The sequence below is a fragment of the Brassica napus genome, chromosome C2, assembly GCF_020379485.1.
Source record: "Brassica napus cultivar Da-Ae chromosome C2, Da-Ae, whole genome shotgun sequence".
In the NCBI taxonomy this organism is placed as follows: domain Eukaryota; kingdom Viridiplantae; phylum Streptophyta; class Magnoliopsida; order Brassicales; family Brassicaceae; genus Brassica; species Brassica napus.
In genome coordinates this window covers 37421399-37492887 of record NC_063445.1, presented here as the reverse complement: position 1 = coordinate 37492887, position 71489 = coordinate 37421399, and the positions used below count along the sequence as shown (strand labels likewise).

General features: G+C 42.5%; 3 protein-coding genes and 1 non-coding gene across 10 annotated transcripts; 2 read left to right on the top strand and 2 right to left on the bottom strand.

Moving 5' to 3' along the window:
• Nucleotides 1-19547: 19547 nt before the first annotated feature.
• Nucleotides 19548-21490, bottom strand: LOC111209636. Of its 6 annotated transcripts, XR_007319468.1 has the most exons (8): nucleotides 21221-21483; nucleotides 21067-21131; nucleotides 20715-20865; nucleotides 20497-20643; nucleotides 20284-20388; nucleotides 20116-20125; nucleotides 19910-20017; nucleotides 19548-19830 (listed from the first exon to the last, which is right to left on the bottom strand). XR_007319468.1 is itself a non-coding variant. In XM_022709663.2 (7 exons), the coding sequence occupies exons 1-7, from the start codon at nucleotides 21335-21337 to the stop codon at nucleotides 19708-19710; spliced, it is 921 nt and encodes a 306-aa protein (XP_022565384.1). In that variant the 5' UTR covers nucleotides 21338-21480; the 3' UTR covers nucleotides 19548-19707. The 6 variants fall into 6 exon arrangements, 3 of the variants coding, with proteins under 3 accessions (XP_022565384.1, XP_048603713.1, XP_022565383.1); XR_007319467.1 differs by lacking the exon at nucleotides 20116-20125 and having other exon boundaries at nucleotides 19910-20115; nucleotides 21221-21484; XM_022709663.2 differs by having other exon boundaries at nucleotides 19910-20125; nucleotides 20718-20865; nucleotides 21221-21480.
• Nucleotides 21491-45418: 23928 nt separating this feature from the next.
• LOC106363547 lies at nucleotides 45419-47690 on the top strand. Its single transcript, XM_013803270.1, has 4 exons — nucleotides 45419-45525; nucleotides 45608-45680; nucleotides 45852-46779; nucleotides 46831-47690. The coding sequence occupies exons 1-4, from the start codon at nucleotides 45419-45421 to the stop codon at nucleotides 47688-47690; spliced, it is 1968 nt and encodes a 655-aa protein (XP_013658724.1).
• LOC125582706 lies at nucleotides 45864-45970 on the bottom strand. Its single transcript, XR_007320162.1, has one exon. It is a non-coding gene; the product is annotated as a small nucleolar RNA R71 (small nucleolar RNA).
• A 7306-nt stretch (nucleotides 47691-54996) lies between the features above and the next one.
• LOC106364959 (non-specific lipid transfer protein GPI-anchored 4) lies at nucleotides 54997-57073 on the top strand. Of its 2 annotated transcripts, none has more exons than XM_022709064.2 (3): nucleotides 54997-55793; nucleotides 55897-55935; nucleotides 56729-57073. In XM_022709064.2, exons 1-3 carry the CDS (start codon nucleotides 55421-55423, stop codon nucleotides 56926-56928), a joined length of 612 nt encoding a protein of 203 aa, XP_022564785.1. In that variant the 5' UTR covers nucleotides 54997-55420; the 3' UTR covers nucleotides 56929-57073. The 2 variants fall into 2 exon arrangements, with proteins under 2 accessions (XP_022564785.1, XP_013659885.1); XM_013804431.3 differs by having other exon boundaries at nucleotides 55203-55793; nucleotides 55897-55947; nucleotides 56729-57053.
• Nucleotides 57074-71489: the final 14416 nt, after the last annotated feature.

The window sequence follows — 71489 nt, the reverse complement described above, 5'->3', positions numbered from 1 at the left end:
GTGTTGTGAAGTTTGATTTGGGAGTATGAGAAAGTTAAAGGAAAAGAGTGAACTCTTGTGCTTAATTGACTAGTCTTTATGGGATAAGTAAAGAAACTTCTAGCTCAATTTGTGAAAAGTCTTGGCCCCCAAACATAAAAAAAAAAAAAAAAAAAAGAGAAAGAATATAGAAAGGGGGCTAGCAAAATTAGTATGAGCTAAGAGGTGTTCAAAAAGTGTAAGAAATCCCTTGTTAAAAAAAAAAGAGTTTTAGGTTGGGAAATGCTTTTGAAATCCTTGGGCTAGAGATGTGAGTGGGTTTGGAATGGGGAAATGAATGTGTATCATATATGTTTGGGAAAAGGGTAGAACAATGGAGATTGAGCATTGTATGCATGAGTTGATCCATTTCTTAGATATATTATGTGAAATGTCAAGGCTAATTGTCTTGAGAGTATACCACCTTAAATATCATATATATTGAACCCCTTGACTCACTTGATTAAAAAGCCTCCCCTTACCCAAATGATTTTGACCATTTGCAAGAATTCACTTGATGCTATACTTAATGAACTTGAGAGTTGGATGATTTGCATGTGCGAATGCATGATGATGAGTGTAGCGATAAAAAGAGTTGAGATAGGCCTAGAGAAGCTAGAGTATAATAAGAGAGGGTGTACTAATGCCGAATTTAGATGTTGATTTGAGTGCTTTGTGTGTTTCTTTTGGCTATGAGCTCCCACCTTCAAACCTCTCTCCCTATGAGTTCTAGAAAGTTCACTTGAGGACAAGTACAAGAATAAGTTTGGGGGAGTTGATATCTTGCATATTCACATTGTTTTATCCATTAATCATGTGGATTTTTATCATATAGATTAGGAATTAGTCATGTCTAGGTTGCATTTTGCATACGTATGTCTCTATTAGGTATTGGAGTACCACATGGAGTTCCTGGAGACATTTGGGTGCATTTGGAGGTCAAGAGAGGTGATTAGAGTGATCTTTGGACGAGCACTGCCTGGAGCGACTTCCCGGAGCGACTACATGAAGTCGCTGTGACACACATCCCGGAGCGACCTGGCCAGAGCGACATAGAGAGGTCGCTCGCGTTTCTATCGCGAGACACCCTTCCCAGAGCGACCTGGCCAGAGCGACATGGAGAGGTCGCTCGCGTTTCTATCGCGAGACACCCCTCACAGAGCGACTTGCCAGAGCGACGCTCCGAGGTCGCTCGCGTTTCCATGGCGAGACGACACAAAACGAAGCCCGAAGCGACCTCTCAGAGCGAGCTACTGAGGTCACTCCCGAAGGCCGGAGCGACTTTTAAGGGTGATTAGGTTAGTTCTAGGATGTTTTAGTGTAGATCATTCTTGTTCTGTACTAGTAGAGTATTTATAATGCATCTTCTGAGTTGGCCACTCAAAAGTTGATCAATAGGCATTTCCCACCCAAAAGGTGTTTGATGAAATACCTGAGACAACTCTCCTAGGCTTTTAGTATACTTTTCCAAAGACATTTGTTGTTAAATGTGCTAAGATAGCTAATAGACTTGTTAGTAATGATTGCTTTCACATTATTCAACCAAAGACATTTGATGTTTGAGATATGTTAGCAAATGAGCATTCATCTAGACATAGAGCTTGCTTAAAATTGTGTCTAGGCTTAAGGTCGATAGTTTGATTGATCATTTGCCATCCTTAGTTCGATACTTAATCACCCAAGGTCTAATCCCTATGCCCATGAGTTATCTTTTCCCTTAGTCAAGAAAGTATCATTTTGTAATTGCTTTCTAGTATTAGTAGTAGTTTAAACTCCATCTAAATCATTGATTGCACTTAGATTAAGTGAGTACTTGCATTCTCGGTGCTTTGATATCCTTCAGAACTGGTTCGACAATCACTCATACTACAACATTTGTCTTAGGAGTCTGAAAACTCCTAACATCAAGAGTGTTTATGAGAGAATAAGAGACTTAGGAACAGAGATTAAGAGACTGGGAGATTAGGAGTATAAGAGATTAGAGATTAGGGTTTCAGATTCAAGAACAAGTTGTTTATTCATGAAGTGGAGAGGGGAAATCCCCCTTACTCCCTTAGGGCTCCAAATCGCCACTTACATGCTTATTTATAAGCTCAATAGGTTTACACAATCTGAATCCTAAATCTAGTGGATAATATTAACTTGAGAGAATGGATGGTGTAGATGAGATGGTCTTCTTGTAATATCTGAAATGTTGGGAGGATAAGGTTGGCGCCCACTTTAATTCAAACCATAGCAAGCTGGCTCCTTGCTTGTGATTGGCTCTCCTTAGGCTCCTCCTAATCTGCCCACGCATCTGTCCAGGTTCATGGTCGTGGCTCCCTTGTCTTTACAGGAAGAGACAGCCTGTCCAAGACCAGAACTAGCCAATCACACACAAGGAAGCTCCCATTGGTTGTTTGCCTCCACAAAGCATCTTCTTGATGCCATATTGATTCCTTATGCATAACGCCTTCCGGACATGCTCTGATCACACCCTATCTTTGCACAGTTGGTCTGATCACGCCCTAAGGTTGCACCAACTTCAAATGGTCGAGTTATGCACTTTTGGGATCGACCTGGTACGTATAGATCCGTACGGTCCGTACAACGTCCGTACCAAATCCGTACTACCTCGCCCTAACATTGCACACTCACCCATTAGCTCCTCAACACTCTTCTAAGTCTCTCCTAAACTTTGCCCTTGCTTAGACCATCCACCAGATCACTCCTGGACGCCTTTGGACACTTCATAACTCTTGATAGGCAATCTCTAAAGCTCTTGCCCTATGTTTGCACAAGATTCATCTCAACTCAACACCTTTAGCTCCTCCATTCATTTCTTCAAGTTAACACTCCCCCTCAAGCTTGACTTTAGTTGATCCTAAGTCAAGCTTGGAACCTTGAAGAACTTCCTCATTAAAAACCTCACCAAGGAAAACTCTTCGGGACAAAACCTTGATGAGGAAAAAAGAGTAAAGCCTCCAAGGCCAAGGGATTGGCCAGTGAGTTCTTGTGCCTTAGAACCAGTGTGGTTGGACACAAGAAGCTCTGGATCACGGCCTAAACAGGTGCAGCAACACTTCAAGACTTGCGCACACTTCACCACACCTTCTTGGACTCTTTTATAGGGCCAGTTTAGTGTCTCCCCCTTTCACCAGACTTCATGCCATCTTGAAAAGCTAGGAGCGACCTGATCCTCTCCATTGAGTCTCCAAGTAAGGTACCTGATACATTATTCCACAAGTGTATCAGTACTTATCAAGTAACATAACTCAATCAATTCATGCTTATAGACCGTCTTAGTAAGACTAGTATTCCTTATAGATTACTAGGTATGTTGCCGTCTAGTAAAACTAGTATTCCTAACGGATTACTAGATATTGTTGGGGTCAAAATCGGTCATGACGGAATCGATGTCCAAAAGTCCTCAGAAAAACCGAATCTCGGTCAAAACTACAAAAGCTGAGAAAACGAACAGCCGAAACGGATCGCCCGGCGAGCTCGGCCGTGACATGAGCCAGCACGCCCGGCGAGCACGGCCGTGTTGCCGGTCGAGTCACCGGCGAGCTCGGCCGTGACACGGGCCAGCTCGCCCGGCGAACACGGCCGTGTTGCCGGTCGACTCACCGGCGAGCTCGGCCGCGACACGAGCCAGCTCGCCCGGCGAGCACAGCCGTGTTGCCGGTCGACTCGCCGGCTAGTTCGGCCGCGACACGGGCCAGCTCGTCCGGCGAGCACGACCGTGTTGTCGGTCGGCTCGCCAGCGAGCTCGATCGTGGCACGGATCAGCTCGCCCGGCGAGCGCGGCCAATTCCCCGTGGACCATTCCGAACCCGGTCCCATCCCATAACCATGCATCTTCGTCCGAAGTTTCCGTAACTCAGTCTTCGGGTCCGTGGATACGACACCAATGTTCCGTCTAAAAAACATCGTCGAAATTATTCGGGAAGTTGGGAAGGTTATGTCTCTCGAACAGTTTCCTATTCTTCGTAGTAGAGCAGGTTACGGTTAACTTAACACCAACTGTCTCAGTTATGCGAAGAAACAGGGTTCCGTTGGAAGAACCATGCCTATACCAACGGCTACTTCGCGAGTAAAATCGTAAAAATGCTTAAGTCTCGATACGGCCCAAAGAGGGTCCGAACTGCGGACAACGGCCCATCTTTGGTCCCAAAAGACTTGAACCCAAAGACTGGTATGACGGTTTATCTCATCCGTGGGAAGCGATAAATGTCAAATTTCCGAAGATAATCACAAAGAAGAAGGAAATATGGAAAAGCCCGCTTCACGACAAATCTGGCCCGAGAAGAGGTAAACCGACCTAAGGAGGAGTGTATAAGGAGGACCTAGGACGAAGAAAAAGAGGGAGCATGGTCAGAGCAAACTTAATACTTAGAGCAATTTAGGCATTTTTCCGTTTTTACTACCGAGCTGCGACTCGACTAGGTTAGAACTTAGGTGGCTAGACTAGCGAACATACCGACAGCTCTCGTGGCCTAGGATCTTACCTGTTGTTCATGCTCAAACGCAAATTCGGAAATAAGACCTCTTTGTTCTCTTTTCACTCTTTTACGATTTATTACTTTCGAATCTTTCATATTGATTGTGTTGTGCGTGGCCCAGCAGATAACCGGGACCTTCAGGGAAGGCTAGGTTAACTTGGTTTACCTCCGATTAACAAAACTCGACGGTGTGAATTTCGGTTCCCACAGTTTGGCGCTAGAAGGAGGGGGGTACAGATCTATCTCTCTCGCAACCACACACGCTCAGTCCGATATGACGACCAACGCTGACAAAGACCCGCAAACGCATGACGGGACTCCCGTCGATGCCAACGCTGATAAAACTCCAGCTGGAAACGTATCAACAGCCATTGCCGACACCGCGATACTAGACCAGATGAAGGAAATGTTCGCCTCCGCTCAGAAAAAGTCGGAGGCCAGTAGCAAAGCCCCGCGCGGGACCACAAGAGCCCGCAGTGGTAGAAGACTTGATTTCGAGACTCCGGGCAATCGAGCTGCACACGCGGATAAGGCTTCATCGGAAGTTTCCGCCAACTTGCTTTAGAGTTTCTCAAGCAGTATTCCATGTTCATGGACAGAGAAACCTCGGACGTCAATCTCTGGAGCCTGTCTCAAAGAGAAGACGAGCCACTTCACGAATTCATGAACAAATTCAAGCTAGTAATGGCAAGAGTCACCGGGATCAGCGACAAAGTGGCGATCGATGCTCTGAAGAAAACTCTCTGGTACCGGTCGAAATTTTGGCAATGGGTATCCCTCGAAAAACCGAGAACGATTCAGGATGCTCTTCATAAGGCAACGGAGTTCATCGTAATGGAAGAGGAGATGAAAATCCTCTCCCAGAAGTACAACCCGCAGAAGACGCCCACAAAAAAGAAAAGCTCTCGAAACGACAAGTATGTCCACCACGAGGGAGAAGACGTCCAGGGCGAGCACAACTACACTATCAATTCCGAACAAGGGAAGACCTCCGGAAACACCTGGTCCAGGAACCAGTATAAGGATAACTCCTACTGCGAGTTCCACCAGACCAAAGGTCATTCCACTACGAACTGCAAAGTTCTCGGCGCAAGGCTAGCCGCAAAACTACTCGCTGGCGACCTCTCGAAGGTCACTAGCATAAAAGACCTCATCCTGGATTCCGACCGCCCTCCCAGGACTGATAAAGAGTCTCCCGAGAGGGACGCACGCGCAAACCAGTCTGGCGAGAAACGCAGAAGAAGGCAGGATGACCTTGGAGACAATAGTACCCGCCGGAGGATAAACATGATCATCGGAGAATCGTAATTCTACTGTGACTCTGTTTCATCCATCAAGGCCTACGGAAGAAAGGCAGAAACAAGTTCTAACTGGACGACTCGGTCCCTGACCGACAACGCTCCAAACGATACGATTGTTGTCGAGGAGGAGGAAACCGTCGGACTCGATAAACCTCACTGCGACCCGCTGGTCATCGACTTGGTGATTCGAGACCTCGAAGTGGGAAGAATCCTCATCGACACAGGCAGCACGGTCAACGTCATTTTCCGCGACACTCTCCCGAGAATGAACATCAAACTCGGGGAAGTCATCCCGGAACCAAAACCACTGACCAGTTTTTCGGGCACAACATCAATGACCCTCGGATCGATCAAACTTCCGGTCATGGCAAAGGAAGTCACGAAAATCGTTGACTTCGCCGTAGTCGATAACCCGGCCATCTATAATGTTATCATGGGAACCCCATGGATCAACTCAATGAAGGCGGTACCGTCGACTTACCACCTTAGCATCAAGTTCCCAACACCAAACGGAACAGCAGTAATCTGGGGATGCTAGAAACAATCTAGGCTCTGCTTTTTGGCCGAGCATAAGCTACGACAAACTCGGAACACCCCTGCGGTTAGCCCGAAGCGAGTCAAGAAAACTCAGAGTACTCCCGAAGGTTCCACAAAGAGCGATTCGGAATCACTCGCCCAGGCAACGGCTCTGTACAGCGACGCGATCCCGGAGTCCATCGCCCTACCAGCGGAAACCCGACTCACGAAATGGCCGCCGATTTAACTAAAGCCTCAACGGCCGAAGTAACAGAAACGGCCCTATCCAACGAGTAGGAACACCCGCAACAAGAAAGCAGAACTAAGAGATGGCTTGATCCTCAAAAGAGGTACGTAGGCAGCTTGTCCTATTGACAAGTTCAGTTATCCCCCTCTCCAAAAAGGGGGGGGGAGTGGGTACATATACTCGTATACTCCCACAAAGTTCGGAATATCCACACATGAACTCGATATTTTCGAAAATTTACCAATAAAACTCATTTTATTTCGGTCTTCCGATTCACTTGCAACAAGCCACAGCAATTGGAGATTAACTTGACAAACACCCAAGACAAGGGTCTCCAAACACGCATACCTTTCAAGCAGTCCTTGGATGGGAACTAACTTAAACAACAATCACTGCGTATCAATGGTCAAGCAAGACCAAATACATCTTCTCTAAAAACGAAGATCGTAACTTTCTCTCTACAAAGGATATACCTTTTGAAAAAAGCGAGACGTCGTAACTATTTTTGAGAGATATTATCCAAACACACGGTCCGTCCGCGACTCTAAAAATTGCCTGTCGATTGGCCCCGACGGACAAACCCAAAACGTTCTAAAAAAAGAACTCGCAGTCTAACCTTTCGTAAAAGTAAAGGTTCTCTTACATCCGACGAGGATACCATAGCGTGCTATACAAGAAATCCGAAATTTTGGTCAGCACTCCAGACGGTCTCTGGAGAGTGCTCGGTTCGTTCCATACAAGTCATATAACCCGGGGCCAAGTCGCGGACTTTAAATCAGAAAGAACCAGGTGGAAATCGCCCACAGGCAAAATGAGAGTCGATCAGCCGTCGCACAGCCTTAGAGCCGAAAGTAAACCTAGGTCTTGCCCTAAACCCAGTCCTACGCACAGAATGTCAATCATTCATCATATATATAGAAGCCGCAAAAAATGGCTACGACCCAAAGCCACCAAACGGCCGGTCTCAAACACATAGTTCACATAGCCTCGCAAGACCATAACACACATAAATCAAATACTGCCACACTCGGCCTAGATACATCAAACCCCGAAATAAAACTAAGGGGAATAATCCCAACAATCCTCAAAGCTCGAAGTCGAGGAACCCAGACATGGAGATCCCAAACGAGCTCGCGGGCTGATCCACCTCTCCGTCCGCGACTCCGGCACCTTCATCACCGGCACTGGTTCCCGCTTCCGCCGTGTTCTCCGAGACCTAGATGGAATCTCAAAGCTGTCGGACCCTTCCTTCGATCGGAGGAACCAAGGACTCGGCATGGGCACACCCGTTCATAAGACCCGACATCTCAGCGACCTCAGCAGGAAAAGAGAAGTCCTCGTTCTGCGACTTGTAGAGGGTATCAACCGAGCCATGGCACTCGCGAAAATCGCCCACGAATTCTTGAGCATCCTTAAAACTCTCGAATTTGGTGGCAAACAAAGCAGCCCTCCGCTTCATTTCGGCAACAATCGCTCTCTTTCCTCTCCTCTCCGCACCGACAAGGGCCTGAGAATGGAGCTCAGCCTGTCTCCGGCTCTGTTCTTCGACCTCCTTCCAAAACTGAAAGTGTTCTCTTTCAGCCTCCTCGGCTTTGAAGTGAGAGATACGGACTCCCGGAAACTTCCGTCGAGCGCCGCATTGAACACCCTCATCCCCTGCACGAACTTAAGATCGAAAAAGGAACTTCAAACTCTTCTTTCGGGGCGATCACCTCATTGGCAGAAGAGTCACCTGAAGATGAGTGTGAGGAAGAATTCCTCTTTGAAGATCCTTTTCTTGAAGACATTTTCTTTGAGCAAAGAGAGATCTTGGAGAAAAAATTTCTATCTTGAAGGAATCTTTTCTTAAAGGAAGAAGTGAGTAAAGAATTTGAAAAACTCACTTCCCTTACTTATACAATTTTTTTTTACTATTCACCTTCAATCTTTTGACAAACGATTACGTCTAAATTCCACCTGGAACAGACCATACCGCAAGCTAGGACCTAACACCCAGGTCCACGGATCCTAGCTAGCTGGGGGGGATAACTGTTGGGGTCAAAATCGGTCACGACGGAATCAATGTCTGAAAGTCCTCAGAAAAACCGAATCTCAATCAAAACTTCAAAAGCTGAGAAAACGAAAAGCCGAAACGGATCACCCGGCGAGCTCGGCCACGACACGAGCCAGATCGCCCGGCGAGCACGGCGGAGTTGCCGGTCGAGTTGCCGGCGAGCTCGGCCGTGATACGAGCCAGCTTGCCCGGCGAGCACGACCGTCTTGCCGGTCGACTCGCCGGCGAGCTCGGCCGCGACACGAGCCAGCTCGCCCGGCGAGCACGGCCGTGTTGCCGGTCGACTCGCCGACGAGTTCGGCCGTGACACGGGCCAGCTCGCCCGGCGAGCACGACCGTGTTGCCGGTCGGGTCGCCGGAGAGCTCGATCGTGGCATGGATCAGCTCGCCTGGCGAGCGCGGCCAATTCTTCGTGGACCATTCCGAACCTGGTCCCATCCCATAACCATGCATCTTCGTCCGAAGTTTCCGTAACTCAGTCTTCGGGTCCGTGGATACGACACTAATGTTCCGTCTAAAAAACATCGTCGAAAGTATTCGAGAAGTTGGGAAGGTTAAGTCTCTCGAACAGTTTCCTATTCTTCGTAGTAGAGCAGGTTACGGTTAACTTAACACCAACTGCCTCGGCTATGCGAAGAAACAGGGTTCCGTTGGAAGAACCATGCTATTCCAACGGCTACTTCGCGAGTAAAATCGTAAAAACGCTTAAGTCTCGATACGGCCCAAAGAGGGTCCGAACTGCGGACAACGGCCCATCTTTGGTCCCAAAAGACTTGAACCCAAAGACTGGTATGACGGTTTATCTCATCCGCGGGAAGAGATAAATGTCAAATTTTTGAAGATAATCACAAAGAAGAAAGAAATATGGAAAAGCCCGCTTCACGACAAATCCGGCCCGAGAAGAGGTAAACCGACCTAAGGAGGAGTATATAAGAAGGACCTTGGACGAAGAGAAAGAGGGAGTATGGTCAGAGCAAACTTAATACTAAGAGCAATTTAGGCATTTTTCCGTTTTTACTACCAAGCTGCGACTCGACTAGGTTAGAACTTAGGTGGCTAGACTAGCGAATATACCGACAGCTCTCGTGGCCTAGGATCTTACTTGTTGTTCACGCTCAAATGCGAATTCGAAAATAAGACCTTTTTGTTCTCTTTTCGCTCTTTTACGATTTATTACTTTCGAATCTTTCATATTGATTGCGTTGTGCGTGGCCCAGCAGATAACCGGGACCTTCAGGGAAGGCTAGGTTAACTTGGCTTTCTTCCGATTAACAAAACTCGACGGTGTGAATTTTGGTTCCCACAGATATGATTGAAAATGATGAATTGAAATTGAGAACGGGGAAACTTCCCTTTTGTTTTGGTGAGGAGTGACTGGACCGGCCTGAGTCTTCCCTTCTCTTGTGGCTTCTTGCCATCTCCATCAGGTAAGACATGCCTAGCTCCTTTTGCTTTGGTGAGGAGTGCCTGCTCTTCACACACCACTTGAGTCCCTCACTTGCTGAGCTTATCAGCTCCTTCTCTTATCATGCAAGCTCACCAACACTCCCCCTCAAGCTTGAGACCGAGTATAGGGAAGGTCCAAGCTTGAAGGTGAGCGCATACTAAGCTCTATGATCATTCTTGTGGGAACATCTCCATCATCTTCAAACTTGATGCTTACAGCCCCACTTCTCCATGATCAGCTTGCAATGGTCTTGGTCTTAATTGCATCACCCTCCTGGTGATGCTCTTCCTTGCATGTCTACTGTCCTCTCTACACTCATCTGATGTATAGGCTATGGTGACTAAACCACCATGGACAGAACCGCAAGTCACCTCTCCATTGTCACAACATCCTCTCTACCCTCTTTGGAGCAGGCTGCGGACTTCTCCACAGAATGTTGGCAATAGCTTCATCTCTCCATTGTCACAACATCCTCTCTACCCTATTTGGAGCAGACTGTGGACTTCTCCACAGAATGTTGGCAATAGGCTTCATCTCTCCATTGTCACAACATCCTCTCTACCCTCTTTGGAGCAGGCTGTGTACTTCTCTACAGAATGTTGGCAATAGGCTTCATCTTATCATTCTCTTGTAATGATAAGGAGGAAACAGGTCTTGAACTTTGGCTCTTCAGGTTGCTCATTTGAATCCCCACTGCAAGCTTGAATTGAGTATATGAGCATAAGGAATCAATATGGCATCAAGAAGATGCTTTGTGGAGGCAAACAATCAATGGGAGCTTCCTTGTGTGTGATTGGCTAGTTCTGGTCTTGGACAAGCTGTCTCTTCCTGTAAAGAGAAGGGAGCCATGACCATGAACCTGGACAGATGCATGGGCAGATTAGGAGGAGCCTAAGGAGAGCCAATCACAAGCAAGGAGCCAGCTTGCTATGGTTTGAATTAAAGTGGACGCCAACCTTATCCTCCCAACACTTCAGATATTACAAGAAGACCATCTCATCTATATGAGATTTGTAGAGTTCTCTTCTCTGGTTGTATGTGTGTGTATAAACCTCCAATGGAGAAAGATGAGAGCTTGCTCTAGGTGATTTAGAAAGAGAGATTGATGAGAGTGTTTATGAGAGAATAAGAGACTTAAGAACAGAGATTAAGAGACTAGAAGATTAAGAGAATAAGAGATTAGAGATTAGGGTTTCAGATTCAAGAACAAGTTTTTCATTCATGAAGTAGAGAGGGAAAATCCCCCTTACTCCCTTAGGGCTCCAAATCGCCATTTACATGCTTATTTATAAGCTCAATAGGTTTACACAATCTGAAACCTAAATCTAGTGGATAATATTAACTTGAGAGAATGGATGGTGTAGATGAGATGGTCTTCTTGTAATATCTGAAGTGTTGGGAGGATAAGGTTGGCGCCCACTTTAATTCAAACCATAGCAAGCTGGCTCCTTGCTTGTGATTGGCTCTCCTTAGGCTCCTCCTATTCTGCCCATGCATCTGTCCAGGTTCATAGTCGTGGCTCCCTTGTCTTTACAGGAAGAGACAGCCTGTCCAAGACCAGAACTAGCCAATCACACACAAGGAAGCTCCCATTGGTTGTTTGCCTCCACAAAGCATCTTCTTGATGCCATATTGATTCCTTATGCATAACGCCTTCCGGACAAGCTCTGATCACACCCTATCTTCGCACAGTTGGTCTGATCACGCCCTAAGTTTGCACCAACTTCAAATGATCGAGTTATGAAAACTTTTGGGATCGGCCTGGTACGTACGGAACTGTACGGTCTGTACAACGTCCGTACCAAATCCTTACTACCTCGCCCTAACATTGCACACTCGCCCATTTGATCCTCAACACTCTTCTAAGTCTCTCCTAGACTTTGCCCTTGCTTAGAACATCCACCAGATCACTTCTGGACGCTTTTGGACACTTCATAACTCTTGATAGGCAATTTCTAAAGCTCTTGCCCTATCTTTGCACAAGATCCATCTCAACTCAACACCTTTAGCTCCTCCATTCATTTCTTCAAGTTAACATTAGAAACTGCACCAGGATAACCTATTCAAGGGGAACATACTCCATACATATTATAGTTAGCTAATTGAATCCAAGAGGTATAAGATAAATGATGACAAAAAGATCCTTTTTCGCAACGTTAATCCCATATATAGATGAGGGACCTTCTTCTCGACCAGATATTTGATATTGAAAGTGATGAAAGATCTTTCACCATCTTCTGCTATGTCCCATATTTATGAGTAACATTTATGTTTTACACATATCTGATGAACTTTGCAAAATGCTATAGAATCATACAAAAGAAGAGATAAGTGTTACGTACCATGGAGGCTATTTAGGGGCTTATCGATGCGAGGTGTAGTCGACTCCACTGAGACTAAATTTTCCATCTCAGATCCAGTTTGCCACACGACCAACTATGCCCTGAAGTAGCGTGGAAGCTCATATGTTCAGAAGTATATATAACGTACAAATTCATTAGACTATTGATTCAACCACAAGCGACCTGGCCATATTTTTGACAATATATTCCAAATTCAAGCAAACAAAGCAAAACAAATCAGAAATGGCAACCAAATTAAAACAATGATCCATATTAAAAATATATATATAAAAATGAAATCTGCTGCTTATAATAAAACTCTATGCCGCAATAATGGATGGTCAGTGAGAACCCAGACTTACACCTTCCTTCTTTGAACCACAGTGAAAAAACAAACGACACACACATGACACAACAATAAAACTGGTGGTTGTGGCTCATTCACCATTCTTTCATCATCTAGCCCAAGCAGTGTTACCAGTATATAAGCCTCAACTCCCATATTTAAAACTGTATTGTGTACATAAATCTACAGTGATTTTTAATGTCTGAGAATATAATTTTAACAGAAAGATTTTACATTTTGAATAGTTTTTCTTACATTGCAATCAAAAGTGCGAGCAAGGACTATGACTGCGTTACGCTCTTGTTCTGACTAAAAAGGTTAATACAAAAGTTAGGCTCTTTCTTGGTTGCCCGAACAAAGCCTTGGCAGGAACTTTAGTAATGCCTCTAACTCCACGGTACCAAAAAAACATATACACTTGTAACAGTTTCATAGAATGTCAAAAGAGTAATTTTTTTTTTTGTGAAATAGCATGAAGAATCACAATCTCAAGATACCTGCATATATGTCCATTACATTTCTCTTGACTTTGTGATCAATCCTAGAGATAATTTTATTCTCGTCTTCCAAGGGTAAAGATATGAGATCAGGATGCAGTCTTGTTCATTCATCTGTAATATAACCACCTGAAAAAGAGTTCAAAATGTTCAGCTTAGTGGAACATAAACTCAATGCAACTCTTTCCCAGAAAAAGAAAACAGATGAACGCTGTAACATACACTGCTGAATTCACTGTTTGAATTTCGAATCAGAGACTCTACTCGGGATTCCAAGCAAGAATCTACAGTTTGATAAGCCAATCATTGACCTTACTGCCACTTAAAATTTGAATCGTGGATAGTTTTTGTAAAACCAGCCAGGATCAACTGGACCATCTATTGTGACTGTGACTTCCCATCCATTTTAGAGAATGTCTGCATATAATATCCTTCAAACATCAAATGGTTCTGGAGAACATCCTGATTGGTGGCATAGGAGTCAAAAACTATTTATTAGAATTTTTAAACATTTATACACACATATATAAAGATATACACATATATAAAACGGAATGAAATATTTTTTTTTAAAGTTTTAATATAAATCATCAAAACAAATTTTATTAAAATTATAACTTTCAACTAATTTAAATTTTGTATAAATAAACATAATATTATATTGATAATTATTATATTTTATTACAATAGCATGTTTTTAAATTTTTATAATGTTATAATATGTTAATATGGGTAATTTATTATTAAACCGCTGCAATATCGTATAACCAACCAGTCATAAATATTCTGCAAACGAAACAATTTTCAAACGTTGTACCAGCCATACAAAACGCATAATCATGCTTGAAACCGCAACCACCCACATCAACATACTCGCGCACCCGTAACCGCAACCGCTGCGTTGAAACCAGTCGGGCCCTTAGTGCCTAGCTACATTGATTCTAACCATTTGAAGAAAACAAAAAAAAATCAAAAGCCAACCTTGACAGCCTTCTTTTCTTCCGCTCAAGTTCTTCCTTTGTGAGGATCTTCTTCTCTGCTTTGGTCTCCTAATTTCGGATAACAAACATAAGATTCTCCTACTTTACCAACGGCACAACATTTCAAAGTTTGGCAATAATCACGTACCATTGTTTCAAGTAGAAGATAAATAAGATTTGGGGAAATACTCAAAATGTGTATCGATTACTCTCAGCTTATTCTTGATGCAAATCTGATTATGAGGACATGAATATGACTACACGACGATCACTCATCAGCAACACAAATTTGGAGAAACGTAAAGCAACGATTACTCTATGAGACTCATCACCATCGATTCTTTCTTTTTGACCGAAGGAGGTGATGTCAAGGTGGTTCGATAAGAATCAATGTTATAATTAGAAATCTGAAACAAAATTTATGGAGAAGAAAGACAAAAAGAAAAAGTTTGGAACGTGACAAAGCAAAATAAGAGTTATAAAGCCTGAAAGTTGTTCATTTTGGAAGAAGAAAAGCAAAGGTCTATCATTAATTGTTTCCGCGAAAAGCATTGATATGGTAATTCAGAAATGATGTCACTTAAATGTATTTTGATTGGTCGATTATTTAATTGACGCACACACGTTAGGTGTTGAGGAATAACAACTTTTAGTATTGTTAGATTTTCTCAAATTAGTATTTTTTAAAAAAAAGAAATTCTACCAAATTCCCCCTCCCCCTCAAAATCTCCATTTGAAATTCAATCAAAATCTCTATCTGAAATTGCATCAAAATCTATGAAACCCACTGGTTTCCCCGATACCACCCGCAAACGCAGCTTTTGCGGTTGGTAGCGGATGTTGGCGTTTTGCAACAATCACTCAAACCGCTATAAGCCTAATAAATTCAAAAGTTGGTTCCAGCTAGCGTTTGCAGTTGTGGACGATTGCGAGAGGATACATTTTTTTATTTTTTTTAACTATATAAATATATAAAAAAAATCAATTAAAAAATTAAATTGGAATTAAAAAAATAGGAAAATATATATATATATTATATTTTAATTAATATTTTAAAATTTTAAAATAAAAATATTTTCTATAATTTTAAAAAATTTAAAACAAAAACTTTCTAAATATAATTTTTCCATTTATTATAATATTGTGGTTTTTGATATTTTAATAATTATATAAACTGTAAATATTGTTAATTTATTATTTAACCGCTGCTGCATTTGGTAGTTACCCAGTCATAAATATCCCGTAAACGCACCAAATTTTAATTGCAGAAATAGTCGTACAAATCTCTTAAAACCGCTAGAAACCGCAACCATCCGCATCTGCAAACTTCCGCAACCGCAACCGCTGCGTTTGAACTAGTCAAGCTTATGATTGGTTTCCCCGCTACCACCAGCAAACGCAGATTATTCGTTTGGTAGTGGCTTTTGCGGTTGGTAGCGGTTGTTGGCGTTTTCCAACAATCACCCAAACCGCTCTAAACCGCTTCAAAAAGCTCTAAACTTCATAAATTAAAAAGCTGGTTTCATCTAGTGTTTGCAGTTGCGAGCGGTTGCGGGAAGATAATATATATATTTTTTAAAATAATATAAATACAGAAATAAAATATTAAATTAAAATTTTAAATTGGAATTATAAAAATACTAAAATATATCTCTTATTTAAATTAATATTATAAGATTTTAAAATAAAAATATTTTATATACTTTTTAAAAATTTAAAACTATAACTTTCTAAATATAATTTTTATATTTATTATAACATTATGATTTTTGATACATTTATAATTATATAAAATGTAAAGATTGTTAATTTATTATTTAACTGCTACTACTTTTGGTAGTTAACCAGTCATAAGTATCCCGCAAATGCACTAATTTCTAACCGCAGAACCAGTCGTACAAATCTCTTAAAATAGGTAGAAATCGCAACCACCTGCATCCGCAAACTCTCGCAACTGCAGCCGCTGCGTTTGAATTAGTCAGACCCTTAGGGTATGACTGGTTTCTCCGCTACCACCCGCAAACGTAGCTTTTGCGGTTGATAGCGGTTGTTGCGGTTTTGCAACAATCACTCAAACAGCTATAAACCGCTTCAAACCGCTTTAAACCTCATAAATTCAAAAGTTGGTTTCAGCTAGTGTTTGCGGTTGCGGACGGTTGCGGGAGGATAAATTTTTTTTCGTTCTTTTTAGACAATATAAATACATAAAAAAAAAGATACAACAAAAAATTAAATTGAAATTATAAAAATACTAAAATATATATATTATATTTTAATTAATATTATAAAATTTTAAAATAAAAATATTTTCTACAATTTTAAAAATTAAAACTATAACTTTCTAAATATTATTTTATATTTATTATAATATTATGGTTTTTGATATTTTTATAACTATATAAAATTTAAATATTGTTAATTTATTATTTAACCGCTGCTGCATTTGGTAGTTAATAAGTCATAAATATCCCATAACCGCACCAATTTCTAACTGTTGAACTAGTTGTACAAATCTCTTAAAACCGCTAGAAACCGCAACCACCCGCATCCGCAAATTTCCGCAACCGCAACCGCTGCGTTTGAACATGTCAGGCCCTACAGATCTAAAATCCTCAAAATTTTCTTAAATCCCAATTCAATAAGCCCTCCTATATGTTTTTTACAACTTGTTCAACCTGTTTTAGCGAAGCAAATCTATTTTCATCAACCTGACACATGGTTGGTTATCTTGTGGTAAGCCCAAAGACAGCCCTCCTGCAAACTGAATATTTCCTTGTTGCATGAATGATAAGCATCGATTTCTGACTTTTTGATCCACCTGTTTTGCAAGAGAAATCACTGTAGTGGGGGTACGAATGTGTCTCCTGTCATTTGGATGGAGGCTTGTAGGGCCTCCATTTGTGTCCATCACAAAGAAAGTTATCAGCAGACCTCCATTTGTGTCCATCACCAACTCCATTAATTGAAGCCACTTGGTGGTGAAATTAGACGGCAGCATCACCCGCATCAGTAGAGTCCAGACTTCAGCAGAGTATGAGCATTCGGAAAAGAGTTTGTAACGGCCCGATCCCCCGGCGTCCGACCGGGGTTATCGAAAGGGCGTTATAGACACGTGTCTACTCATTTAGACAACCATATGTGTCCCGTTACTGGTCCCAAGAGTCGACGGACGCATAACCTTCTTTGAAATACCGTCACACCCACATCCATATACTTCTACTTACAGTCCTGCGCACAGAGAAATGGAAAGGGAGGGATGAACAACAGGTTACTCAGTGAAGTGACTCTAGACCAGCCTGCCCGCATGACACTCTATACTACTCTATGCGGGAACTAAGGCTGACTAGCCACTACAATCAGTTGATGCATCTTAAAACATTTTATATCATCCTTATTTATTTCAACACATTCAATTCTATACATTTCTAACAACCTAGCGATCAATCAGTACAATGATCTCACTCATTGTCACACACGTCAACCATAGACTTAACCGACTCGACATACAAGACCGACTCAATCTTATGACACCTTTAACACCCAGATACCCGACCATGAACTAAGGACTCTACAATGTACGTTTTTATATCCAGTCTCTCGCGGCTGGCTCATCTTTTCTCTTTTCTCCGTGGGTAGCTCTCACTAGACTTCTACCCCATATTCTTGTGGATTCCACCACAGTTCCTATGGGTGCCTCCATATTCTTGTGGATTCCACCACAGCTCCTGTGGATGCCTAGTGTAGAACTACTACACCACGTACTCCCTCTAGACTCTATATAATTTCCCAACCCATGCTTAACCTTAACGTTATTCACTTATACATTCACTTATCCTTTCACATCCTTATTTACTTTCACTTATCCATTCTCATTCTCATTCACTTTCCTTTACACTTAGACTCGTACTTGAACTCATTCACTAGACGCCACCCATTATCGGTGTCACACACAATACACATCACACTCAGGTTTCACTTATAGTATCAATAACAATCAGTAGTCATCTATCATCTTAGCATTCACTTCTTTCTAGCATCCTAGCTTTAATCACAAACCACTCAAGGGACTACACATCCAAACATACAAGTATCAATTACCAATCAATCATCACCACAACAACACAAGACAATTCATTAAGTCCCATTTAACAGTATGAGGGTTCTTATGCATCATGATCCATTCATCTATCAACCTAGTAATAACCATGTTCTATCATCCTAACTCTCAAACATGGTCTAATCAAACCTAACTCCAACATAAAGGAGTATATAGTACATGAGAACAAGATGGGTTCAAGACACTCCACCTTAGCCTAGATCTGGATCTAGATCTGGAACAAGAGTCAAAGGGGATGAGATCTGAACAGATCTGGAACAAGTAAACAAGAGAGAGACGAGATCTGGTCACCGCCACAACACTACACAGCCACCACCATCACCACACTCGAACGATCACCCCACCACCACTTGGACGACGACCACCACCACCACCGGCGGCTCGGCTTGCTCTCGGGGGACTCGCGGCGAGGCGAGAGGAAGAGATCCATGGGGAGAGAAAGTATAGGGAGAGAGAGAGAGAGGCGTGAGAGAAGAAGAGAGAAAAGAAAAAGAGAAGCTTGACGGCTAGTGTTTCCTAGTCTCTCTAAATCTGTGCAGAGCTTCGCTCAAGTTTCAGAATGAGAGAAAAGAAGGGGCTGCATCTCTTTTTATAGGAAATGGTGAAGGGAACCCTAGGTTTTTGTCAAATGGGCCGTAGAGAAGCCCATTCTTTTATGAAAATTTTGGGCCAGGAACCGGGCCATTACAGAGTTGATCTCGAGTTTCGAAAGGGTCATGGCAGAGAACACATGATGAATTAGTGTTGGTATTCCAGCTGAGCATTCTATCTCCAGTCGCCAGCTTGTTTAGTTAAGTAAGCCAGTGAAAGAAAGCTAACTTAGGAATACTGTGCTGAAACCATACTCCTTTTGGCCATTGTAGTGGATGTGCTTGCTTTCTAGTCAATTCCCACGTGAGTTTTGTCGTGAAAGCAGGCTTGAACTTGTCATTACTCTGTTTCCATAGTGATTGATCCTTCAATGTTATATCATCTTTGCTTTTTGAGTTGCCATAGCTGCAGACACTATTTCAGTTTTAGAAACACCCATATCAATGCATCCACGAGATCCAAATATGCCATACAGTCGGCCAATAGTGCACTAAGAATCAAACCAGAACGAGACATTATTACCATCTCCAACTCTCAACATGTGCATATCTTTTGCTTTATCTCGATGTTTTAGTATCTTGCGCCACATCGACGAGCCTATTATAGTGTTGTCGTGAATTGACCATATTTGATATTGCTCAACAATTGTTCCTCCTTTCAAAATGTACACAATAAAAATCACATTGAGTAAACCCTGAAACAAGCTACAAAACCGCCTGGTCGTAACTTAAACCAAACACAGAATTGAGTTTATGTTTTGCTAAAGAACTACTTTTTAGGAACCTCAGATTCGCTCAGTCCACATTCCAAAAGAAATCTCTTGTACTCATGCTCTACTTTGCTGCATTCTTCATCAACTTCATTAGTTGCTTCCTGATAGGTTGAACTGACCTGCATGCACTTAGCTTCTTCAAGAACCGACCAAAAAATCTATAAAACGAATACTACTCAGAAAAGTTGTGTAACTGACTGTGTATTCTGGCGACGTCTCATGTTCTTCAGAAGCAACGGGCTCGTTCCTATCACTCAATGCGGTTCTCCACCTTGTTTTTTTGGAGCCATCGTGATGATGATGACTCTGTGACGTTGTACTGGAGATTATTGCGTGTAGCGTTCCAATAATACATAACATGCAGAAACCAAGAACTGGAAGCAGAGAAGAAGTGAACAAAGCACCTGTTCTTAACTAAAGAGACACATGGTTACAAGCTGGAAATCATAATTAAGAAATCTGAATCTGAAAGAACCTAATGGAAGGGTTTGAGTAACACAACGGAAGCATCGTATAAACACAGTAAGAAAGCAAACTAAAATCTTTTTGAAAGGGAGGTAGAGTGAAAGTACATGGGGAAGCCTGTGGTGATTTTGTCCTGAAACTTCCTCGGTGGTGCTCACAGTCTCACAGTATTTCTCTTGCCTGCCTAAATCAGGTAACTCCTCAGTTGTGTTCTGTCAATACTCATTAAATTTTTCAAAGACTAATGAAGGTCAGAAATTTAAATAATAAATTCAGCACGACAACACACAAAAAAAATACAAATATAACTGCTACAGTACCATCTTAGAGTCATCTAAGACAGAAGGAACAGCGTCATGCTTCTCTTTACAGTTGTGGTGATTTAGGTCTGAAACATCCTCTGTGATGCTAACAATCTCACCATGTTTCTCTTGCCAGCGTAAATGAGGTAACTCCTCAGTTGTGTTCTGTCAATATTCATCAACATTTCATAAGATGACGGAAATTTATATTCTCCCTCATAGCTTATATTAAATACCATCTCAGAGTCATGTATGACAGAAGAAGGAACAGCAGCGACGTGCTTTTCTTTACAGCTTAAGTCATCAAGTCTACTACTAGACTCATTTTCTTCAGGGCTTTCTTCTGATATTCCATATTGCTTAAGAATCTGTCTCAAGGACTCGCTCCTGCAAAAGTAGAGAGACCCCCAGTTTTATTAAGGTTTAGATGAAGATATCATCCACCAGAACCACACAATTCCTATCATATCTATCTCAAAATCACCATACAACTCAATCGAACAATTTGGTATCACTAACTAATGAGCCATGTAGCTCAAAAACTTTTTCCCTTTTAACATAATAATACACAGAGAACAAAGTCATCACCTTTTAGCAGAACGAGCTTGCAGCTGTTCTATTCCTGACTTTTGCTGAGCACGAAACCTCCATTTCTACAAATACCAAACAGACACAAAACAATACTTTACATTAAAAATCTCGAAAAACACTAAGGAATGAGTATCTTAGCTTGTTATCTAACCTCTGCAACTCGTTTAAACCGTTTATTTATGAAGCCAATCCGTAGTTTTAAGGAGGAGCCGAAAATGACCCAAGACTCGTTGGTGAACGAAGTAGCTCCAAGGTTCAAACTTGCCATGTACCCAGAACTCGGAGATGAAATGAGAATGGTTTCGAAAACAAAGGACCATGTTCGACCACAGAGAAAAACATTATCTTTGTCTTCTTCAGCCAAACACTAAAGAAGAGAACAGTGGTCCCCAAGTCCGTTTCTTTGCACACAGAGACAGCTCGTAGACTTGCTGAACCCACAACGGTGGGTCCCTTTTAAATATGTATTCGGTAAGTTCTAAGACCATGTGTAATGGAGGGTTCTTAGGGAGGTTCTTATCGGAATATAAAAATAGATATTTAAGAACCGATTATTAATTTTTTTTAGTGAGAACCCTCCATTAAACATGCTCTAAGAAAATGCAAACATTATTGTGAGAGTTTGTCTTCGAGTTTCAGATTGAGAGGAGAAGACAAGTGTCAAGCAATCTGAGCTGTTGATTGGAGAAGAAACCCACAAGGCCCAACCCAAGTCGAAGCCCATCTCATCTAAGTCGTTGAAAGAAGCAAAGCTGGCGCCAAAAGTAATTGTTTCCGTTTCGATGAAGCTGTACATTCTGTCTCTATAAAAGCATGCTTAGTCAAAAGAGGAAAGAGCAGTAGACAAAAAGCAAAGATAGTAGAGATGAAAGTGACTAGTCTTGGACAGTAGCTTGAGCTGTAAAGCATTAGGGTTTGTAAGTTCAGGAGTGAGCTCCCTTTATAAGTTGATTCTAGTGGATTCCGGGGTAAAAAGTTCCCGGCATGAGTAGGGTTTCACATTGTGACCTGAACACGTTAAATCTCCCTGTGTCTTTACCTTTCTTGCTCTGTTTTATCTTTCTTACAACAACTCTCTTTCTTCCTCACAAGTTTCTTACACAAGAGTGATAATCAAAGTGAGAGAGAGTGCGGTTCGGTTTCATAAAGCTGGCGACTTTATCTTGTCTTACCTTCATAAATTGGTATCAGAGCTCCAAGTTGTGGAGCAAACCTCTCAAAAACACAGATCTATGCCTTTCTCACGGATGGGAGTCATGGAGAAGTACGAAAGTGTTGGAGATTATACACTGTGGAAAGAAAGCTTATTTTCTCATCTAGAAACCATGGGTCTCATGGATGTTCTGAAGGAGAAAGAAAGAATGGAGGCAGCGTTGGTGAAAGGAGCAGCAAAAGTCGTGTCTTCAAGGTCAGAAGTGTTGAATACGAGTTTGGTAGATCGAATGATAATGAGATGAACTCGGTTTTATGGGTCTTACAAAGACATTTTATTCACAATATGAGATAAATGAATGAGATTACAAAGATATTAAGGAAAGAAAGAAAAAGATCGGAGCTTTGTTGAAAGACTCCGACGGAAACACTAAGCAGAGCGATCGGTCGTAAACCCTAGATCTTGCCATCAGTGTCTTAGTGTCTGTTTGCGGATCCCCTTTCCGTCTCTTCTCTTGTCCATTTATAGCCTTGGTACGTATTCTCTTCGTTCGCCCTAAAGTTAATTCGCCCTAGAGGCCTGGCCCAGTTCCATGCGTGATGGGCTTTCGGATAGAACGAAGGTTCGTCGAGCCGACGTCGATTAAAAGACTTAGTCGACTTAATGAATCGGGCTGATCGATTGATCGTTCCAACCGATCGTTTCGTCAACTAAACCGGCCCTTGTTGGATTATCGATGCTGACGGGCCAGATCCTGTTGTTCGATGGGCCTTGAGGAGGATTGTCAAATCCCTCTCCAACAGTAAGCCCCCCCCCCAGTTCTCTTACGAAGGATCGCGATTCTTCATATTAGGATTGCAGGAATTGGTTTTGAGAATAATGGGGTTAGGCTTGTTTCGATCGGCCATTTACGGTCAATCGATTGATCTACCTACGATTTGTTACTTGTCGATCGTCATGATGTCGTGTGTCTTTACACGTTTATCTGCAGCTATTTGATCGTTGTTACATCTAAACTTGGAGGAGTATCGCCGGGTGGATATAAATTCGTTGCAGAGAGTCTTTTGATCTTGTCCGATGATTGGTCGACCGATCGCCTCGCTTTTCCATGTGTATTTCATGGCGACCGACCGACCGACTGAAGCATCTTGGTACCTGGGGAAGTCCGATCTTTGTCCAGCGACAGGCCGATCGATGAATGTACCTGACTTCCGAGACGCATCGATCGTCAATCGACTTAATGAGATTTCGGGGTCGCCGTTTGCCTGAGCGTTCAACACGAGATCGTGAATGTTGGGTCCCGTCGTTCAAATAGTTTGAACTGACGCAGAAGTGACAACCCTAGTGGTGCGGAGAACGAAGCTCCGATATAGGTTTAATAGACCTAATAAATGGATTTTTTTTAAAACCTTGCCCCTTTGCTATAAGTAGGTGCCTCATTCTTCATTTCTTCACTTCTTCTCAGATCTAAAAGGTACCTCCTTCCTCTCTTCCTTTTCTTTTTGCTCCTTGCAGGAGTTATCTTTTCTTCCTTCCCCCCCTTTTTTTTTTGTTTTCCCGGTCTGCCGCCGTGAGTTCGTCGCTGCTCCGATGGTCGCGTGAGAGGTGCTTTCGCCATTGTCTGATCGATCGATCGATCGAGTGATTTCTCCGCCTCAGAGATCGGATTCGAAGTTCGGGAAAGGGAAGGGAGTGATAAGCAGTTCGGATCTTCCGACAGTTCAATCGATCAGTACACAACCGTTGGCGTCGAATTCAGACCGGATCGATCGTAACTTTGATATCCGGAGTTCGGATCGATCGATCGGTACACAATCGTTGGAGTCGAATTTAGACCGGATCGATCGTAACTTTGATACCGGGGAGCTGCCTTGGGAGGACGGAGATGGCGATTGTATTGTCGAAGACGCAAGAGAGATCGTTTAAGCTAGGGCAAGCGACGATCTTGTGATAGAGAGAGGAGTCGATGGTGATTCTTTGGCGAAAGAGATTAGGCGGGACCGAGCCGCCGAGGTCGACGGAATCCCCGATGGAGGCGTTGACGATCGTTCGATTGGCCCGCCGAGGAAGACTCACCGATTGACTCCTTTCTCCTATCGTCGTGATGGGGCGATTGTGCAACTCTTGGATCTCCCGTCGAAGTTTGCTCGACCATCCGTAGTGCAGGGACAGATTTGGGGTGATGTTCTACCAACTTAGTCGACCTTCAGAAGTGTGTCTTCGCTGTTGAAGGAGTATGGAGCGTACGGGATCGAGTTCATTATTCCGCGACTCGACCAGCGGCCTTGGACTCCACTGATTGGCTTTCAATGCGTCTATGAGTCCTTTTTTCAGAAAGATTCTAGGCTGTGGTTCCCAATCCCTCGTCTGGTTACTTCTTATTGCGCGCGCCGAGACATAGCAATGACTCAGTTGATGATTGAGGCCATGAGGATCGCTGTTGCGTTGATGGTGATGGCAGCAGAGATTGATGTGTCGATGTCAGTTTGGATTTTCGAGGAGTTGACACATACCCAACCAAAACCGAATGGTTTGTTTGCGGTGCAAATGCATTCGGGGCTTCACATCTTGACTGGTCATCTTTCGGGGACGTTGTCTACCAACGAGGCGAAGTTCAAAGAAGAACTGGAGGGAGTTTTTGTTGAAGATATCACGGAACAAGTTCTCACTGTCTCCTCTCTCCCCCGTCTCGATCGACTTCAGGGTTCGAACCAGTTCGGCTTGAACTTAGAGATTGTTGATCCGGCCGCTGCATCCACTCTTCGATCTCCCGTTCTTGTGATCGAGCAGTTCATGGCTGCGTCGAGCTCTGCTTGTGAAGCTTCGATTCAGGAGTATCTCTCCATTGGTCAGTCTTCTGAGATGACCGTGGGGGAGAACGGTGCTGCCTTTTTAGATCCAATCGCCGAAGATTGATCCCCGGAGCCGACTGAGCCGTTTGTTGTTGTTTCATTATTTATCTTTTATCTTTTTGTTGCAGCTTCTAAGCTGTGTCTTTTGATTGCCTCGATACTCTGCTTTCGAATTGTTGTTGTACTCTTAACTCTTTGCTCCTTGGATGCTTTATTTTCGTTTTGAACTTTTCAAAATGCATTATCCGGTGTTTTTGTTTCTTTATATCGTTTGAGATAAGCTTCGTTGTTGTCTCAAAGCGTTGTGGTTGTCTGGTTGACGAACACGAAGCGCGTGTTCCCAGATCCTTTTTTGCTTCGACGGGTGAGCGACTGAAACGCGCGCAAGTAATCCTATCGCTTCCTTAGCGGGGGGGGGGGGGGGTCGCATGTTTCGTTTGAAGCTAAAAATGGAGCAAGGGCGGCGTGCTTTGCTAGCTTGCAACCGAACCGCGAAACCTCTCGGTGACCGAATGAAAGGCGGGGGGTCTCGCAGTCGATTTGATCGATTGTTCATTCAATGCTTGCTCATCTGATAGCAAATCTGCGCCGCTCGGTCGTCTGTTCCGAGGGTTGTTCTTGTAAGACGAACGAAACACTCGTTCGCACTTAGGTTATGCGATGCGTAGCCATTCTGTTGGGGTGAAAGTGGCATACGTGTATTCGCATGACGCCTTTGCGGATATCTCATTTCATATGAGAAATATGTCGATATATATATATATATATATATATATATATATATATATATATATTTTTTTTTTTGAGTATGGCTGAACCTGATGGCAAGCTGCCTACGTACCCCGGTAAGGGGATCAATCCAATCGTAGTTCGATTTGACCGAATGGCGGTTTGGTCATTTGCCATGATCGAGGCAAAAGTGACGAGAACGTGTTCATTCGGTGTTTGGGCGGAAGTGACGTGGTATCATCCGCCTGAAGCTGGACGCAAGTGATGTGTCGTCATTCGTTCAGACCTGACCGAAAGTGACGGTAAAGTCATTCGCTAGGTTTTTTTTTTGTTTTTTTTTTACCGTCTGATGGCGGATGGTTAGGTAAAGTACTTTCGAAGGTTGGTGGTGTTCCACGCTCCTGGTACTGGTTCGCCAGTCGAGGTTTCCAATCGGTAAACGCCAGGCTTAACGACCTCGACTATCTTGTATTGTCCTTCCTAATTCGTTCCCAACTTGCCTGCCTTCCATTCCTTCGTGTTTTCAAACACTTTGCGAATGACTTGATCGTTGAGTTCCAACGATCGAGCGTGAACCTTTTTGTTGTAATAGGATTCGGCGAGGTGTTGGTAGTTCTGGATTCGGAGCAGCGCTTGGTCTCTTCGCTCTTCGATTACATCCAAGGCATCAAATAGCATCTCTCTGTTGAGTTCCTCGTTCTGTGGCATTTTCGCTCGGCGAAGGCTTGTGACGTTGACTTCCGCCGGAGCCATAGCTTCGACCCCGTATGCCAGAGAGAATGGTGTTTGACCGGTCGCGCTTCAAAGATTTGTTCGGTGTGACCAAAGTACTCCATCAAACTCATCGGCCCAATGACCCTTCTTGAGGTCCAAGCGCTTCTTGATGCTGTCGAGGATTGTTTTGTTGGTGGCTTCGGCTTGTCTGTTGCATTGCGGATAGCGAGGCGGCGCCGTGTTCAATCGAATCCCCCATCGCTCTAAAAAACTGCGGAAGTTGTTGGAAATAAACTGAGAGCCATTGTCAGTGACGATTTCGTAGGGAAGGCCGTGTCTGCAGATGATGTTCTTCCAGACAAAGTTTTGGACTTCTTTGTCGGTGATGTGGACGAGTGCTTTGGCTTCGACCCACTTGGTGAAGTAGTCCGTCATGACCAGGGCGTATTTTCGTTGTCTGGAACTTGGCATTGGTCCGATGAGATCCATCGCCCAGCGCATGAATGGATAGGGGGCCGTCATAGTTCGTAGAAATTCGGTCGGGCTATATATGTTCGACGCGTGCCGTTGGCACTTGTCGCACTTGCGTGCTTACGCCTCGCAATCAGCGATCATAGTCGGCCAGTAGAAACCAAGACTTTTCATTTTAAGAGCTAGCGCCCGGCCGCCTGAATGGTTTCCCGCTGCTCCCTCGTGAGTTTCGACCATGGCTAGCGATGCTTCTTCTATTCCGAGGCATGTCAACAGAACTTTGGCCGAGGTCCAACGATGTAGTCTTCTATCGATGAGGACGTAGTTTGCGCTTTTCGTTTTCAATCGACGAGATTCCCATTTGTTTTGCGGGAGTGACCCATCTAAGAGAAACTGGATAAAAGGGGTTCGCCAGTCGAGCGGTGCATCTTCGGGTCGATCGGCCGATTCACATGAATCCATCGCGTATGTTACGTTGATCGCTACTACATGGTCGATCTCGTCGTGTGATAGAGTGATGCTTGGTTTGTCAATCTGTTGAATCGGGATGGTCCGCTTTACTTGATCTCTTGGGCTGCTCCCGAGTGCCGCTAGAGCGTCTGCGCAAACGTTTTCGCCACGGGGAATCTTTGTAAGCTGGAAAGATTCAAAATTTTTGGCGAGGTCTTGCACGACTTTAAGGTAAGTATCCATTCGCTCGTTTTTAGCATCGTAGTCCCCGCTAAACTGGTTAGTGACCAATTGAGAGTCGCAGTAAGCGTGGATGCACTTTGCTTGGACTGCTTGCGCAAGGCGTAGTCAAGCGACGAGAGATTCGTACTCTGCTTCATTGTTGGATGCGTTGAAACCGAGTCGGAAAGATTGCTGGAGCAATTCGCCGGTGGGGGATTGGAGGTGGATGCCGATCCCAGAACCTTTGTTGGAAGATGATCTATCGACGTGCAGAATCCATGTAGCATTGGATAGTTGTAAATCTTGCTCGATTTTTGGCGTTAACTCAATGAGAAAGTTGGCCAGCACTTGGGATTTCGCAGCTGGTTTACTCTGAAACGTGACGTCGTACTCACCGAGCTCGATAGCCCACTTCGACAGTCTACCCGAGTGATTGGATTTTTGCACCACCCTCTAAGCCTAAGTATTCCTCAATTGTCAGGATAACGATCGAATGAGATTGGAAATAAGGCCGAAGTTTCCTTGACGAGGTCATAACTGCCAGTGCCATATTTTCGAGGGTTGAATACCGTGTTTCTGCGTCGGTCATGTGTTGGCTGGTATAGAATATCGGGTGCTGTTCACCTCGATCATCTTTGACGAGTACTCTACTTACAGCCGCGTTGGAGACGACAATGTAAAGGTATGAGATAGCGTTTGTGCTGTTCGAAGGCTTCCTCGCAGCGTTCATTCCAAATGAATTTCTTGTTGCCGCGCAGCAGATCATAAAAGGGGAGGCACTTATCGGTCGATCGTGATATTAATCGATTGAGGGCGGCGATGGTCAATCGTTGCACTTCGCGACTGTTTTTGGGATTAGGAAGGTCAAGGATGGCAGTTATCTGCTTTGGGTTCGCCTCGATCCCCCTTTGAGTGACTATGTATCAAAGGAATTCGCCGGACATTACACCAAAAGTGCATTTCGTTGGATTGAGTTTCATGCCATACTTGTTCAAGATGAAGAAACAGTTTTTGAGGTAGTCGATATGATCGATTGCCTTTTGGGATTTCACCAACATGTCGTCAATGTATACTTCCATTGTCGCTCCCAATCGCTTGGCGAACATTTTGTTGATGAGTCGTTGGTATGTCGTGCCGACGTTCTTGAGACCGAAAGACATTACTTTGTAGCTGTATATCCTGCGGTCAGTGATGAAAGCGGTTTTTTCTCGATCATCTGGATGCATCATTATTTGGTTATAACCAGAGAAGGCATCCATAAATGTCAGCAGCTCGTTGCCGGCTGTTGATTCGACGAGTCGATCGATGTGAGGGAGGTGAAAGTTGTCTTTAGGACATGCTTTGTTGAGGTCGGTGAAGTCGACACAGACCCTGCATTTGCCATTCTTCTTCTTTACAATGACTGGGTTTGCCAGCCATTCGGGATACTTCACTTCCGTGATGGAGCCTGTGTTTAGCAATCGGTCGACCTCTTCATTGACAGCATTTGATCGTTTGGGGCCGAGCTTTCGCCTTTTTTGACGAATTGGTTTGAATGTTGGATCGACGTTGAGCTCGTGTGTAGTGACGCTGGGGTCGATCCCTTTCATGTCAGAGTTAGACCAAGCGAACGTAGAGACGTTATCCCTGAGAAAGGAAACAATCTTGTCTTTCGTGTCATCGGGAAGGTGGGCACCGACTCGGACAGTTTTGGGTTGGTTTGGCGACTGCTTTAACGTGGGAAGTCACCTTTTGGTTTTTTATCTCGGCGACGAGGAGATCTCGAGCAGCTGCTTGGTCGCCTCGAAGAGTGATGATCTGTCCGTCTTTACCAGGGAATTTAATACATTGGTGATAGGTGGAAGGGATAGCTTTCATCGCATGGATCCATGGCGTGCCTAGGATTGCGTTATACGGAGCTCGAACATCGATGACGGAGAACTTGACGTTTTTGGTGATACCTTCGGCGTACACCCGTAAGCGTATCGTTCCGAGCATGGTTTCTGTTGATCCTTTAAAGCATGCTAGCGATCGCGCGGAAGGTTCTATGTCGTCAAGGCTTATTCCCATCTTGACGAGTGTTCATTTAAAGATGAGATCGACCGAACTGCCAGTATCCACGAGGACTTTGGTGACCGTGCAGTCACTAATTCTGACGTCGACGAGGAGCGAATCGTTGTGCGGCTTGTGGACGCCTGCTGAGTCTTCGTTAGAAAAGGTGATTGGAGGGTTAGCCTTTGGGGTGGTGCGCCAGCGCTTAGCTGTGATTGCCTTCCGGCGGAAAGCTTTCACAGATCTGACAGAATCGTTGCCAGGGGGGGATCCTCCCATGATCACGTTCAAGCGCTGAAATTGCTCTTAATGCTCTTTCTCGGGTCGTGCCGTTCGCTCGGCTCTAAGGGAATTGAGACGCGTACGCAGGTCTTGAGTCTTGCGTTGATACGGGGAGATCAGCTCTGGTTCCGCTTTAGAATGGTCGGTCTTGCATCGTTTGTGTTTTTCGCGAAGATCTGGGATCTTCGAGTTGAACTTAACTCGGAGATCGGTCGTCTCGATACCATCAGACTGATTGTTTGACCAGAGCTCCTGTTTAAGTTCGTCTTGCCGGTGGAGTGGGTCCTTTCTCTTGGCTTCTAGTATGTGTCGAGCATCTGAAGCATTGAGCTTTCCTACGGAACAACTGGTCCTAGGTGGTGCACCGTCGACTTCCATAAGCGTGCCATTGGTGGGAGTGAGGCTTTCTATTGTCTGCCCTGATTTTTGGTTGAGCGATTGACTTAGATCGTCCTCTGGCTTTGCCGTTGTGGATGGAGCAGGGGACGGCGTGGCTCGGATTGTGAATATCTTTCGCCGAGCTTTTGGTTTTTCTTTGTCAGAGGTTGATTCCTCTTCGTGATGCGATTGGTCGCCATCATATGCCGGAGGGGAGTCTTCTTCCTTCTTTTCGATGGACTTTTTCTTCTTGTCCTTACTCTTACTCCAACTTTTACCATTTTTTGTCGTTTTCGGTTTCGGTGGTTCGACCTCGGTGCGACCGTCGCTGGTGGAGGCGAGCCATGCCTTTTAGAGGTGTCTGCACTGGTGTCATGACCTCTCATATCATGGTACTTGCAGAACTTGTTCTGGTCGTATGAGCTCTTAGGGTTGGCGGGTACGGGCTTGCGGGACTGCTGTGTTTTTCCTTCGGTATCGCATTCCCATACGTTCCACCCTGGTTCTCGTACCGCAGAGACTATACCTGGTTGATCGTCCTCGGAGATGGCATAGACGGGTCCTTTCTTTTTGTAAGGTGCGTGCTGTCGTGGCTCTTGGGCGTCCGATGTCTTTAATGTCGTTGGCTTTAGAGCCTGCTGCTTGTCTTCGTCCATCTTGATAAAGTTCTTTGAATCGTGCAGAGCATCTTCGATGGTTATAGTTGGGTTAATCCCGAAATAGTCTCGAAACTTGGAGTTAATCCAAAGCGCGTTGGTCAAGGCTTCGACGGTGGTGTGATCCGGGGTAGGCACCTTTGATAGTACTCCCTTAAATTTTTTTCATAAAGTCCTTGAGACTTTCGTTCTGCGACTGGGATAGCTTCCATAGGTCGGCCATGGATGTTCCTTGACGGGACCACATGATGTCGTTTTTGAGGAAAAAAGCGGACAGGTCGTCCAAGCTATCGATTGAGCCTTCTTTTAAATGGGAAAACCAACTTAGGGCCGGTCCGGAGAGGCTCTCGACGAAGAGTTGGCAGAGGCCCGCGTCTCTTTCTTCCTCAGAGAAGTGATTTCGACCCATAGCGATGTTGACAGCGGTCATGTGATCAGTCGGATCTGAATCTCCCTTGTATGGAGGGATACAGAGTTTCTCCGTATTCCTGATCTTGACTTTCGTTATCCGCTGGGTGAAAGGGTTTCGCTGGGTGGTGGCGAGAACGCGTTCGATCTCTGGTGTGGATGCCTTGACATGATGTATCTTAGAGTGGATGTCCCGCAATGAGAGTTGCAGATCGGCGATCTGGCGGGTAGTCAGAGAGCCTGAGCTGTCGGTCGTTTGTGCAATCTCGCTGTTCATAGGGTTTGCTTCATCTGTTGGTTGTTCGACTCCAAGGTTAGGGTTTGTGGTTGCGAACAACCTTCTTCTTGCCGTTTCCGCTCTGTCGTTTTCGCCATCTAGGGTTCCGAGGGCGGCGGCGAGTGCGGCCAGACGGTTGCTCGTAGCTTTGTTGGTTTCTTCTTGTTGAATGAAACGTGCCATGATGGCCTGCAGCATCTCGGGAACGGATGGGTTCGGGGCAACCGGAGAATCGGAAGCCGGTGTAACAGAGGCCGACAGTCGGTTGCCGTTAGCGGGTGTATCGTCGGGACTCATACTGAATTTGTGAACGTTACTCTGTAAAGGCCCCATGGTGGGCGCCAAATGTTGAATACGAGTTTGGTAGATCGAATGATAATGAGATGAACTCGGTTTTATGGGTCTTACAAAGATGTTTTATTCAAAATATGAGATAAACGAACGAGATTACAAAGAGATTAAGGAAAGAAGGAAAAAGGTTGGAGCTTTGTTGAAAGACTTCGACGGAAACACTAAGCAGAGCGATCGGTCGTAAACCCTATATCTTGGCGTCAGTGTCTTAGTGTCTGTTTGCGGATCCCCTTTCCGTCTTTTCTCTTTTCCCTTTATAGCCTTGGTTTGTCTTCTCTTCGTTCGCCCTAAAGTTAATTCGCCCTAGAGGCCTGGCCCAGTTCCATCCGTGTTGGGCTTTCGGGTAGAACGAAGGTTCGTCGAGCCGACATCAAATAAAAGACTTAGTTGACTTAATGAATCGGGCTGATCGATCGTTCCAACTGATCGTTCCGTCAACTAAACCGGCCCTGGTTGGATTATCAATGCTAACGGGCCAGATCCTGTTGTTCGATGGGCCTTGAGGAGGATTGTCAAATCGCTCTCCAACAAGAAGGAACAAGTGAAGAACACAAGGAAGATCCTTTGTTGTCTCCGAAAGAGAAGAAGGCCAGATCTGTTATCATACTAAGTGTTGGAGATCATATTTTGGGAAAGTTTATGAAAGAGAAGACAGCAGCATGTATGATACAAGTTCTGGATAAGCTCTACATGTCTAAACTACTATCTAGGCGTTTATATCTCAAGAAGAAACATTATGGGTATAAGAGGAATGAAAAGGTACCTCTAAATGAGAATATAAACGAGTTTCTAGATATAGTTTTGGAACTAGACAAGTTAGAGGTCATTGTATCTGATAAAGTTAAAGCAGTTTTGCTGCTTATGTCGCTCCCAAGTCGATTTGCTCAGCTCAAAGATACTCTGGAATATTGCGAAGGACCCTTAAGCTTAGGGAAAGTGATGAGCGCAATATATGAAAGAGTGTGAGTTCATAAAGATTGAAGAACAAACAACAAGAGAAGAAGAAAATGATTTGTTCAGTGGGGAGAACGAAAATTCAGATAACAGAGAAAGGAGAGCTATAGGAAAAGAAAGAGTTGGGTCTAAGTCAGCTCAAGAAGAACACACTTGCTGGAAGTGTGGTAAAGAAGGTCACCTCAAGAAACAATGCTCAAGATGGAATAAAGGAATCAAGCCAGATGAGCATTCTGTTGGTAGAGAGAAACTACAGCAGATGAGAGAAGGTACAATGATGATGTTATGCTATTGGTCTCAGAAGCAAGCTTCAAGACAAATGAAGACAGGGATGAAAGATGGCTCGTTGACTCAGGTTGTACAGTTCATATGACCCCAAGAAGAGAACTGTTTGAAACGTTTTCAAACAAAGAAGGAGTAAGTGTGAGAATGGGGAATCATACACTTGCTCAAGTAAAGGGAGTCGGTACTGTCAAGATAAAGAATGAAGACGGCACAACTGTTCTTCTGCAGAATGTTAGATATGTTCCAGATGTTAGGAGATTTTTGTGTAGGATCTTTGTGAGTACCACAGAACGATGGACAAGGATTTGATTTCGTGAGTTGTATTGAGAGTTTGCATGAATTTAGACTAAAAGAGATGTATTATTGATCTTTTGAGCTGGGACTACAACAGTTTTGAGTAAGAACCCTAGTTCTAGCCGCCTAGCTCTAATCACTAAGTCTCGAAGTGTCGGTCTCTTGCTTTAGGGTTTAGGCTCCCCTTATATAGTTGTTTTAGGTCGGCCTTTAGTCAGTTGGAGTATGTTAAACTCTTCCATATTCGGAAATATGGAAGGTTCACTCTATCGTAAGTTTTCCTTTTTCCCGGAGGAAGGGAGTGGACCCTGGGACCGGACCCGGAGTACTTCCTGGAGGGGACCCGGGGTGTCTCCTACCGGCGACCCAGAGGCCAGTGTACTGCCTGGGGTCTGGAGGAATTCCATACCTGAGTATTTTCCCCAACAGTTTCCCCCTTATTGCTGGATTTCGTCATCGAACTCGGGGAATAACCTATGCACACAAGTCAACCGGAGTTGCTCATTCTCAGCAGGATTTCCCTAGGCAGGACATCGCTCCAGTAATCCTGCTATCATGGGTTCCTCTCAGGCAGGAGCCACATTCTGAACCCGGGGGAGGACCGGTTCCCTGATAACAGACCGGGGTCTTGCGCTATCTTTCTTGAACCGCTGATGTCTTGTCAAAGATGGAGAAGGTCGGGGCTTCTGATGGTGTCTTGGAGACGGCGGAGCCTGGAGCTCTGGTGATTTCCGAAGAAGAGGCCTGCGTATTTGAGCGCGATGCATAGAGGCATGTCCGGATAGTTCTAGGGATACTCGAGTCGATTCTTCTCTTGGAGATATGTAGTTTTTGTGAAACTTCCATTTTCAGGGAGGATTTCCCTTTATTTCGCAAGGACAAAGTTTCCTTTTTTAATGCTTGTCGTTTATGCCAGAGATTCTCTGAGATATTTGGAAACATCCCTATTTTCTTTTCTGGCTCTGCGCGGATTGGCAATCCCGGATGTATATAAGGGCTCGCGATATCCTCTAATCAGCGTCAACCCAATTCCAGCGCTGACTTCTGGTTGATAAAGATGAATCCCGAACTGCTTGAGTTTCCGTCCTCACTCGTGGGTGGCCGTCCATGGCCACATTGTCTTTTCACCGATCCTTTCTCATCTCCCATCCCTTCTTGGGGAGGGGTTCCAGAGGCTGACAGTGAGGCGGTCCCGATGGCACCCCTGAGACGTCCCCGTTCCGAGATCCGAGAAGGAGATCTTGCTAATATGCGGAGGAAATATGCGATTCATCCTTCAGTGGGGATGAGGAGCCCGTCTGAGTTCGAGCGTGCTCCAGATGGAGGAGCAAGTGAGATAGCTATCTATGATGCATATCTGGATGCAGGCTCCCGGGGCGTTATCCCTTCCCTTATAGGCGAAGTATCCTCTTTCTTTGGTTTCTGTTCTTCTCAACTTACTCCCCTCACTTGGAGGACTTTAATGACTATCCAAGTACTCAGAGAACTTCATGGGTTTTCCGTCGGGGTACACGAGGTTTTATACTCGTACTACTTTTCCCCTGTGGTGAACAAAGCAGGGTTCTAGCATCTCCAATCCCGCGATGGCACTCCTTTAGTCGAGGAACCTTCAAGGGTATTAGGGGCAACTATCCCTTCGGGGATGGCTGGAGCAATCAATATGTATTCGTGAAGATCCAGAAACCTGTTGGTTATCCCACGTCCTGGCGTACTGTTGGTAAGTTCTTCTGCTTGTTCGATCCTTGAGTTTTACCATTCCTTTTGGGTTTCGTTCTTGCTATCAGACGTGTCTTGTCAGGTTTCCTTTGCAGGAGAAGCAGTAGCGAAGCTTATAATGGGTGTTCCTCGGCGATTTCGATGGGTAACTTTTCTGGTGAGCAAGGAGGCCTTGCGTCATAGCCGCGTTTGGGGTAAGCCTTCCCCTCTTAGTTTTTACCTGATAGTATTCCGTTTTCTTATTCCCAACGTTGCTTTTTCCAGGGAACGTGGTTAGGCTCCCGGTGTCGGCCATCTATGAGGAGCACCAGAAGGTTAAAACTCGGAAGAGGAGTCCTCTCTATACCCCTCCACCAAGATTAGCAAGGGCTACTACATTGGTTAATGGCTTATCTTCCACCTCGTCAACAGGTGCTGAAGCTGTGCCTAATCACGACCCACTGGTGGATGCTCATCGGAGGTTAATTGGTGAGGTGTTCTTTCTTCGTAGTTAGGTGTAAAACATGATGCCTCACCGGGATCTGTTGATTCAGCAAGTGAAGGCGTCGGCAAGATGGGAGCTCATGAAGGAATGGCTGGAGAAGCGATTGGAACATTGGGATCCAGAAGAAGAGTATCGTCGACATATGTTCCTGTCCGGGGGGACCGACCAGCAGTCGGGGAATTTCTCTCGGGTTCCCTCCCTGAGATCATTGTCGGGTCTGATTCTCGGAGGATCCTTCTTTCTGAATGATTTTTGTTTCTGAAACTCTGGCTTTTGATGAATCTCCTTGTTTTGAATAATGGCTCTTTGTAGCCCCCTTTTGTTAGGGTATTCTTGTGTACAAGCGATCCGTGCTCAGCTCTACGGAATGATAGGAGGAAGGAGACATGTCGTTGAGTGTATTTTCCTGCTTCGATAGTTGATAAACCAGGATATCCTGCTCTTAGGATACAGCCATATGGGTATGGGCCAGTATAGGTCGTCGGTGCCTTAGTAGCAGCAGGGGAGATTGGTCGTTAGGCGGGGGCCGCCTATCGATATTGAAGATCACAAGGTCTTCTTTATCTATGATCGATGGTTCCGACTGCCAGGGTCGGTCCTTGGGTGCCTCAAAATCTGTAGTTGATGGTTCCGGCTACTAGGGTCGGTCCTTGGTTGCCTTTTGATTTGTAGTTGATGGTTCCAGCTACCAGGGTCGGTCCTTGGGTATCTACGCACGGGACCATGGAAGGTGTTTGGATTTTTAGCTGCATCCTTCAGTGGGGATTGCCTACGTACCCATCAGTGAGGAATCAAGCCGTTCGTAGTTTATGTATTGGTGGAGGCGCGTAGCCTAGATTGGCACATAGGCTGATTGAGGCACGAAGCCTAGATGGGGACGTATCCTTGGGAGCACGTGGCTCTAGTGGGAACATGGCCTAGTGGGCACGTAGCCTTGGGAGCACGTAGCTCTAGTGGGAAGGAGCCATCTGTTCTAGAGGGCACATGGCCGGAACAGATGGTAGACCTGTCGGTATGCTGCAGTGAGCATGATGTGTCGATGTTCTTCAGTGAGCATGGAGGGACCCTGCTGATGAGCTGGAGATTGTGGCCTGAGCCAGTAAGTCGAGTTGTAGACGTGCTGCAGTGAGCATATATCTTCATCTGGTTAAGAGTAATTACAGAGATTCGTCGGTTATGAGCATGTTGATGAAGATAGTCTTCTAGGTGTGAAACCTTGCCTTCACGACTGTAGAATTGGTGAGCTTTGGTCATGGACGTCTCTCTCCTTTCGTTAGGTTTAGAAACCTATATTTATAGTGGAGATCGTGCCTCCCTCTTAGGATTTTAAAATATTCATGATATCCTTAGATAATAGAATATTTCCCTTTTTCTTAAGGGAGGTCATATGTATTGGAATACTTCCTCTTTTTCTCGGATCTAGGGAGACTCCTTCTTTTCCAAGCTGGTACTTTATTAAAGGAAGATTTTCATTTGTCCAAAGGCAGGATAAATCACTCGGCCTGGAAGCTGGAGGCAGGACCCAGACCCGGGGGTAGGGACCTGGAAGCCGGAGGGAGGAACCCGGGACCTGGAAGTAAGAACCTGGAAGCAGGAAGCTGGAGTAATCTCTTCGTGGAATAATTTTTCCCAACAGTTTACCCCTTATTTTCTGGTTTCATGTTTGAAAGCAGGAAATAGCATGATTTTCTTCATAGGACTTCGTGAGTTTCACTATGGTATCAAGCTCCTTGTTGAATTTGGAGTAGGACAACGGCTCGTAGCCAGGGTCTTCAAACTTTCTTATCGAGTATGCTTGGATGTACTTGTGCTCGGTCTGAAAGGATTCACAGCCTGATTGGAGATGTACGGCCTGGAGAATGGGCAATAATCCTTGATTCGACACAGACATGTGGTACACATGCTTCAGTGGGCATGTGTTTTGTATGAGTGAGGACGGTCACATGGATGTAGTTGTACCCTTGATTCTGATGGCCTGGAAGTGGATTATCAGGAAAACCATCATGCAGGACCTAGTAAATGCTCTAAGGGCAGGATCAAGTTGAGTCTGTACGACTTTCTTCTTCTCCTTTATAAAGATGAGACGTTGCCCCCATGGTGGGAATTGGTCGGAGTTGGCCGCAAGTAAGATGGAGAAGACGGGAACGTCTGCATAAAGGGTGATGCTTCTTCTCATACCCAAGATACTTGTGCTGCTTCTGTAGCTATACTCGGCCTTAGTTCAGGCAGGACATCAGTTTGCATTTCTTGAGGCTCTCTGGTTCCATGAATCGTGAGGAGGAGTGTATGGGTCAGGACCCAGGAATTCTGAGAGGGAGAATCTTGGCGAGGCTAAGGATTAGGGGGATGATAAGGTTTAATAAGACCGGAGGCCGAAACTGAGGATCCTCATGCTTGATTCTGCTGGCCTTGCTTGCGCCTCTTGAGCTTGCAAAATCTGTAATGGACTTTCTTTCAGGTTTTTGTACCAGAGTAGAACTCTTGGACATGTTGTTTGTGGTGAGCAGTAGTACCCATGCCGAATAAAGAAGGCGGAACCATTAGTTGAACTCTGCCATTGATTCTTGGCCACTCTCAACTATGTAATATTGCAGTCTGCCCCCGGAGGTTGGCTACAATCAATGCTAGGATGGCCTTGTGTCGTGCTTTTTTGGAACATGGAGGATCATGGACATGTTTTCCCAGAGTCTGAAGATTTAAAGATACATCCTTCTGAAACTCATGGCTCGTGGATACGATTCTTCATAAATCAGAGGTTGTATGGACTTTCGTCCAGGAACTAGGAGACTGGATAGACTTTCTTCTAGGAACCCGGAGGCTGGACGGAATTTCGTCCTAGAACTTAAATGTCGGATGGACTTCCATCCTGGAACCTGTAGGCTGGTTGAACTTTTGTCCAGGAACGTGATGGTTGTGTAGACCTTCAAGAGGACCTTCTCGTATATCTTTTCGACTCGAAGTCGCCTTTATCGGGTAGACTCTAGTTGATTGCTAAGTAGGCTTTTTGGAGCAGTGTCTTCCGTTATCAAAACCTGGGAGCGTCTTCTAATGCATCGTCCAGCTACCCTTGGGAAGACTTACAGACGGAAACAGATGTGTTAGGTTAGTGAACTTGGAGTATAGGGATGCATCACATTCCACTTTCCGTAGATGGGTTACTCGTGAATTTTTCCCAAGAGATAGGAGGTCTCTCTTACGGACCCGGAGATTCAATAGCTGGATCCTGGGATTCAACGGAACTGTGGAATTGCTTCAAAACCCGGAGACGTTGTTGGGACCCAGAGGTGTCGTGGGGATCCGAAGGTCGTTTCTGGAGCCCGGAGGCTGCCCTAGACCCGGTGTAGTAGACATGTGGATCTATGAGCGTCAGGCACAGCTGGTTGGTTTGCATGTTGCACACTTCTCGTACTGTTGACAAGAAGGCTCTCCTAAACAATAGAGAAGAATTCCTATTCAGTATGATATCCAAGACATGGAAATCAACTAGAACTAGGACATTACCAATCTGCACCTCTAGGTCTCTTACAATTCCTCCTGAGCTTCTCTGAGAACAATCCACAAAAGTGAATGACTCCTTGAAAGGCTCCACATTCAGACCCAAATGGTCTGCCATAACCCTAGGCAAGATGCTGACTGATGCTTCTGTGTCGCACAGTGCATGTGGGAACTCAATACCCTTCACCGTGCATGATACTGCAAACTTCCCAGGATCACTCTTCTTCTTTAGTGTAATCCTATTCTTCATCTTTTCTCTGGCCTCACAGAACATTGTCCTATTGTCCTCTTCAGTTTCTCTGGTGTCTCTGAAGAACATCCACAATCTGTGGGTAAAATAGGCCTACTCGAATGGTTTTTCTAATGGAATCCTGAAGACTCTCTTTTGGAAACTTTCCGTCTCCTTCTCATTAGCTTCCCTTTTCAGATGCTTAGCAACATTTCCTTTTCTCTTCCTCAAGGTTCTCCCCATAGGAGCCTTATCAACCTCAATAGGCTCTGCTGCATCATCTGAATGAGTGCTGGTGGTCTCTGAAGGTTTGGGTTGTGTACTAAGTACACTGAGATGCGCGACGTCTATCTTTGGCATCTACACTTGGTATGTGAGAGGTGCGCCTCGATCGATGGGCGCTGGAGGTTGTCGATCGATGGCGGTCTCTCTCTGTCGATTGATGACAGGACCAGTGTGCCGATCGATATTGACATAAACAGGGCTGGGTGGATGTGGGTGTCTTGCTGCAAACTTCTCGTGAGTCATAATCCACACGACATTGCAAGATGCGGTCGACTCCGTAGGTGTCGTCGATCGATGCTCTTGAGAGCCCGTCGATCGATTCTGATTCATGTCCGTCGATCAATGTTCGAAGTCTAGGGTCGATCGACACCAATGCGATCCGCCGAAACTCATCGAGCTTTCTACTTCGAAATCTCCTTCTTCCAACTTCTCCTGCTTCACCACTTGCCAGAAATCATCATCTATGATGGCATTCACATGGTGCTTCATCACATCATCTCCTACTCCTCTTGTTAAGGCCTCTTGCCTCTTAACAGCTTCTCCTGTCTGAACAACTAGCATCTCCAGCTTTTTCACATTAGTGCTCAAAGTTTCAAACTTTGTGTTTAGGTTGGAGTAGACAGAATCAATCTTCCCATTGAAGTCCACCGTCATGCTCTGATGTCCCTCAAGAACCTTATCGAGCATCGCCTCAATCTTGCTCTCCTGAGTAGGTGGTGGTGGCTTCTGGTTGAATGAGTTTCCATAACTCATGTTGTTGTTGTAGTTGTTGATGTAGGGTTTTGTTGCTGCGAATTCTAGTTGAAATTACTTCTCTGTCCTTAGAAGTTTCCATTTTGGTTTCCAAACCTCTAAAATCCAGTTCCTCCCATGAAGTTCACATCTTCTTCTACTTCTGTTTTTTCCTCTGTGTCTACAGCCTCTGCATCCTCTACTAAGCAAGCCTGCTTCCTGAGAAGCTTGTGAACACTGTCCAGCTTTGCTCTGACTTCATCCATCTGGTCATTCCCAAGGATGGAAGCAGATCTCTTCCTCTTAAAATCAGTGTTCTTGGTGTTGTTGCTGGATGCTACGTTCTCAATAACTCTCACAGCTTCCTCTGGATTCATGGTGTTGAAGTTCCCGTCACTGGAAGCATCAAGAGCCATCTGATACTGCATTGCGCTGCCTCTAAAGAAAAGGTGCTGAGTAGCTGCACCTCATTGAATCCATGGTGTGGACAGTCCATCTGGTCAGACTTGAATCTGATCCATGAGCTTCTGAAGGACTCTGTAGGCTCCTGAGTGAATGTGGCAATCTTGCTCCTCAATTCTAAAACACGTGACTCATCAAAGAAATTTCATAAAAATGCATTCTTGATGTCGGCCCAGGATGTTAGAGATCCTGGTGGTAACTGCTTAAGCCAATGCGAAGCCTCTCCAGCAACAAGTAGGTAGATCTCAGGGACTCCTTTGACTTGTATAGCAGATATGAGATCCTCGAACCTATCCAGATGGTCCATAGGATGCTCGTGAGATAACCCATAGTAGGGTGTCTGTCCCACGAGTGTGTAGTGTGGCTTCAACTCGAAATCCCCTCTCTGGATAGTTGGAGGACAAATAGCTGATCTGTTGGTGTAGAACTGATATGGACGGTTGTAATCAGCTAACGTTCTGGGTCGAGCAGCTAGAGTAGTTCCTGTAGCATTAGTATCAGACTCAGGGATTGCAACCCGTGAGCATATATCCTCTGACCTGCTGCATTACGCATATGACCTTCCGGGTCATGCAGGTCTTCCTTCTCATCACGTACAAGTATCAAAGTCGCAACCATGTCTCATGGCTCAGTATCGATCGATGTTCGGACTGAAGAATTGATCGACGTTGGGTGGAAGTAATCGATCGACGGAAGAGTGTCTTCGGTCAGCGGTGGTCAGCGAGTGTCGGTCGACGAGACTAGTGTCTGGGTCGACGATGGCTGACAAAAAATTAAGCGACGAACTAGTGTTGTTGTCGATCGATGAGTAGCGTATTCCTTTGAGGATTGAACATTCCAAGCTTGCAGAATCTGATGAGAATAGTAGTTGATTTTCCTTGTTGCTTCTGGTATTGTTGGGCATGTACCTGAAAAGACAAAAAAAAAAATTGTGTCAGAAAGTGGTTTTAAGAAGAAACCTAGACTAAAGCGAATTAAATCTATCAAGCGATCAAAGCTCCCCGGCAACGGCACCAAATTTGATCTCACTCAAATTACCCTAAGGAGTGAATTACTCTCTCAAATAAGAGGTTCAGTTGTAGTACTTAGGGATCGAATTCACAGGGAGCTAGGGAACCTAATAAATCTAATTAAGTTGATTAAGCTAGGTTGATTATTATTGAATGTAAAAGACAGGTTTGTGAGCAAGTTAATTTCTCGATTGATTGCTTGGGGTTTTGGTACTTAAATGAAAGTAGCTAGACTTAGGGCTTTTATTCAGGTAATTAGGATTATAATCCTACAGATGCCTGATAAGTTGTATGCATGATATTATAGAGCTCAACACTTAATAACAAACCATTAGGCTTTCGCTTTCTGGGTTTGTCTAATGACCAGTGTCGATCGATGATTCTATAGGAATATCGATCGATACACTTTCTGAAACGTCGACCGATTATTCTATTAGAATATCGATCGACGCCTTTGGTCAAGCGTTAATGCGCGGGTTAAATGTGCTCACTAAGCTCACTAGATCAGTTGTTGCCTTACTCTTAGCAGGACTTAGCTCAATTAGGATGAATTCAGGGTGAGATGCAAGTTATCGCTTATGTCTACCACTCCTAGGGCAAGTTCTAGGTAGCTAATTTAGAAACATGCATTAATGATAATCCTAAAGATGAATATCACAACTTAGCAATCTATAGTTGGGGCTAATCCCTAATAACCTATTTAAACCCTAAATCTAACAAAGAGAACTACTCAGACATGGCCAAGCAATTCATAACACCAATAAGGTATAAAAACTGCATTAGATAAATAGATAGATATCAATGGAGTTTCAATCACAAATATCTTTGGATCTTCTCTCCAATCTACTAGAAATCTTAAAAGCCTTTTGCTGTGAAATCAGTAAAACAAGAAAGCACACTTTTCCTCTAACATGTTGGCAAAGCTTATATAATTAGGTTAAAACTCGCCAGGGGTAATCTTGTAAATTGGTGAAGACTTGGGTTCTAAGTCGACTGAGACCAAACGGGCTTTCTGCGCGCTTCGCTGTCGATCGATGTCAAGATGTGAACATCGATCGATTATTCCTCTTCAATGTCGACCGATGGTCGTGCTCAATGGTCATATCGGGTGCTTACTCCAAATATCTCCAAAAATGCTCCAAAATCATCACTTTCTTCCAAATCACTCCTGATCCTATAAATATACTAAATAGACTCTATAATATAATAATTAGTAGTTAAAACACTTATAAACCATTGATAAAAGTGGGTCAAATCCATGGTATATCATAGCCTACGACCACTAAAAGAAGCAAATTTGGTGAGCTGTCTCAAACTTGTGTCAAACTTGTGTGGTGTTTAACATCACTGAAACCATCGCTATGGGTTAAGTGGGTTCAGTTAAACTTAATTCGGCAAGGGAACTTCTGGACTGTTAAGGATACCACATCTTTGGGGTCCTGGATGTGGCACAAACTACTGAAATATAGAGACAGAGAAAAAAAAATTCACATAATGGAGGTCAGAGATGGTCTCTCTCCTTCGTTTTGGCATGATATTTGGACAGACATGGGATGCCTATCTGATCTGATAGGAGCAGGTGGTTGTATCGAGATGGGCATACAATCTACAGAAACAGTGGCACCTGCTGTGGCGCGACGTAAAAAAACACACTGGGTGGATATTTATAACATGGTTGAAGCAGTCTTGGATAATCAAAGATCTAAAATGTCCAATACATATGATATCTCTTTATGAAAGCAAAAGGAAGACACATATCGGCCACAATTCAGTACTAAAAGAACTTGGATTCTTATTAGGCATGAGGATCCAGCTGTGTCTTGGTATCTGTGGGTCTGGTTTCAGAACACAACTCCAAAATACGCTTTCTGTACCTGATTAGCTTTTCATAATAGATTGTCAACAGGTGATCGTATGGCCACATGGAGCAGTAGAATAAGTTCTTTGTGCATCTTTTGCAACCAGGAGACTGAAACTCGTGAGCACATCTTCTTTGACTGCGCATACCTGATATATGGTGTTTTTGACATCATTGTGTATATAATTTCTAACTTGTTTTCATTGTTTTATCGAGTTAATCTAGTCTTTTTAGAGTCATTTCAGGTCTGGAGAAGATTGAAGAGCTAAAGGAAGAGGCATGAAGAAAGGAGCAAGAATTGGAGATTTCTCCCGAAGAACAATCCGTGGAGCAGTCTGACGGTCGATCCTACCAGGAACAGCCAGACGATTGTTCTCGATAATTATGGAAGTTTCCATATCCTCCAAAGATTTGCCCTAGTTGCCGATTCTCGACTTTGAAGTCTAGGGGCGCCTCCATATAAAAGCGGCCCCTATCTATTTTATTTGAGGACGCTAGTTTTTGCAAGAGACCTAGACCTTATTCTTGGATATTGCTGTTGTAAGGGAGACGGCTCCTTTTCTTGACAGAGAAGATCATCCTGAACCCCATTGTTTTACCTTTGATTTACATGCAGTATTATTCAGTTATCATGTCTTGTTCATCTTGTGTTATGGCTGGGTAGTCGGCTAGCTTGTCTAGGGTTCTAGGGTGTTAATCGCGAGGCTAAACATAAATAAGCAACTCTTTTGTTTCTTCGTTCATTCTAGTTCTTAATGCTAGTCCTAACCTGATCACTTACTGCTAGATCTTAGGCTCAATCACTCACTAACCGTGTAGTAGTTTACATGATATCGAATGAATGAGCTAAGCATCTCTAGTGAGCGAAAGTAGATATTAGAGTGTTCAGTGAACCCATCGGACATGATCTCTATAGCTTGCGATCGACCCTTGATCCAAACGACCGTTTAGCCGTCAAGGTCGAACCGCAAAGGGAACAGCGCCACGACAGTGGGTTGTTCTACTAAGAGTGGTCTATGTTCTAGATCATGTCTCAACGAGCTTGAATAAATGTTTGGCTAAGTTTTAACACCCGATGAGAAACCCTAGATCGGCTTATCTCTAATATCGAATATAAACCACTTAAAATGTTTTACTTTACTTGCAAGTCACTACTTAATTCAAAACCCCAATTTTAGTTTTAGCTAAGTTGAAAGCTCATAAGAATAAAGTGTAGACTGATTCTCTAGAATGAATCTAAATTAATACAATTATCACTGTTAACTTGAAAGTAGGAAATGTTCAGTTTTAGTGTATCAAGTTTTGGCGCCGTTGCGACGGAGGCCAGATATTTTTCCTTTGTTTTTCTGTTCTATACTTAGTCTAAAGCATCTAACTTCCTTTTCTCTCTTTGTTCCAGCTGATGATCCAGGTGCATGACCAGTAGACATACTCGGAGCAACGCACAAGGACAATTATTCACACTAAGTAACGAGGAGCTCGCAAGATTAGAAAGACAGAGCAGATAACAACCGCGGCCTACTAACAACACAATCGTTGATCACGGAGGCCAAGACGATCTCACTGCTGCAATGGCACTCATGAAACAACAGATGCAGCAGATGCAACAGACAATCAACACACAAGAGGCTGCTCGCAAAGAAACAAGGCGCTCCCATCGGAGAGCGGAACCTTCCGCGTAACTTCCCCACCACTCGCTCCGCAATCAATCCGCCTCCCAGCACTAGACAGGACTATGAAATCAAACCCGCTTTGATCAGCTTGGTGCAGAAGAAAACGTTCAACGGTCTCGCAGCTGAAATCCCTTTGGACCACATTGAGAATTTCGAGAGAGTCTGCAACTCCTCTCGCGCGAATTGAGTGCCACCAGATTACATCAAGTGCACGCTGTTCACATTCTCCTTGGAAGGGAAAGCAGCTCGCTAGCTCGACTCGCTCCCAACCGGTACGCTCACTACATGGGAATAAGTCAGATCGTCGTTCTTGAGCCACTTTTATACGAAGTCCAAAACCGCAGCTCTAAGGCATAAGATCTCAAATTTCAAGCAAAAGACCAACGAACCTTTCTATGATGCTTGGGAACGTTACAAGGAATACCGAAGGGAGTGCCCTCACCATGGGTTTGAGGATGACTATATTTTGGAAGTGTTCTATGATGGAGCGAGCTATGAATTTTTCAATGCTCTAGATTCCTCGAGCAATAGGGATTTCATGACACAAACAACACCAGGTGCATTCGCACTGGTCAAAAATTTGGCGTCCAGCTCCCTCAACAAGAACAAGGAACATGATCGCTCCAAAAGCCTAAACAGCATAGACGACCTTGCGGCTAAGGTTGACCAGCTGTTGAAAGGTAATCAGAGCCAAGTGTTCATCATGGAGGAAGCTGCATCAGAGAACAATGTTTCAGACACTACAACTGAGGGAGACAACACCGTGGATGATCAGCAAGAAGTGAGCTATGTTAATGGACAAGGATGGCAGTACAAGAACTACCACCCAAACCCTAACGTTAGGAACAATCCTCACCTCTTTTCATATTCCAAGGCTGACAATCCGATTGACAACGCTCAGAACAGTCAAGGGAAGAACAGCGGCTATCAGAAACCATATCAGGGGAGAACATATGTCCTGAGCCAGGCACAGCATAACCAGTTCCAGAACGAGAAACAGCAAACTGCTCAACCGACCATTCCTTCGCCTACAACTGCTCCGCAAGACGAAATAAAGGGTCTAGCGACGATGATGCAGCAGCTGCTCCACGGGCAACAGATTCAATGGAAAGCGTTGAATCAACTCACCACGGACATCAACTCCAGGATGAACCACATGTTGAATGACCTGAGTACCAAATATGATAGCGTAGCCAGCCATATGCGCCAGATGGATGTTCAGATCGCACAGACAGCTGATAGCGTCAAGACACAACAAGGCACTCTACTTGGAAAGACCGACAAGAATCCTAAGGAATGAAATGCTGTAGCACTAAAGAGTGGAAGAAAACTACCGGATAAAATTCCCAAGAAGTTGTCAGCAGCGGAAAAGGGTAGGCAGAAAGAGGGTGAGCAACCAAGATCTGAAGCACTTCCTTTATCTGACGAGGAACCAGAACAGTCTGCTGAGACTGATCCGACACCTGTCGCTCAACCAGTTGAGCATGTTCCTCCGCGCGAATACACCCCCAAGGTTCCATATCCTGTTCCAGCAAAGACGTCTCGCAAGGATCAGGAGGAGACCAAGTGTAAACAGATGCTGGAAGATCTAACTATCAAATTACCTCTTGTAGATGCGATACAAATGATCCCTTCTATGTGCAGCTTAATGAAAGGTTTGATCTCTGGTAAGGTGACTGGAGACAGTGAGCTACTGATGGTTTCAATAGAGTGCACTGCGGTACTTCAGAACAAGCCGATAAAGAAATTGGATGATCCAGGCAAGTTTGTTCTCTCCATACAAATCGGGAGAACTGTATTCGCCTGTTCTCTATGCGATCTGGGTTCCAGCGTCAATCTTATGCCTTACTCTGTGGAAAAACGACTGGGCTTCACAAACTTCAAACCGACAAGACTCTCCCAGGTGTTCGCCGACAGATCAGTCAAGTCACCGGTGGATATTCTGGAAGATCTTCATGTCCGAGTGGGGAACACTTTGGTTTCGACAGATTTTGTGGTTCTGGAAGTTGAAGAAGAACCGAGAGATCCACTCATCCTGGGACGTCCCTTCTTGTGCACAGCTGGTGCGATCATTGATGTTCGGCAAGGGAGGATTGATCTTCACCTAGAAGTTCGAAATGAACAAATTGCTGAAGAAACCGATGCTAGATGCGCAGACATACACCGTTGAGGATAACAATTAGGCACTACTCCCTCAAGAAGGGATGATCGAGGAGATCCTTACCGATGATCCGCTCGAGCTAGCTCTGATCCGCTCTGCGATAGAGCACAATGTCATGAGCGTGGACGCGGATGGCTACGACAAGATGCTTGACTCAGCCAAAAGCATGGAGAGACTTGTAACCTATCTAAATCTGGGGGAGAAAGACGAGAGCAATCAGAGCAATACCTCTGGAGCAGTCGCTTCGAAGGGCGCTACTAAGCTTAGCACGCCTCGCGACGATCCATGGAGCGAACTGAAAGCTCCAAAGATCGAGCTCAAATCCCTCCCTTCGGGGCCCAAGTACGCGTTCTTAGGGCCAAATTCTACTTATCCTGTTATTGTGAATTCTGAACTGAACAATGTGGAAATAGCTAAACTCCTGTGTGAGCTGAGAAAATACCGTAAGGCATTAGGTTATTCACTAGCTGACATTCATGGCATTTCACCTGATCTTTGCATGCATAGAATACACCTAGAAGATGAATTGATGACTTCTATAGAGCATCAGAGGAGGTTAAATCCAAATCTTAAAGATGTTGTAAAGAAAGAGATAATGAAACTTCTAGAGGCTGGTGTGATTTATACCATCTCTGATAGTAACTGAGTTAGCCATGTTCATGTAGTTCCTAAGAACGGTGGAAGAACTGTCATAACAAATGAGAAGAATGAACTGATCCCTACTCAAACAGTAACTGGACATCGCATGTGCATAGATTTTCGTAAATTGAATGCTGTGACTCGCAAGGATCACTCTCCATTACCTTTTATTGATCAGATGCTTGAACGATTAGCTAACCACCCATACTATTGCTTTTTAGATGGTTATTCAGGTTTTTTTCAGATCCCTATCCACCCGGATGATCAGGAGAAGACGACGTTCACGTGCCCATACGACATGTTTTCATACAGAAGAATGCCATTCGGCTTGTGCAATGCTCCTGCGACATTTCAACGTTGCATGATGTCTATTTTCACTGACCTGATTGAGGATATAATGGAGGTTTTCATGGAAGATTTCATTGTCTATGGAAGCTCTTTTACTGTTTGTTTAAAAAACTTGTGCAGGGTACTGCAGCGCTGCAAGGAGAAGGATCTAGTGCTGAACTGGGAGAAGTGCCACTTCATGGTTAAGGATGGGATTGTTCTTGGGCACAAGATCTCTGAGAAGGTGATCGAAGTCGACAAGGCAAAGATTGAAGTCATGATGAGTTTGCAGCCACCAACATCAGTCAAGGGAATAAGGAGCTTCCTGGGGCACGCGGGTTTTTACAGGAGATTCATCAAGGATTTCTCAATGATCGCAAGACCACTCACGAGACTGCTCTGCAAGGATACCAGATTCGAGTTTGACAGCGAATGTTTAACGGCATTCCACACGATCAAAGAAGCCTTGATCAGTGCACCAGTCGTTCAGCCTTCGGACTGGGACTTACCCTTCGAGATCATGACAGATGCTAGTGATTTCGCGGTAGGAGCAGTGCTGGGACAAAGAAAGGATAAGAAACTGCATGTGATCTACTACGCGAGCAGAACGATGGATGAAGCCCAATGCCAATATGCGACAATGGAGAAGGAGCTTCTGGCCATAGTCTACGCCTTCGAGAAATTAAGGTCCTACCTAGTAGGATCTAAAGTGATAGTGTACACAGATCATGCAGCTCTGAAGTACTTGCTGACGAAGAAAGATGCAAAACCGCGCCTGCTCCGATGGATCCTCCTACTCCAGGAATTCGACCTTGAGATCAAAGACAAAAAAGGGATTGAGAATGGAGTCGCCGACCATTTGTTTAGAATGAAGATCGACGACGAGACTGTTCTTGATGATAGTCTCCCTGAAGAACAAGTCTACTCGATTGGTCTGTATGCCGAGAACAGCCGAGATACTCACACCACGGACTGTTCTGCTGATTGTTCCGCGGTAAGCTTCTCTGATTGTTCTGCGGATTGTTCTGCCGACCATGAACACTTTGTTGCGGCTATAAAAAAGAGGTACTCCCACCTACCGTGGTTCGCTGAGATAGCTAATTTCTTAGCAGCAGAGAAGGAACCAGTTGAGTTTACTGGGAACGAGAAGCGAAAATTTCTAAGGGATGCAAAACTCTACTTTTGGGATGAACCGTTCTTGTATCGACACTGCAAAGATGGAGTATTCCGACGCTGTGTTCTGGAAGCTGAAATTCCAGAAATCTTGCTTCATTGCCATGGTTCTTCTTATGCTGGTCACTTTGCAGCATTCAAGACCGTCTCCAAGATCTTGCAAGCTGGTTTATGGTGGCCAACAATGTTCCGAGATGCCCAAGCTTTCATCTCCAAGTGCAGTTCATGCCAAAGACAAGGGAACATTAGCAAGCGGAACGATATGCCCCAGAACTTCATACTCGAGATCGAAGTGTTCGACTATTGGGGGATCGACTTCATGGGACCATTCCCACCATCGTGCAAGAACGAGTACATTCTAGTGGCAGTGGATTATGTTTCCAAGTGGGTAAAGGCAATCGCCAGTCCCACTAATGACGCACGGGTTGTAACCAAAATGTTTAAAACCATCATTTTTCCTCGGTTTGGAGTACCTCGAGTGGTCATAAGCGACGGAGGCACACACTTCATCAACAAGGTATTCCAAGGGCTCTTGAAGAAGAACAGTGTCAAGCACAAAGTTGCTACGGCATACCACCCCCAAACGGTTGGCCAAGTGGAAGTGTCTAATAGGGAGATCAAGAGCATCCTGCAGAAAACGGTCGGAACTACACGCAAGGACTGGTCTTTAAAGTTAGATGATGCGCTATGGGCCTACAGAACAGCCTACAAAACGCCATTAGGGACCACTCCATATCATCTGGTCTATGGCAAAGCCTGTCACCTCCCTGTGGAACTCGAGTACAAGGCGGCATGGGCTGTCAAGCTACTCAACTTCGATATCAAATCAGCCAAGGAGAGGCGTTCCATTCAGATTCACGAACTTGAAGAGATCAGGCACCTGGCTTATGAAAGCACGAAGATCTACAAGGAAAAGACCAAAGCCTATCATGATAAGCGGATCATCTGCAGAAGCTTCGAACCAAATGATCGAGTCTTGCTTTTCAACTCCAAGCTGAAGCTCTTCCCTGGGAAGCTGAAATCTAGGTGGTCCAGACCGTTTACTGTCAAGGAGGTCAGACCATATGGAGCCGTGGTCCTACTGGATCCGAATGGAGGGGAGTTCGTCGTAAATGGTCAGCGTCTTAAGCCATACCTAGCTGATACGACAATCGCAGCAGGGGAAGAAATTCCCTTAGGCGATCCATCCCCAGCTCAATAGGCTGATCAAAGTCAAGCTAGTGACTTAAATCGAGCGCTTGGTGAGAAGCAACTCACTGGTAAGTGTAAATATGTTTTTCTTTCTATATTTTGTCTCATTTTGTTTTTATTTCTATTATAGGAAAAATAAAATCGAAGACTCCCAGAGGAACAGTCCATGGACTGCTCTCGCTGGAGAACAGCTGCTCCTCCAGGTAAGTTTTCGAAACATAAAAAAAATATATAAAAAAGAGAAGAGGAAGCGGTTAGGGTTTGCCTATTTAAGGTAACTACCCCACTTCCCCACTTAGCCCCACATCGCCGCAAACCTCCTCCCCATAAGTTTAGAACCCTAAAATCGAAAACCTTAAACTCTCAAACTTTTCTCAATCTATTTTGGTTCTAACCCCTTGGGATTTCGAAATTCATCTGTTTTTCCAGCACTCTCTCAACCGAACAAGGTAAAACTCGAACTCTCTCCAATCCTACGCGGTCAACTACAACATTGATTATGTGGACACTCCCTATCTGATCTCGTGCCACATCCTCTGCGCCGAGACCACATACAGATTCACGGATAAGGAGGGAAACGTGTTGTTCATCAAGCTGCCCCAACCGCACCTCACGAACTTCAGTTCGATAGAGAACATCCGTTTCTTACCTGACCCAAAGTTCCTCTGCGCCAACCCGCGAGCACCACCTCCTGATGATGATAGGGATGAGCCAGAGGACATCACACCGAACGAGGAAACGGCCTATGACTTAGGCCCACTCAACGATGACGCGGACGAGGCAGCATACCGTCGCTGGATGGTTGATTCGCAGCGGAAGAACAACAGCCTCATGAAGATGATCCTCAAGGCGATCATGGGGGGATGTTTCGGCGGTCAAGAGCCGCGACCATCCGCAGTTGAGCAGACTCCACAGAAGTCCCATCGCGTAGGCAAGGAACCGGCCCGATCTTCTGCTGGATCAGAGCATCTTCCGAGGAACCGGAGGACGGTTGGTCGCTCCGAGAGCAGGGAGTCAGACTGATCCCACCTTTTTACCCTATCTCATTGTCTTATCCATCTGAACAATTTATTATCTTGCTTTTTATTTGCTTGTTTGGTTTGTTTTTTGCTTACCTCAAATTTATTTTCACGACCAGGGATGGTGTGAACTAAGTCTGGGGGGAGGTGATTGTGTGAAACTAATCTCTTTCGTTTTTTATGTTCGAGTCAGTCTTTGTGTTTCTTTGAGTCAGTCCAAACTCTTGTGGGAATTAGGACCCTATTTTGTGATGATCTTTTAACCACCTCGTGCTCTAACATTCTTATTCAGTGACCTTAGCAGCGACGAAAGAACCACACTTGGACCTGGAACAGCCCTGACTTATCTCACCTGACTCTCCAGAAGTTTTCAACCGATCAGGTTACACTGGGCCGACCTAACTCCATCTAACTTGAACCTAATTTTGACTGCAAATTCCTCTTGTTATTGGCATTAGATCAGGGAAACGAGACTTACACTCAGGACTTCTTACTCCTTTTACCAATCTTGCTGATCCTGAGTGGCTAGTTGATTTTTAGCTAGTACCCACCTTGTACCTAAGCCTTTATTCCACCTTCATGCATTCTATTCTTCAGTTTCATATGTGCAGATATGTGCAAAAAGGTTGGAGAGGAAAGGATCGACGCAGCCTCTTACTTGTAATCGCTGCAAGAACAATCAGAAGAGTAGTCAGTCGAGAACAAAGGAGAACGGCCATATGGCACCGATCATTCCGTGTATTATCTCCTTCTCTGTCACTTCATCATCTATGATCTCATCAGTTATCCAGTTAAAAAAAAGAAGAAGAAAAGAGAGATATATGTATATTTACCATTTTATATGAGATCATTGATAGAGAAGGAGGACTAAGTCGGTCAGATGCCCTTTTGAGTTGACTCGGTCAGAACTAGAACAAGGAGAGTTGGTACCAATAATAGAGAGCATAAGAACAATCAAAGCGATAGCTCCAGAAGTCAGCAAAACGAGTGAGGGGTTGTGGACGTCAATGGATTCATCCTCTCTTGCTATTTTGCGCGATATCCTGCATCCACTACAAAAAATTTGGTAAACCCTAAACACTCTTTTGACTCACTATAAATTAGCCTGTTCATACCTAGCCCGTCTACCCTGAATGATGTCTGTGACAAAAGGATTACAACACTTTAAAAAGAATATAGGGAGTTCCGTCTAGAAAGTCTGCCTTTTCAGGATTGAGATATAGAGTATGGAGTCGATCTTTGAACAGTGATCAGCAAAAGTTCTAGTAGTGGTCCTAGTCGGTTGCTTATATGGTTCAGAGATTTGAGGTTAAGGTATGGTTATTGAGGATTAGGAGAGTTCCCACACTTTCAAACATTTTCCCTGTTCTTGATACTTGCCTTGATCGAGGACAAATAAGGATCTAAGTCTGGGGGAATTGATATATGGTATTTTTGACATCATTGTGTATATGCTTTCTAACTTGTTTTCATTGTTTTGTCGAGTTAGTCTAGTCTTTTTATAGTCATTTCAGGTCTGGAGAAGATTGAAGAGCTTAAGGAAGAGACATGAAGAAAGGAGCAAGAATTGGAGACTTCTCCCAAAGAATAATCCGCGGAGCAGTCTGACGGTCGATCCTACCAGGAACAGCCAGACGATTGTTCTCGATAATTATGGAAGTTTCCATATCCTCCAAAGATTTGCCCTAGTTGCCGATTCTCGACTTTGAAGTCTAGGGGCGCCTCCATATAAAAGCGGCCCCTATCTATTTTATTTGAGGACGCTAGTTTTTGCAAGAGAACTAGACCTTATTCTTGGATATTACTATTGTAAGGGAGACGGCTCTTCTTCTTGACAGAGAAGATCATCTGGAACCTCATTGTTTTACCTTTGATTTACATGCAGTATTATTCAGTTATCATGTCTTGTTCATCTTGTGTTATGGCTGAGTAATCGGCTAGCTTGTCTAGGGTTCTAGGGTGTTAATGGCGAGGCTAAACATAAATAAGCAACTCTTTTGTTTCTTCGTTCATTCAAGTTCTTAATGCTAATCCTAACCTGATCACTTACTGCTAGATCTTAGGCTCAATCACTCACTAACCGTGTAGTAGTTTACCTGATATCGAATGAATGAGCTGAGCATCTTTAGTCAGCGAAAGTAGATACTAAAGTGTTCAGTGAACCCATCGGACTTGATCTTTATAGCTTGCGATCGACCCTTGATCCAAACGACAGTTTAGGCGTCAAGGTCGAACCGCAAAGGGAACAGCGCCACGACAGTGGGTTGTTCTACTAAGAGTGATCTGTGTTCTAGATCATGTCTCAACGAGCTTGAATAAATGTTTGGCTAAGTTTTAACACTCGATGAAAAACTCTAGATCGGCTTATCTTTAATATCGAATCTAAACCTTTTAAAATCTTTTACTTTACTTGCAAGTCACTACTTAATTCAAAACCTCATTTTTAGTTTTAGCTAAGTTGAAAACTCATAAGAATAAAGTATAGACTGGTCATCTGGAATGAATCTAAATTACTACAATTATCAATGTTAACTTGACAGTAAGAAATGTTCAGTTTTAGTGTATCAATACCCTAGGGCAGTGTGGTCGTCATTGACTAGAGGACTTCTTGGCGCTCTGTTTACTCTGGCTTTGGGAGACATTACTCAACTCATAGTTGACACAACATTGGATCAAAATCCAGGGTTTTGCTGCGTTACACTTTTCAGATCACTCTCCACTCAATTTGGAGAGAACGAAACGATTGACGTCATGGAGCAACACCCATGGTGGCAGGCTCCTTGGCCAAGTTGATAGACAGAGGGATCCGGAACTGGTGCTTAATGGTCTTTGCAATGGGTCATCGGCAATATGAAGCTCTACTGCAACGCTGGCTGGCCTAGGATGTAGGCTTTATTTGTTTCAAAACTTTGATCTTTCGATTTCTATAAATTAGTTAGATCAAACCAGTTACATTTGATGAACAAAAGTTAGTCTTCTTTGAATAAATTTTACAAATACTCAAAAAAAAAAAATATATATATATATAACAACACCCAATGACATTTTCTATTAATTTTAAACTTAACTTTGTTAAAAATATGCGTCCTTTACACTAATTATTTGAACAAAAATATCAACTTAACGAAACAGAAGACGAAAACATCAAATCCTTTCAAGATAATAACAAACTACTCACCTATTCAAAATAATATCTAACCCCCTCCAAAATTTAAGGAACGAGAGAACCGGACGTCAAACCCTAAAAAAAGAAGAAAAACACAAAGAAACACTTATTCTATCTTTTCCTTTCCCAGATTCACTTCTATATAAACCTCTCGTATTCTAAATCAGATCTAACAAAAAGAAACACTAAGCACTGAGCACTTTGAAAGAAAATATATAGCAAAAATGAAGCAATCTCTTTTTCTTTCCATATTAATACTGCTATCATCATCATTTGCACAAATCCATGCCCGCAACAAATCATATCCGGCAAACCCTCCCTCACCGGTAGCAACTCCAGCACCTGGACCATCAAATTCTGATTGCTCGAGCGTTATATATGACATGATGGACTGTCTCTCGTACCTTACCCCTGGATCAAATGATACTAAGCCCACGAAAGTGTGTTGTGGGGGAATCCTATCTGTTCTACAATATAATCCTAAGTGTGTTTGCATCGGCTTAGCGAGTAGCAAAGATATGGGTATTGCACTGAATAACACAAGAGCTCTTGCCATGCCTACGATTTGCAAGCTCCCCATTGCTGCTCCTCATTGTGGTGAGTATTTTTTATTTTATTTTCTCTCGTTGCTAATTTCTTTGTGTTTTTTGCGTTGTATTTTCATTGTTTCGAAGTTTTAAATTTTTCTTTGCTGGTGTAGCTATACTGGACGTTTCGAGGCCGAGTGCATCTACTCCTGGTATGTCTTCAGGTACGTGTTGCGTTATATTCACATTTTGGTCTTTTTGCATAGATAGTTAATTGATTATATTTCATAATTAAGATTGAAGGGTTTTCATTGTTATATTTTCTTTTTCTTTTCCCTTACAGATTGATTGAAATTGTACTAAAAGTAGTGTGGTATCTTACGTTTTATTTTTAGTTTATTTAATGACTTTCTGGTACATCCACTCTATTATTTCATTGAGGATCACTTGAATTATAATAGTAATGTACTGATATTGCATTTGCTTTTTTTTTGAATAATACATTTTTCATATATATTATTTTGAATAAACACTTTCATATGTTATATTTTTCTATTTTTCTCAACAAGATATTTTATTATATATTATTTACCTTATTAACTGAATATTTGAAATAAAAATCGACGTGATATGTTTGTATTTATCATAGTTTTATTTTATGAATTGATTGTTGAAAAGGCAATTCACATATTTGGTAATTATGTAAGTCTCATTTTATTAGTTTGGTTACTATTTTTTCCAGCAAATGCAATCATTTAATTAATCTTCTATGAGAATTTTGATATACCACTGTTTTCGATTTGTTTCTCACGTTCTGTAAATTATTTTAGTCTTACATTTCTAATTTTATTTATTTATTTGGGTGAAAGAATTAGGTTTCCTTTCAACTTTATGATTTGGGAATATCATATTGTATATTAACAAAATCCCTTTTTCAAAAAAAAAAAAAAAAAAAAAAATTGTATATTAACAAAATATAATGAACGAATTATAACATTGATGCAGTTTCTCCATCGGCTGTAACACCTATGACTCCACAGTCTTCCGCCCAGTCACCCACATTTTCACCATTTTTGCCTGAGTCGCCGGGCATCACTGCACCATCTCCATCAAGTTCTCGCACCAACCACCTATCAGTTTCAAAATTTACCTTCGTTGCCGCTGTAGTTTCGTATATAACTTACATTTCGGTTTTTTCTAATTAATTACAACTTTCAAGTTTTCATATATTTCTTCTACTGAATTGAACATTATATGTTTATGATTTCAAGACCGATGCTGTTTTAATTTGATGTTGTTTGTTAATCATATTGAATTTTTTTTTTATATTTCCATGAACAAGTTTGTTCAATTCTGCTAACAAGAAAAAATGGTAGCCTTTCGTAAAAAAAAATACAATGGTTTCAATAACCATTTTATTTTTAATATTCATTTTTTTAAACATTCCACATAATCATTTCTTTTCGGGGCTTTTGCAAAAGTGACTCAAAACTTGGAGTCAAACAGAAAACTAACATTTTCTTTTGACTCCTTTTTTTTGAGATTTTAACCCCACACCTGCAGTTTATCTACGAAAATGCCATTAACATTTTTTTTTTTTTTCGAAAATGGCTTCTTTACTGTCTCAACCTCATCTTCTTCAAGTATTTACAATATTGCCACTGCAATGAATAGTGGCAACAACCTTGTACGAACTGTTTGGAGCTTTTAATGCCCTTTAATGCACGTAAATCTCTTTACACTCTCTCTGTTTCAATTGTTATGAACTAAAAACAACATTTCTTTCACTTTCTCTCTATATTCATCCAAAAAACTCAAGCTTTTGATTCAAAATATGGGCTATGGTTGACAGAGCCATATTTCTTTCGTTTTGACTTACGGTTGCTTTCGTTTGAGGTTCTGGGTGGTTGGAGAAGACCCTGTGTGCAAACGAAGTCATCTCACCTAGTTTAAGGTACGAATTTGAATTTTTTTTCAAGATCTGTTCGCGTAGAAGACTTACTAGTAAGTCATCTGTATGTAGAAGACTTACTGATGAGTCTTCTGGTCAAACGGACGACTTAAATTAAGTCGTCCAGCTTTGTTTGTTAAAAAAAAACACTCCAGACGACTTATATATACGTCGTCTACGAGAAACGGGCTAGTTTTGCATTTGACCGAATCGTGTCAGATCTTTGACTATTTCTGGACGACTTATAATTCAGTCGTCTCTGGGAAAGTTAAAATTTCAATATTTTATGAAAACTTGACGACTTACGTGTAAGTCGTCCTAGGTTAGTTTTGTAATTGAAAAATAAAACTTCATAATTTAACTTTAACCAGACGACTTAATATAAAGTCGTCCCTCCAGAAGACTTAATTTAAAGTCGTCCGGGGAAAGCAAAGTCGTCCAGAATTTTTCCCAATTTTCTGGTCAAACCTTGCTTATCCCGGACGACCTTAAATTAAGTCGTTTAGCTGGACGACTTTCATCTAAGTCGTCTGGAGAAAGTTAAATTTCAAGTTTTATTTTTCAATTACAAAACTAACCTAGGACGACTTACACGTAAGTCGTCAAGTTTTCATAAAATATTGAAATTTTAACTTTCCCAGAGACGACTGAATTATAAGTCGTCCAGAAATAGTCAAAGATCTGACACGATTCGGTCAAATGCAAAACTAGCCCGTTTCTCGTAGACGACTTATATATAAGTCGTCTGAAGTTTTTTTTTTAACAAACAAAGCCGGACGACTTAGAATTAAGTCGTCCCTTTTAATTTTCAATTGCAAAAGTGACCTCTTTAGACGACTTACCTTTAAGTCTTCTGGACGACTTAATGCTAAGTCGTCTGCGGCAATGTTTATTGAACTTCTTCATTTTCTCTATGTTTACTAATGTGTTTTATTTTGAATATTTGCAGATGATTTTTCAGTTACATGCAGTGTATGGAGAATGGTTGTTGAGAGATTTCCGTTGGGATTTTGTGGTTGATGATCTCAAAGGAGCAAGATTGTTTTTATTGAATGAAGATTCAACACATGCTGAACTTGTTGCAATGGCTCAAGAAGATTATAACCTGGACATGAGAACAGTGAGTGTGGAGATTAGCTACTCATTACCAGCAGAAATGATGATGGCTCCAGGCAGTCTTCCCATTCATGTTACAAGTGATAGACAAGTTCGAAACTTGCTGGAGATACTCAAAACCCATAGAGTATGTCTTTGTGTATCAAGCCGCAGCAAGGTCGAAACGGTTTCAGAGAAAAGGGATATTGATGAAGCTGGTGAATGGGAAAAAGATGTTGGTGATAATGATGAAGCTGGTGAATGGGAAGAAGATGTTGGTGATGATGATGAAGCTGATGAATGTTTTGAAGATGTTGGTGATAATGAGTTTGTTGAAGATGAAAATCAAGATGGGGAGGAGGAAAATGGGGAGGAGGATGCTGATAATTCTATTGTTGGTGAAACGGATCAGAATGGTGGGGATTACAGTCTTTATGGAAAGGTTCCAGATGAGGACGAGGAAGATGATGATAATATTTGTTTTGAAGAAATCCAAAAGACATATGCTAAGACAAATGCTATTGAAGGAGGAAAATCGAATGGTACCAGTATCTATGTCAACCAGAGTTTTGTTAGCAAGGGTGCACTGCTTTCAGAGCTGCGGTTGGCAGCAGTGAGGGGTAAGTTTTCTTTCAGATTATACAAATCAACGAAAACTCTCGTTGTGGCAACATGTCCGGTTAGCTATTGTGGATGGAAGGTCAGAGCGAGTGTCAAACATGGGACAAACACGTTTTGGGTAACAAAGTATGTGGAAAAACATTTATGCTCAGCGGGAGACCGAATCGCTCAGCGGAGACACTGTACTCCGAAGTATGTAGGTAGTCTTTTCATTGATCGTGTTGGAATCATTGATGGGATAACTCCGCAGCATATCACTGATGCAATGAGGAACATGTTTGGCATGGCGCTTGATTACACCACTTCATACAGAGCACTGTTATATGCACAAAGATTGGTGAGAGGATCAGCAGAAGAAGGGTATTCGCGTCTGGCATCATATCTCGAGCAAATCTCCATTGCAAATCCTGATTCTATCACGGCGATAGAACTTGATTCTATGAAAAGATTTAAGTATCTATTTCTCTCTTTTGGAGCTTCTATCAAAGGTTTTAAGTATCAGAGAAGGGTCATTGTGGTGGATGGAACTCACCTAAGTGGAAAGTATGGAGGAACTATGTTAGTTGCAGCCGCACAAGATGGCAATTTTCAGATATTCCCATTGGCTTTTGGGATCGTGGATGAGGAAGATATACCTTCTTGGGAATGGTTTTTCACAAAATTGGCTAGTTGTATATCTCATGACAAGCCTCTGGTGATAGTCTCCGACCGGCACAAGGCCATTAAAAGTGCGTGTGATAAGGTGTTTCCTTGGGCAACCCGAGGAATATGTTATTATCACCTTCAAGATAACATTGTCAAAAAGTTTAAAGGGAAACATCTCATGTACTTGGTGAAAGGGGCTGCTTATGCTCACACGGTTTACGATTTTGACCGGTACATGGCTGAGATACGGAGTGCAAACCCGGAACTTGCAACGTATTTGGAGAAAGCCGACGTCAGGCTATGGTCAAGGGTTTATTGTAAGGGGAACAGGTTCAACATAAAAACAAGCAACATTGCTGAATCTATTAATTCCGCACTGAAGCGAGCAAGAGGATTTCCGATTACGTTCCTGCTGGAGTTCATAAGGCAGAAGTTAGGAAAATGGTATTGGAAAAGGAGACAAGATGCTTTGAGTCTCACAACTGAACATAGCGGGGGTGTTGAATACTTGCTTGCTGTTCGAGAAGAGATAGCGGGTACGATGACGGTCGAACCAATTGATGGATGGCATTTCTTTGTCAAAGGTGGCAAAATGGACTGTGTGGTTGATTTGGAACATGCAAAGTGTGATTGTGGTGTCTATGGAGTGGAGAAAATACCTTGCTCTCATGCTATAGCTGCTGGAATACATGCTGGTTTGCATATCTCCACACTTGTATGTCCACTGTACTCAAAGAATTATCTGTATGCAGGATACTCAGAGAATATATATCCTATCGTGTCACAACATATTGAGGAACGAGAATGCTTTCCTCCAGAACTAAAGCGTGGTCGGGGGAGACCGAAGAAATCAAGATGGCAATCTTGGTTGGAGCTATCTAGGATGAGAGGACACAAACCCAGGAAGAAACACAGGGCACGGAGATGCTCAAACTGCAAGGAAACTGGCCATACGAAACCACAATGTACACAACCAGTTGACTAGTTGTCCAGACGACCTAAATTTAAGTCGTCCAGTCTTGATTACCCGTCCAGACGACTAAAATTTTAGTCGTCCAGTGTATTTTATTTTTAGACGACCTTCTACTAAGTCGTCCAGTGTATTTTATTTTTAGACGACCTTCTACTATCCCTTCAAGTGTATTTTATTTTTAGACTACCTTCTACTATCCCTTCAAGTCGTCCAAACCTTCTAGACGACTTATTTGTAAGTCGTCCAGTTGGAAAACCTTCCAGACGACTTATAATAAGTCGTCCAAACCTTCTAGACGACTTATTTGTAAGTCGTCCAGTTGGAAAACCTTCCAGACGACTTATAATAAGTCGTCCAAACCTTCTAGACGACTTATTTGTAAGTCGTCCAGTTGGAAAACCTTCCAGACGACTTATAATAAGTCGTCCAAACCTTCTAGACGACTTATTTGTAAGTCGTCCAGTTGGAAAACCTTCGAGACGACTTATTTCTTCCAGACAACTTATATATTTACAAATCTATACAAAGACAAGCTGAAATACAAATACTTCGCTTGTTAAAAAATCATGTTCAAATCTAATCATACATGCCCACGAACTTATCACCATCCACATTTTCTTTCAGATGCTGATCAACAAGCTCCTTCCATATATCCACCGCCATATTATCCCTCATTTTCTTCGCGTTGCACCTAGCAAAGTCTTTAGGGTCAAAGGAGACCCCAAGAGCATGACATTCAATGTACTTTACAGCGTACACGCCACAATCACCATTGTTGGCCGTGGGTACACCTTTCAGCGGTCTCTCATATGTGTATGGCTCCAACCCGTATTTGACCCGTATTTCGTCGGTGGCTGCGCACTCAACAAGCAGATAAGGGACCATCTGGAGAAAAGGCTCCATTATCGCATCCCATGCGTCTGGTACACTAGATGAAGGTATGCTGTCCCAGACGACTATGTGCCTCTTAGGGATCGATATCCAAATAGCAACCCAATGCTTGTCGTCCAAGTTCACTGGCGCATAGATATCATCAATGTCCTCCCCCCACTTCTTGTTTGATTGGCAAAATGAAGGTATTGATCCGTCATAAAAATTCGACGCCCCACCAGGTAGAACTCTTCCTAAACCTTTGTGATCAGGTTCCGATGTTTTGAAGAGCTGATACTGCTCTCTCCAAGACTGGGAAAAGTTGTGATCCAGGAAGCACATTCGCTCGCTCCTGAAAGCTTGTGGGTTCTCCTGATACCTCTGCCTTAGCACATTAATCCAAGCATCTATATGCTGCATATTAAATATAACAAGTTAGAAGTTACCAGACGACTTAAATATAAGTCGTCTACGTGGTCGTCCAAGTAGACGACTTTCCAGACGATTTATCTTTAAGTCGTCTGGAAAGTAGTCTACTTGGACGACTTTGTAGACGACTTAAATCGTGTGCAGAAGACTTACGCAGTCTTCCAGCCATCCTCTGGCTGTCCGGAGGAAGTGGTACCACCTTGTTGGTGATGTACGTGGTTTGTCCTCGGTCTTAGTTAAATAATGACTGCAAACAAAAAAGCAATCAGTTTTGGACGACTAAATCAAGCTATTATGGGTAAAGCAATCACTTACGGATCAGTTTTCAACCAATCAGCGAGTTCCTTCAACTTATCTTTGTTTACTGGCGGAAATGGATTATAGGCTGCCACTTTATCTTTTTTTTTCTCTGCCGTATAAGGAGATCTCACAGTGGGAGCAGGTTTCTTCGCTCGTTTACTCTTTGCACGCTTGTCCAATACAACCAGGCTCGGTTCTGAAACTGGATCGCTTGGCTCGGTGGAAGCTTTATCCTCCGGTAAGATCTTATTTACCGAGTTCGCCTCGGTTGCTGTATCCTCCGGCAACCATCTCTGCAATAAAAGTTGCACACAAGTTAACTCTGGACAACTTAAATAAAAGTTGTCTGGACGACTAGTTGACCCTGGACGACTTAAAATTAAGTCTTCCGTGGTCAACTAGTCGTCCAGACAACTTACGTTTAAGTCGTCCAGGGTCAACTAGTCGTCCAGACAACTTTTACAGTCGTCTGGACAACTAGTTAACCCTGGATTTGATACTAACCTCTTTGATTTGAGGAGGCTGTTTCTTTTGAGGAGGAGGCTGTTTCTTTTGAGGAGGAGGAGGCTGCTGCTGTTTCTTTTGAGGAGGAGGAGGCTGCTGTTTGGTTTGATGAGGAGGAGGCTGGTTACTAACCACGGTTTCATTGGCATGAGGGGTAGCCTGTTTGTTTCTACCCCCGGTTTCTTTGGCAAGAGGGGTAGGCTGTTTATCTTGAGGGGTAGCCTGATTGGTTAGAGGTGGAGGGGTAGCCTGATTGGTGACACCAACCTTCTTCTCCACAGCTTCCAATCTATCGGACAACTTCCTAAACTCCCTCATGCACTTATTAAACCCTTTTTTCATGCAGTCAGCTACGCCCTTGAACATAATTTCCAACTCCTCTCTGGTCACCCCTCTAGCCTCTTCTCTAGCCTCTTCTCTAGCCTCTTCACTAGCCACTTTAGGAGCCTCTTTACGAGCTTTCTTCCGAGGTCTTGGATTGTCTTCCTCCTCCTCCTCCTCCTCCTCCAACACAACCATCTCTTTGGCCTTCTTCGATGGAGTCACAACCTTAGGTTTTGTATTGACCTTAGTACCAGTGACTTCCCAGCAATCCATGGTCCACTTCCACGGTCTCCGCTCATACATGACTTTAATGATGTTCTCCGCGGGCAGGTCCTCAACCTCAGAGTCCCATTTTGGCCACATTTCACTAATGTCCTTCTCAACAAAGTTGATCACGCGGGTCTGCAGTAAATAGAAGAATCGAGTTAGATATTTGAAAAAAAATACTAAATAGACGACTTAATTATAAGTCGTCTACTAAGTCGTCCAGCTGGAAGACCTTCCAGACGACTTATAATAAGTCGTCTAATAAGTCGTCCAGATGGAAGACTTTCCAGACGACTTAATTAAGTCGTCCGATAAGTCGTCCAGCTGGGAAGACTTTCCAGACGACTTATTATAAGTCGTCCGATAAGTCGTCCAGCTGGACGACCTTCCAGACGACTTATAATAAGTCGTCTGCGCAGTCTTTTGGATTGAAGTAAATACCTGACTCAAGATAGCAGCTTTCATTGATCTGCGGCCTCTGCTGCCCTCGTAAGCCAGTATCGGTGGAGACGGACTGTCTGCTCTGGGACCACCAATACTAGCACCCAATTCCGGCATAGCTGTGTACGTCCAGACCTGAAGAACTTGTATAAACCCATCCACGGTGTAACAGCCAGCAATTTCTTTGTTCCACAAAGAGTCCATCAGCACCTTAAACGCGACTCTCCCCCATGGATAATTCTCAAACCGTTCTAAATCCATCACTAGCCTTGCCAGAGTAGATCGTGTAGCGGTTGAAAACTTTCTCCCTTCAATGAATCCAGTGAAGATGGAGAGGTACGCGAGCCGCTTGCGATCTTCCCTGGACCAATCCCCGCATCTCTTCAGTGCTGCTATTATCTGATCAGTAGTTGGCCCAGCTTCCAGATGAACTCCCAGCATCCCCCAGAAAGAAACCATCTCTGGGGTAACGTCACATTTTGGTGTCTCAAGGTCCTCGATGTACTCGCAGTTTAGACCAGTGAGGTTTTCAAACTCTAACAGTGAAAACCTCAAAGGTTCTGGACCAACGAGAGACCACATCTCATACTTCTTCTTAATGTCCAGCTTGAAACTGAGCATGTAGTGAACCAGCCTTGAAGCCCAACCAAATCCCTGCTCCTTGAACTTGATGAAAACTCCCAAACTCGACTCCTTGAGCTCTTCAAATTCGTCATCAGTAAGAGCTTTCCTAAGAGCAGTATGCAACTTGCTGTTATCCGTATGATACGAAATGCTATTGTGGGCTTCTGGCTCTTCCCCTGATGTGTATAACCTACGGGGGAGTTCTGGAATATCCATCCTTTTTGTCTGCAAAATAATCAAAGACAACAATATAAGTCCAGACGACTTAGTAGACGACTTATAATTAAGTCGTCTGGAAAGTCTTCCAAATGGACGACTTATATTTAAGTCATCTACTAAGTCGTCCAGTTGGAAGACTTTCCAGACGACTTAAATTACTTACAAGTCTTCCAGTCGCAGAAGGAGTTGGAGTACTCGTCATTGCGGTTATAGATCTGAAAAAATAAACGTGAAACGGTGAGAATGAGTAAATTGATAGAGACAACGTTTTATGTTCATCTTTTCCTCGAGATTGATGACTTAGCGGCGTTAGGGTTTACAGAGAAACGGCGCTAAGGTTTACAGAGAAGAAGCGGCGGCGCTAGGGTTTAGAAGAAGCGGCGGCGCTAGTGTTTAGAGGAAGCGGCGGTGAGAACGTTGGTGACCACGGTGGCGAGGGCGACGGTTTGTTCGGAAATAGTGGAAGCGGCGGCGCTAGGGTTTAGAGGAATCGGCGGCGCTAGGGTTAGAAGAAGCTGCGGCGACAAAGGTGAGATAGATAGCCGACGTTGAGAACGATGGTTTGTTCGGAAATCGTGGGAATTCGAAATCGCCTTTGAGAGAGAACTGTTAGGGTTTCTGAATTTCGCGAAAAATGAAACAAAAAAAAATAAAAATCACCTTATATATTGGGTAAATAATCCGGTTAGCTTTAAAAGTACATTGGTAAACTTTAAGGTTTGGTCCGGTTTAGACGACTTATTCTGGCTGATAATGTACAACAGACGACTTAATATTTAGTCGTCTGTTTTCAGACGACAAAATATTAAGTCGTCCTAGACCCTAAAATGAACCCCTAAACTAAAATGACTAGATTAACTAACTAACCACGTTATAAAATCAAATTATACTTAAATAGTGTTTACTATACACAGAAATGAACACGCATAAGTAATTTTAAAAATTTTCAAAAACGGTTTTAATGCTTTCCAAAATCTAACCCTAAGAACACATACAATACTACAACATATGTTGATGAAACATAAACTTAAGAATATCATGACTCACTACTTTCACTCATCTATGCTGAAAACAATTGAAATTTGTTATATCTAAATTTATACCTCCTAAGACATATGTTAATTACATAATTCCCATTTTTCACTTATCAAAATATTTTTTACAAAATTTTTAAATTATGTTTAAGATTAACTGTCCAGACGACTTTCAGTTAAGTCGTCTGGACGACTTATTTTCAAGTCGTCTAAACAGACGACTTGCGAGGGGTAGAAACGTAAAAAAAATTCCGTTTTTTTGTTTGGTCACAAGGGGATAGTTGTAATTTCAATAGCCTTTTAGGTTACTTTTGCCTTTGACCCAAGTTGGGGTATTGTTTTGGGTTTGACTCCAAGTTTTGAGTCACACTTGGCAATTCTCCCTTTCTTTTCCAACTAATTTATTCAACATTCATTTCATCTTTAACCTCCACAATAGTTTATTTAAAAAAATTCAAGACCTTTCCCTACAATTTTTAATTCATACTTTTAACTTTTATAATATAATAACTATATATTAATAATATTTTTATTATAATTAACTTAAAACTAAAATAACTTAACTTTTAATAATTTATTATTTCATTTATATAACTACCTTATTTTATCAAAAAATATTAAAATTAATTTTATTAAAACATTGGAAACTAAGAACATCTCCGAATAAGTTTTCGGTGAAAACATTATATAATCACATTTTCTCATTATTTAAAAAATATATAGCCATAAAATCAGTAACCCGAAGTCCAAACCGAAACCAAACCAAAAATTCTGATCCATACCTTGTCTGAAATGTAAGAAATACAAGAATGAATCTTGTAGAGTGGTACAAAATATATCGGAACCCGAAGTGTTATTACCCGAAACCCGAGTGAGTAACCAACAAAACCGAAAAACCCAAAAATAATTCCGAAAAACCGATTCCAATGTCCAAATTAGTCACAAATATAAATGCTGAAATATTAATATGTTCTTCAAATATTAAATTCTATATTTATTTTGAAATGATATCTAAAAATAAGTATTTAAATTTTAAATACACTAACCTTAAATATTTAGTTCTATATAAATAAGCATTTATTTCTTATATTTTGTTTATAAATTTTGGGTTCAGATATATCCGAACCAAACGAATATAACTCAAATCCAGACGATATATGGTTACTTTATGAGTTTTAGGATCTGATACAAGTTAGAACCAAAAGCGAGATATTATATGTGAACCAGATCCGTACTTACAATTATTCCAGAATGAGACATATGATGCAATATAAATTAGAACTGAAATCTAAATATCCAAATTGTAACCCAACGGGTACCTGAAAGCCCATGCCTAACTTAAACTGTATTTTATATTTTGTTCAATTAGTTTTATATTTGATCGATATTTTACATGTTTGTTGGAATACCCCGTAAACTATTCTCATAAAACATTAATAAAACATGTTCCATCATATGATTAAATATTAATAGTAGCTAACTATTAATATTTATTTTATCAAATATAATATATATATATATATATATATATATAATTTATTAGTTACTTAAATATAGTGTTAGTATAAATTGAATTCATTAGTTTTAAAAAACAATAGATTAGTTATTTAGTTCTTTAATTTGAGATTAGGGTGATTAAAACATTTAAAGTTAAAAACATCTTTATTTTAAGTTAGAAATTTACCTAAATTTATTTTTTTAAATCCTTAACTTAATATTATTAAAAACTAAAATTAAGAAACTTTAAATACACACGAATAAACACCCAAAATTAAAAAACTTTAAATACACACGACATAAAATAAACAAATTTAAAAAAAGACATAACATAATTGGTACAATAGACTCAGTTCACAAACAATAAAAAAATTTAATCATGAAACATTCAAAATTTTGCCATGTGAATCATCTACATTTGAATTACGTAATTCAGATCTAGCACGCACATGATTTGCAAATGTTGGTGGCACCTCGTCAAAAATTGTTGTGGTGTACTCGAACCAATTGCCTTAGATTGATCATAATCGATCCAATGCTGAGCATATGTATCTTGTTAATCCTCAACAATAATATCTCCTATATATTAAAAGAGAAATATTGTCATTTAATGTGTTCACATTATGTTAGCCACGTGGCAGCTTCACAGCGATTTGAGCTTCTCAGCCAAACTCTACATAAATTGTTTACATTATATATTATTTTACTTTTTCAATATAAACTCACATGCATGATTCTGCGGATTATACAAAAGTTCTACATAAAAAGTCAATTTGCAAAAAAGTCACTAATGTATAAGCCTATTTTATTTTTACTTAATCTTTATTTTAATGATTATATCTTTCATGTGTTATTTTGAACAAAATTATCTTTTAATGTTAATTAACGGAATCTTTATATAATTTTTACATACACATACATGTAGGTGTTGGCACGAACCGGATATTCGGGATTTTGGAGATATTGTGGTCCGATTTGTTTCGTCTGAATAATCAATTATCTGATTCGAATCAATTTGTAAGCATCCGGATATTCGGTGTCTTGGATATCCGGAAAAAAAATAAGAGTTTTAACTGGTATCCGAATCAATCCATAAAAATAAATAAAAAATTAAATAATATAAAATAATAAAATTTTATTAGAAAAAAAAAACTTATTTACTTTTTTGAATACCACTAACTAATTTAATAAATTTAGGCAATAAAAATATCGTAAGACTTATGTAAAATATAATATTTATATAACTTTTTATTTAATTCATTAAATATATGTATATATATGCATAAAACAGATCAGATCAAATATCTGTTTTTTTTCATATTAGTATTTGCTTTGCTTCGTAAAGGTACAAATATCCAGATTTTTTTTGTTTGAATCGAAAATGATAACAAATCAAATCAAAGTTCACAGATATTTTTCTCAGCCTTACATACATGTACAGATTGACGTGAGCACCTATATAAATAAATATTCACTACAAGTGGGGATTCCAATTCTCTTGAAAGTTGGAATATTCTTTTTTTTTAATGTTTCTTTTCACCATCGACCAAATTTTAATGAAATGATTTGTCTTAATAATTTTTTTTTAATTTTTCTTCTATTATTATCTAAATTTGATTTGATTTTTCATGCATACAGAAATTATAATATGAAACCATTGGTTCGACATGAGGACTATCTAAAATTCATATAACATGAAACCAAACAAATAATAATAGTTTTTGGTTATCATCGAAAAAAACCAAAAACCTCAAGCATTTTAACCGAATAAACAAAATAAATATAGATTTAGAATGGTAGTTATATTTTTAGTAGATTAAAAACAAAAAAACTAACCTAAAACTGAACCCATATCCAGATTAAACAAACCTAATTTCTTCTTATCTTAAGAAATAAATGAAATTAATAATCTTATTCGGCGCAAGGCGTGGATTATTACCTAGTTATGCATTATGATACATGACTGCATGATGATATCCAAATCGGATATGTCCCACATGCGAGCTAATTCACGAGTGATATACCAAGGATTTATCAGTTTTCAGCCATAGTATATAAGTGTTTTAGAGTCTATTTATTATGTTTTGGAGTATTTTAGAGTCTTTACAAGTCTAGGTATAGTTTGGAGCAATGTGGTGATTATGGAGCATTTTGGAGATAAGGATAGAAGAAACTTGTAGCTGTTCAGAGAACCAGCAAGAGTCACATTCATAGTCAACCGTCGATCGACAAACACCTTTCATCATCGATCGGCAGCGACGTGCGAGGATGGTCCAACTTGTTCACGGCCGAATTAAAGCCCAAGTTCCACATAATTACAAGGCTACCCTCGCTGACTTTAACCTAATATTTATGTGCTCAGCCGTTGTATTGGGCAACACACACTTTTTAATTTTCTATTATTCACAGCATAAATTTTTATGGTTTTTAGTAGTTTTGAGAGAAGATCCAAGACTCCTTCAGAGCTTTGCATTGGAACTCCATTGTTTTCTACCTATTCCATTTATGCATTCTATTCAGTTTATTGTCATGCTTTTCTTGATCATGTCTAAGTAGCTCTGGCTGATTTAAATCCCAAGTCACAAGACATTTACAGAAATACCTCTGGCTGATTTTAACCTAATATTTATGTGCTTTGCCATTGTTCTAGGCAACACACACTTTCATACTTTCTACTTTTCGCAACAAACAATACTTAGGGTTTTTAGTAGTTGGGATAGAAGATCCAAGACTCCTTCAGAGATTTGTATTGGAACTCCAGTATTTCTAACTCTATTCTATTTATGCATTTTATTCAGTTTATGTTTATGATTTACTTTGCTATGTGTGAGTAATTCACCTGTTAGATTTAGGGTTCAAATAGGTTATGAGTGATTAGCCCAAAATATAGAATTGCTAAGGTGATAAATATCCTTCAAAGAATTTCTCTTAATGCTTGTGTTCTAGACTAGCTAACTAGAACTTTGAACTAGGATTGTAGAAAACTATGACGGTAGGTTCTGCACCAGAATTAATTCCTTTGAGCTAGTATTACTAGAAACAAGTGAAAGCTGATCTAGGTAATACTAGTGAACCTATCGATCAACTCATTTAGGCCTGTCTAAGAAAACATCGATCGACGTTTTTACCATAACATCGATTGACTTTCGATCCGTATCAACAAGCGACATCTGAGATATTGGACTTATGTGGAACATGGATATCTTTACACTAGAAGTGAAGTTCTAGGATTGATAACCGAAGTATTCAGTACCTCTATAAAGGAGATTACCTGAATAGAAACCCTAGATCTAGCGCTTTCTAATAACTATTTACAAACCTCAAACCAATCAATTGAACAACTACCTTGTTCGCCTTGCTTACTATTTATTATTTTAATAATTTACCTAGCTTAATCACTGCTGATTAGAATCTATTATGTGCCCTAGCTCCCTGTGGATTCGATCCCTAAGTACTACAATTGAAATTCTTATTTGAGAGAGTAAAATCACTCCTTAGGTTAATTTTAGTGATATCAAATTTGGCGCCGTTGCCGGGGAGCTATGGTCGCCATTAGATCTTATCTAGTTAGATTTATTCTAGGGCTTTCTACTGTTCAAGAAAACTGATAAAAAAATTTCTTAATTTCTTTCAGGTACATGCCTAGTAGTACCAGAAGCAACAAGGAACAATCACTGCTTTCTCAGACCTTGCACTCTTGGAACGCACGATCCACAAAGAAAAGAGAACCGCATCGATCGAAAACAACCTCAGTTCGTTGGCTGACACTTCTCAGCAAACGTTGACAAATCCTACACTTCTATTAGAACAGGTTGTGAGACTGATTGAGAACTTGGCATCCAACAATAGCACCAAAAACACTATTTTTTAGAGGAGAAAATCGGCCACCCTAGGAAAGAAGGAGATGGACGATGTTAAGGCTAAGTTAGACAATGTTCACAAGCTTCTCAAGAAGCAGGTTAGCTTTGCAGA

Bases quoted from the DNA above. Each gene is read 5' to 3' on its own strand.
- LOC111209636 (XM_022709662.2), bottom strand. From the start codon at position 21,337: ATGGCAAGTTTGAACCTTGGAGCTACTTCGTTCACCAACGAGTCTTGG. The intron at 21,132-21,220 runs GTTAGATAACAA...TGGTATTTGTAG, and splicing joins GGTTTAAACGAGTTGCAGAG to AAATGGAGGTTTCGTGCTCA. The intron at 20,389-20,496 runs GTACTGTAGCAG...GAGTATTGACAG, and splicing joins TCTTAGATGACTCTAAGATG to AACACAACTGAGGAGTTACC.
- LOC106363547 (XM_013803270.1), top strand. From the start codon at position 45,419: ATGGCACTCATGAAACAACAGATGCAGCAGATGCAACAGACAATCAAC. The intron at 45,526-45,607 runs GTAACTTCCCCA...CGCTTTGATCAG, and splicing joins CGGAGAGCGGAACCTTCCGC to CTTGGTGCAGAAGAAAACGT. The intron at 46,780-46,830 runs GCACTCTACTTG...GAAATGCTGTAG, and splicing joins TAGCGTCAAGACACAACAAG to CACTAAAGAGTGGAAGAAAA.
- LOC106364959 (XM_013804431.3), top strand. From the start codon at position 55,421: ATGAAGCAATCTCTTTTTCTTTCCATATTAATACTGCTATCATCATCA. The intron at 55,794-55,896 runs GTGAGTATTTTT...TTGCTGGTGTAG, and splicing joins CATTGCTGCTCCTCATTGTG to CTATACTGGACGTTTCGAGG. The intron at 55,948-56,728 runs GTACGTGTTGCG...ACATTGATGCAG, and splicing joins TACTCCTGGTATGTCTTCAG to TTTCTCCATCGGCTGTAACA.